Source organism: Sminthopsis crassicaudata, chromosome 3 (genome assembly GCF_048593235.1).
Source record: "Sminthopsis crassicaudata isolate SCR6 chromosome 3, ASM4859323v1, whole genome shotgun sequence".
NCBI classification, from domain to species: Eukaryota; Metazoa; Chordata; class Mammalia; order Dasyuromorphia; family Dasyuridae; genus Sminthopsis; species Sminthopsis crassicaudata.
This window is the reverse complement of record NC_133619.1, coordinates 604658084-604727840: the sequence shown is the minus strand read 5'-3', so window position 1 is coordinate 604727840 and position 69757 is coordinate 604658084. Positions and strand designations below refer to the sequence as shown.

General features: G+C 44.9%; 5 protein-coding genes across 7 annotated transcripts; 3 read left to right on the top strand and 2 right to left on the bottom strand.

Annotated features, from left to right (window-relative positions):
• Positions 1-28861: 28861 nt before the first annotated feature.
• FAM110D (family with sequence similarity 110 member D) lies at positions 28862-32228 on the top strand. Its single transcript, XM_074305758.1, has 2 exons — positions 28862-28981; positions 31079-32228. Exon 2 carries the CDS (start codon positions 31145-31147, stop codon positions 31946-31948), a length of 804 nt encoding a protein of 267 aa, XP_074161859.1. The 5' UTR covers positions 28862-28981; positions 31079-31144; the 3' UTR covers positions 31949-32228.
• A 464-nt stretch (positions 32229-32692) lies between these two features.
• On the bottom strand, positions 32693-38197 carry C3H1orf232 (chromosome 3 C1orf232 homolog). Its single transcript, XM_074305759.1, is given in 5 exon segments — positions 32693-33033; positions 33036-33055; positions 34176-34273; positions 34500-34583; positions 37367-38197. Coding segments are annotated over 5 exon segments (546 nt in total). The 5' UTR covers positions 37451-38197; the 3' UTR covers positions 32693-32773.
• A 2460-nt stretch (positions 38198-40657) lies between these two features.
• ZNF593 (zinc finger protein 593) lies at positions 40658-42454 on the top strand. Its single transcript, XM_074305755.1, has 3 exons — positions 40658-41189; positions 41988-42050; positions 42205-42454. The coding sequence occupies exons 1-3, from the start codon at positions 40993-40995 to the stop codon at positions 42344-42346; spliced, it is 402 nt and encodes a 133-aa protein (XP_074161856.1). The 5' UTR covers positions 40658-40992; the 3' UTR covers positions 42347-42454.
• Positions 42455-42840: 386 nt separating this feature from the next.
• On the bottom strand, positions 42841-44401 carry ZNF593OS (ZNF593 opposite strand). Of its 2 annotated transcripts, none has more exons than XM_074305756.1 (4): positions 44324-44401; positions 43744-43838; positions 43354-43479; positions 42841-42987 (listed from the first exon to the last, which is right to left on the bottom strand). In XM_074305756.1, the coding sequence occupies exons 3-4, from the start codon at positions 43396-43398 to the stop codon at positions 42841-42843; spliced, it is 192 nt and encodes a 63-aa protein (XP_074161857.1). In that variant the 5' UTR covers positions 43399-43479; positions 43744-43838; positions 44324-44401. The 2 variants fall into 2 exon arrangements, with proteins under 2 accessions (XP_074161857.1, XP_074161858.1); XM_074305757.1 differs by having other exon boundaries at positions 43354-43476.
• A 5514-nt stretch (positions 44402-49915) lies between these two features.
• Positions 49916-66594, top strand: CNKSR1 (connector enhancer of kinase suppressor of Ras 1). Of its 2 annotated transcripts, none has more exons than XM_074305754.1 (21): positions 49916-50060; positions 55462-55619; positions 56219-56400; positions 57010-57094; positions 58067-58108; positions 58242-58361; positions 60576-60635; positions 60825-60893; positions 61321-61422; positions 61503-61567; positions 61661-61737; positions 62565-62707; positions 63135-63171; positions 63690-63862; positions 64143-64216; positions 64459-64530; positions 64774-64847; positions 65060-65121; positions 65207-65327; positions 65453-65637; positions 65763-66594. In XM_074305754.1, exons 1-21 carry the CDS (start codon positions 50009-50011, stop codon positions 65970-65972), a joined length of 2163 nt encoding a protein of 720 aa, XP_074161855.1. In that variant the 5' UTR covers positions 49916-50008; the 3' UTR covers positions 65973-66594. The 2 variants fall into 2 exon arrangements, with proteins under 2 accessions (XP_074161855.1, XP_074161854.1); XM_074305753.1 differs by lacking the exon at positions 49916-50060 and adding an exon at positions 52930-53074.
• Positions 66595-69757: the final 3163 nt, after the last annotated feature.

Here is a 69757-nt window from a genome sequence, read left to right as displayed (position 1 = left end):
CCAGAGGAATTGACTGCTTTGCCTAATAATAATAGTCACATGTTAAAGTTTATAAACTTCCTTAGCAATATTTCTGTGAATTAGATGTTGCAGGTATAATTAAAACCGTTTTGCATGTGAATGAACTGAAGATTAAAGAGGTAAAACAATCTGCCCATGTTAATACAGCTAGAATTGGACTCTGCTCAAATGCTGGTGTATCTTTTAAAAAAAAATTAAAGCTTATATATCAACAAAGACAAACAACATTTAAAAAAGAAAAATAAAGAATAAAATCATACCTTTGCATTTAGCAAAGCAGAACAAGTGAGTTAAGGAACAACAAACAAAAAATTGCATTTGTCCTGTTCCTTTCCAGGTTGGTCTTAGGTTCCCCTTGTTGTTGCTGAGTTGTTTCATGCTCTTTGTGACCCCACTTGAGGTTTTCTTGGCAGAGATCCTAAAGTGATTTGCCATTTCCTCCTCTAGTTCATTTAACCAAGAGTAATGGTCTTGATTATCCTTACAGGCTTGTTTTTCAAAAGACTATAATGCTCCATTACATTAATGTGCCAAATTGTATTTTGCCATTTGCTAATCTTTGATTACATCGGTTGTGTGTTGCTTTTCCGCTATTCCAAATAACCAATTCTTCAATTCTCACACCATCCTGGCTGTCTCTACTAAATACATTTTAGCTTATCTTTGACTTTCCTAAATTGTAGTAATTGAATATCATATCACTGAACTTAATATAACATATGATATAATATAATTAAATATAATATTCCATACATGGACTGTCTGAGATGGAGTACCTTGTAAATTTCCTTTTACAATTATATTTTTAAAATTAAGTCCTTGCAATGGATTTGTACCAATATTCTTCTTCCAAAATTTTTCACTTTTTTACAATATCACCAACAGTGTCCATTTCCCCACAGTCCTAGAATTGATGACGTAACATGAGAGACTCTGGCAAAGGACCATCCAACATGGCATCAAAAGCATTTGCTCTATAAGCAAAGCAGAATTGAATTAGCTCAAAAGAAACCCAAGATGTGGAACCAACTTTTGGTAGAGCATTTTGAGCTCATATTAGTCTGATCAGTTACAGTTGGACACACTGTACATTGACCCTGACATAATAATGTTATTTTGGTCCTCTGAGAACAAAGGACAACATTCACCACCAACATTAGTTTTTATGATTATTTTTTACATTCCAGTGGATTTAAAGTGGCATTTTGTTTTTTATTAGAATTTCTCCTAGTTAGCAAGAAATTTGAGTGTCTATTCATGTTGTTATTAACAATTTCAAAACCAACTCATATTACTTGGAGTTAGAGGTAAGTTAGGAGCAGAGATAAGATGAATATCTAGGCCTTCCAGCCTTCCACAAGAAACTCTGCTTCTCTGGCAGCTTAATTATATAGTATAATTTGAGACATTTATGCAGAATGTCTGAGACATTAGTGTACGTGCTCAGAGTGAGGGTTAAAGGGAAAATCATAGAGCTGGAAGAGACAAATCCCCCAGAATATCTCTAGTGATGAGAAATTCCCTTACCTAATAGATGGCCCATCTATTTTTAGCTACTTCTGATTGTTAGGTAGGTTGTTCTTATGCTGAGCCAAAATTTACTTCCCTATAAGTTCCACCCATTGGTTCTAATTCTGGCCTCTGCGGCCAAACAGAGCAAGGCTGATCCATCATGCATCTTCAGCATCTAGACCTGGCTGTCCTACAGGCATCTCAAATTCAATGTGTCAAAAAAATTTTCTCTCTTCCAAATGTCCTATTACTACTGGCCAGTATACCAGCATTTTCTTTCTTTTTTTTTTTTTTTTTAATAATTTTTATTATATATTTTTTTATAATATTATCCCTTGTATTCATTTTTCCAAATTATCCCCCCTCCCTCTACTCCCTCCCCCCGATGACAGGCAATCCCATACATTTTACTTATGTTACAATATAACCTAGATACAATACATGTGTGTAAATACCATTTTCTTGTTGCACAATAAGCATTAGATTCTGAAGGTACATGTAACCTGGGCAGACAGATATTAGTGCTAACAATTTACATTCATTTCCCAGTGTTTCTTCTCTGGGTGTAGCTACCTCTGTCCATCATTGATCAACTGGAAGTGAGTTGGCTCTTCTTTATGTTGAAGATTTCCACTTCCATCAGAATACATCCTCATACAGTATTGTTGTTGAAGTGTACAGAGATCTTCTGGTTCTATTCATTTCACTCAGCATCAGTTGATGTAAGTCTCTCCAAGCCTCTCTGTATTCCTCCTGCTGGTCATTTCTTACAGAGCAATAATATTCCATAACCTTCATATACCATAATTTACCCAAACATTCTCCAACTGATGGACATCCATTCATCTTCCAGTTTCTAGCTACAACAAAAAGAGCATACCAGAATTTTCTTTTTCACAATGAGAAGGTAAGGGAGTAGATGCCAATTAGTTTAAAAAAATTTAAAAAGAATCATAGCATGTGAGTCATAGAGGACCTCAGTTGCCATCCATGAAAGGAATCCCCACTCTAGCGTAGACAACAAATGGTCATTCAGCTTCTGACTGGAGATCTTCAAAGATAGAGAAATCATCCTTTGTCTAGGTGAATCACTCCACTTTTGAGCAGCTCTAATTGTTGGAGTGATAAACCTCTGCAACTTTCACCCCCTTCTTTTACCTAGAAGGTTCTGCCTTCTGGTACCAAATAGAACAAGTCTACCACAGCCTCCATATCTTCCTTAAGTCTTCTCTTCTCCAAACTAAACATGGCCCATTCTTTAATAGATCCTCTATAACTCCAGATCTGTTAGTTCTCTATTATACTGTACTCTCTAAATATATTAAGTGATAAATGCCAATAACTGATTAAAATGTTGAAGATAACTGAGCCAAGGAAAAACCCCTATGGTACTCCACTAATACCCCTTAGGGCTTATGGCCAAGAGCGCAGAGAGAACATTTGGTTAGAGAATGAATGTGTGGGGTCATTATTATGGGGTTACACCTCCCTTCCCCCACCTTCCAACCCCTAAGTATTCTCCAGGCTCAACATCCTGTTGCCGTTTTACAAACTGAGGACATCAGCAACTCAGGAAACTGAAAATGTTTGAAAAAAGTTGTGAACTTTAGGAAATGCCCATTGCAGTATTAGTCTAATGGCCTGGAACTGGACCAAGGAGATGTTGTGGTTCTCTGTTGTTGGGACAATTATGGAACAGAGCCAGAAGTACCCACCCAATAGATAGAAAATGCAGTGTGTCCTTACCAAGTCTTTACATGGTCCTACTCTCACCCTAATCCTTGTCTCCCAAGCCTGGGGTTTTGTTTGTCTTTTGATAGGCAAACTCGAGGCCTATTTTGGCTCAAGATTGAAATTCTATCAATAACACCGCGATTGTTTATTTTACTGAGCACATTTTTGCAAGTTATAATTTTTATTACTCAAGTGGATCTATTCTAGGGAAAATAGTAGAAAGAGAGCTGGCTTTGCGGTCAGAGAAGGTGAGTTCAAGTCCCAAATCTTCTGTTTATTAGCTGTCCAAGGTGACAAGTCATTATATATTTCTAGGCTTCAATTTCCTTGGTTGGGGAATAAGTGTTCTAAGAATATGGACAGTTTTCCAAAGAAGAACTGAAAACAATTGATTTGTTGTTGTTCTTCGTTCTTGAAGAGGACCAAAATAACATCATTATATTGAGGTCAAAGTACAGTTAAGTTCAACTGTGGCTGATCAGACCAATACAAGTTTGGAAGGCTCTGCCACAGATTGGGCACAATAACCCACATGATCATTTGGAGTAGAGAAGTCTCTAAATTTGTAACCTCACATTTGTGTGTGTGTGCTACTGCAATTCTGCTTCACTCCTAGAGCATGGCAGCTTCTTTGAAGTGTACACCATACTGGATGGTCCTTTGCCAGTTTCTCCCATGTCATGCAATTGATTCCAAAGTTCTTCAAGAGCTCTTGACTGTCTCTGTATTGCTTTTTATTATTATTATAGCTTTTTATTTACAAGATATATGCATGGATAATTTTTCAGCATTGACCCTTGCAAAACCTTGGGTTCCAACTTTTCTCTTCCTTCCCCCCACCACCTCCCCCAGATGGCATCTGTACTGTGTTTTTTGACCTCCATGTGAGTATCTGCTCTGTGTGAGTTCTCTAGAAAATAGTTTTATAAGCAAGCATGCTTTTAGCATCCAAACAACCATTTGAACAATATGGCCAGTCCAACAAAGTTGCGCTTTCTGCAGTAGAGTTTTAATGTTTGGCAGTTTAGCTGGAGAAAGGACATCAGAGTCCAAGACGATCTTTAAAATCTTCCTAAGACAATTCAAATGAGAGAGATTCAGCTACAGCTATGCAAAATTGTTCCAAATACATAATGAGAAATATACAAAGAAATCAATTCTAAGCTTTGACCTCATACCCACCCCAAAATGAGACAAATGAAACAAATCAATTCTAAGTTTTGACCTCATACTCACTAAATTGGCTACGATTATAAGATAAAAATGTCTGTAGTGGCTGAGGAAAGACAAACACGATATATTATAGGTGGAACTGTGAACTATCCATCCTCCCACTGTACTCTCTGGTATGCCTGTTCAATAATTAACAAACCTGCTTTCATTTTAACCTCTTTTTCATTCCTTTCATCTTTTGGTGCTTACTGAGACTTGGCTTATCCTAGTGACACTACGTCACTGACCAGTTTTTCCAATACTGGTTGTACTTTCATTCATATTCCTAGACTCATTTTGGGGGGAAAGGGGAAGAATATTCCTTGTTCTTCATTACAATCTCTACTGGGATATTAGACTTTACATTGTCTCTCTACTAGGCTCACTCAGCTATTTTAGTCCTTTGAAGTTCACATTATTCAAAATTATCACCCACTCTAGATCCTAGTGGCTATTCACCATCAACTCTCAGAATAACCTTCCTCCCTTCAGTACTCAGCTCACAGTGTGTCTTCTTCTCAGCTTCTGTCCTCACATTAAGAGACTTCAACATATATATTGATATTCCCTCAATTGCCCTAATTTCCCATTCTTCAATCTCATTTATTCCCCTAAATCTCTTCTACTTCATATCAGATACCCATCAGGATAGATACATTCTTGATTTTGTGTCACCCCTAGGTATTCTACTTCCATGTTTATGAACTTTGAAATCATTTCATCTGATCATATTCCTTTATCATACCATTGGACCTTTTTCTTTTTTGCCATGATAGTCAAGACACTTGACCCCTTGGTTCATTCCCAGACCCCTTCTGTGGGTAAACTGCTTCCATTTCCTTCTTATCACTCAATTCTAAACCTTTAGTGTCACTTGTGACCTCGTCAATCTATAGAAAGTGCTCTCTCCAAAATCAATTTAGTCAACTGAAATTTTTAAATTGTCAGATCCAATGGCCTTTTCTCAAACTTTTTTCTTCTTGTTACCTTTCCAACCTTTGGCACTGTTGATCACTCTTCTCTCCTGGATACTCTCTCTTTTTCTGTGATACTCTCTCAGTTTTTTCCCCTTTCTTACTGCTAGTTCTAAGTACTAAACTTTATGCTAAGCACAAATACAAATTAGAAAAAGAAAGATTAGGAGCTTACCATCTAAAGGGGAAAGGCAATACACAAAATGAAGCAGAAAAAGAGTTGCCCCCAGGACATTCATGCAAATAGAACTCTTACTATTTCCTCTTTAAGCCTTCTTTTGTCTCTAACTTCACAACAACTCTTACTTATGTCTCCTTTTTCTCTTTTGACGTAGCCTAGTACTAGCCTTCATTACACACACACCTGGGTTATCCCAATAGTTTAAAGTTGGTTTCCCTGCTTCAAGCATCTCCTCATTCCAGTCTAACCTCTGCTAAATTGATCTTCCTAAAGTGCTGGTCTGATCATGTCATGTTCCCTACTCAATAAACTCTAGTGGCTCCCCATCTTCTCCAGGATCAAATATAAAATCCTTTACAAATTGGTCCCTTTCCATCATTCCAATTTTCTTCAATCCTTTTCCCTTCTCCACATTTTACTAACCTGTGACAGTCACCTTTTTGCTTTCCCCCATACATAATATTTCATATCCCTAATCTATACTTTTTCTCTAGCTGGAATATTCTTCCTCCTCACCCTGCCTCCTGGTGTCTCTGGCTTCTTTCAAGACTCAAATCAAACCCCACTTTCTTCAAGACTTTTTCCACTCCCTCTTATTGCTAGTGCCTTTCCTCTGTGTTTATCTCCCATTTACATTGTATATATCTTATATATACGGAGTTGTTTACATATTTTTTATTGTTCAGTCATTTTTCATTCATGTCCAACTCTTGCTGACCCCATTTGGGGTTTTCTTGGCAAAGAGACTGGAATGGTTTTCTACTTACTTCTCCAATTCCTTTGAGATATGAGGAAATTGAGGCAAAAAGGATTGAGTAACTTGTAATACACCTAATGTCTGAGACTGGATTTGAACTTAGATTTTCCTATACTAATACAGAATGAAGTAAACAGAACCAGGAAAATGTAATATATAGTGACTAAGTAGAAAGAACAAAAAAAAAAAAAATCAGAACAGAATACCACATAGTTATAATGCCTGAGCTTGGCCCTTGAGACAAAACTAAACATTTATTAAATATTATTATTAAATAACTACGATGTGCCAATCACTGTGCATTTCTTTCATTCTTGGCAGAGGTGGGAGTCTTTGGGTGAGGAACATTGAGTATATTGTCAGAATCTACTAATGTGTTAGTTTGCTGAACTGCTTTCCTCCTCTTTTTTTGTAACAAGAAATGACTCTTTGGGTAAGGAAGTATGGAGGATTGTGTTTAGAAATTAAAATAATCTAAAACAAAAAATATCAATAAGAAATTTAATTTAAAAAGACTGCACCCAGAGAAATTTTGTGGGGACTGAGTCTCGATCACAACATAATATTTTCACTTTTTGTCGTTATTTGCGTTTTGTTTTATTTCTCATTTTTTCCTTTTTGATCTGATTTTTTGTGCAGTATGATAATTGTGGAAATGTGTGTAGAAGAATTGCAAATGTTTAACATATATTGAATTGCTTGCCATCTAGGGGAGGGTGTGGGGGAGAAAGGAAGGAGAAAAAAAAATTGGAACACAGGATTTTGCAAGGGAAAATATTGAAAACTGTCTATGCACATATTTTGAAAATAAAAGGCTTTTTAAAAAAGAATAACCACTTTGTTCTAGATGACCTCAAATTCTTTCTAAGTCTATGATGTTATCCCTATGTCACAGCCATATTAACAACTATAGAGAGAGGCAGCATATCAGAGTAGATAGAGAGCTGTCTTGGATTCAAGAGGACCTAGATTCATAGGAAATATTCACTGACTGTGACACCCTGGGCAAGGCAGACAAACCTCTAAAACTATAAATTGCTGAGCAAATGGTATTCTCTATATACCAAAGGGATTTCTTCAACATGGAGTTCACTTTGCCAATAAAATCATAAATCTAGTAAAAAACAAACAAGTAAATAACACAGTCAGTAATTTGCTATGGAACCTTAAACAAATCCTTGGTCTCTTGGGGCCTCAGTTTTCTCATCTATAAAATGATCTCAAAGACCCCTTCCAGCTTTGACATTCTATTCTATAATCATATAAACTTTGGAGACAAAGGTCCGCTGTGGTCAGAATCTCTTTTTGCAGCTGCACTGGATTTTTTTTTTTTTTTTTTTTTTTTTTTGAGGCTGGAGTTAAGTGACTTGCCCAGGGTCACACAGCTAGGAAGTGTTAAGTGTCTGACACCAAATTTGAACTCGGGTCCTCCTGAATTCAAGGCTGGTGCTCTATCCACTGCGCCACCTAGCTGCCCCACAGCAGCATTGGATTTGAAAAGAAAACTGGGTTCAAATTCAGTTCCTGATCCTCTGGGCTCTAGTTTCTTCATTTGTTGGAGAGGGAAAAAAATGACAAGGTTGAACTAAAAAAAAATTCTTTAAGTTCTCTTCTGAGGTCTCTCCAAGGTCTGATATGGAAGACAAGGTGCTGGGGGGTAGAATGGAGGTGGAGAAATGCCAGCCATTCAAATGATTATTAAAATAAGGGCTACTGGTGACACAGTTCTGGTCATAGTGGTAGCCGGGATCAAGGAGGAAGCAGTAAACATAGTGATGATATCAGTGGGAGGGAGGGTGGTGAAAATGATGATGGAGAAGGGGATAATTGTGGGAATGGAAGCAGTATGGGTGATGATAATGGGAATGAGGTAATGATGATAGGGATGGATTAGTGGTGGTTATATTGATAGAGCTAGTTTTGATGTTAATAACAAAAACTAAGCTATAGCATGTTTAAGTTTCAAAACATTTTAAAGGATTAATCTGTCAATCAACTTTTATTAAGTGCCTACCATATGCCATGGTGATGCAGTGGATAGAGTGCCAAGTCTAGAGGCAGGAAAACCTGAGTTCAAATTCAGCTTCAGACCCTACTAGCTGTGTGACCCTGGGCAAGTCACTTAACCCTATTTGCCTCAGTTTTCTCTCTGTAAAATGATCTGAAGAAGGAAATGACAAGCCATTCCAGTATCTTTGCCAAGAAAATCCCAGAGAGGGTTAGGAAGAGTGAAAAATAATTGAATAGCATGTGATAAGTGGTGAGGCTGCAAAGCCAAAAATCTTGCCCTTATGGAGCTTACACTCTAATAGGGAAGACAACACACAAACACACATACAATGACTACAAGGAAGCACTTTGAAGAAGGAAGTCTCTAGCAGCTAGGAGAGATAAAAAGAATTTTTTTAGATGATGGCCCACATTCTTCAATTGATGATTGGTCAAAGGATATGAACAATTTTCAGGTGAAGAAATTAAAACCATTTCTAGTCATATGAGAAAGTGCTCTAAATCATCACTGGTAAGAATGATTTTTTTTGTCTTTAATTTTTAATTTTAATCAGTAATTTTAATCAGTAATTCAAAGAGAAAGAAAACTGTGTCCTAGAATTCCAGGTGAGGGGAACAATCAGTGCAAAAGTACAGAAATAGGTCTTGGGGAGAGGTGTGTGTGTGTGTGTGTGTGTGTGTGTGTGTGTGTGACCTGAAAGCTGGCCCACAGCTTTTCTGTGGGGACTAATGTCCAAATTAAGACAATTCTGAGATACCATTATATACTTCTCAAATTGGCTAAGATGACAGAAAAGATAATGATGAATGTTGGAGGGGATGTAGGAAAATGGGAACACTAATGTATTGTTGATGGAATTGTGAACTAATTCAACCATTCTGAATAGCAATATGGAACTATGCCCAAAGTATGCTATCATACTATGCATCCCTTTTGATCCAGCAGTGTTCCTATTGGGCCTTTATCTCAAAGAGATCATAAAAAAATGGAAAAGGACCCACATGTGAAAAAATGTTTGTAGCAGCCATTTTTGTAGTGGCAAGGAACTGGAAACTGAGTGAATTTCTATCAGTTGGGGGAATGCCTGAATAAGTTATGGTTAGGGGATATTATTGTTCTATAAGAAATGATCAGAAGGATGATTTCAGAGAGGCCTGGGGAGATTTACATGAACTGATGCTGAGTGAAATGAATAGAACCAAGAGAATATTGTATACAGCAACAAGATTATGTAATGATCAATTCTGACGGATGTGGCTCTTTTCAACAGAGAGGTGATTCAGACTAGTTACAATGGTCCTGTGATAGAGAGAGCCATTTGCACCTAGAGAGAAGACTATGGGGACTGAGTGTGGATCACAACATAGTATTTTCACTTTTTTTGTTGCTGTTTGCTTGCATTTTGTTTTCTTTCTCATTTTTTCCTTTTAGATCTGATTTTTCTTATGCAGCATAATTATGGGAATATGTATAGAAGAATTGCACATGTTTAACATATATTGGATTGTTTGCCATCTAGGGAAAGGAGTGGGGGAAAGGAAGAAGAGAAAAAAATTGTAACTCAAGGTTTTACAAGGATGAATGTTGAAAACTATCTATGCAAATATTTTGAAAATAAAAAGCTTTTAATTAAAAAAAAAAAAAAAGGGCAGCTAGGTGGCACAGTGGATAGAGCACCAGCCTTGAATTCAGGAGGACCCGAGTTCAAATCTTATCTCAGACACTTAACACTTCCTAGCTATGTGACCCTGGGCAAGTCACTTAACCCCAGCCTTAAAAAAAAAAAAAAAAAAAAAAAAAAAAGATGGTGGCTCAACTGAGACTTGAAGAAAATCAGTAATTCAAAGAGAAAGAAAACTGTGTCCTAGAATTCCAGGTGAGGGGAACAATCAGTGCAAAAGTACAGAAATAGGTCTTGGGGAGAGGTGTGTGTGTGTGTGTGTGTGTGTGTGTGTGTGACCTGAAAGCTGGCCCACAGCTTTTCTGTGGGGACTAATGTCCAAGAAGAATGGCGAGATCATAAGGGTCCAGGTTGTAAAGAGCTTACAATATCCAATACTGGGTATATTTGAACCTGGAAATGATAGGGGCCAACCAAAATTTGTGAAGTAGAATGACATATTAGGTACTTTGCTTTAGGAAAATATTTTAGAATGGAAAGACAGTTGATGTGGGCAGAATAAATCAAAGGTCATTGTACTAGGCCAGGTGAAGTGTGATGAGGACTTGAACCAGGGTAGTGATGAGAAGGGACATGGAGAGAGATGTTGTAGAGAGAAAAACAATAAAATCTGGCCACTAATAGGTCATGAGGGATGAGAGAGAGTGAAATGCTAAGGATGGCACCAAGCTTCTGAATCTGAGTAAACAGAAAAATGGTAATACCCTAGACAGCTATAGGGAAATTGATAAAGAAGAGCTTCCAGTCTATGGTTGGGGCCTGAGCTCATGTCGGTTATTTCCAGAAGAAAGCTTCGTCCCAAAGGACTCTGCTCAGGTCATTGGCTGAAGATTTATAGTGTGGGGGATGGATGTGTCTCTTCCCAATGTTTCTGAGTGTATACATTATCCCTGGTACTGAGTCACCCCTCCCTCTTTATTCCCAGAATGGTTGGGGTGTGGGGGGAAAATAAGAAGTTCTGATCTTTTAAAAAAATTTTATCTACTGTTTAATCAAAACATATAAAAAACATGGGAACAAAAAAATAGATTCTGCAGAGTGACTTCTGCCTGACCTTACTCAGTTTTCAAAACTGCATTATATTTGACATGTTCAAATAAACTCTAGGTTTTTTCATATATTGATCCTCCATTTTTTGGTGTTTCTTAATAGTATTTTATTTTTCTAAAGACAACAAAGAGAGTTTTCAATATTCACCTCTACAAAACCTTGTATTTCAAATTGTTCTCTTTCTCTCCCTCCCACCCTCCTCTCCAAAACAGCAAGCAATCTCATATAAGTTAAACATGTGTGATTCTTCTAAACTTACTTCTGTATTTGTAGTGATAATTATAGAAATGGATGAAACCACCAAGTGAGAGAGTGTAAAAAGAAAGAAGAGGGCCCAGGATAAAGTTGGGAGGCCACCAAGGCATGTAGTAAGCATCCCATGAATGATGATGCAACAAAAAGAAACTAAGAAGGCATAATGGGACAGGAGGAAAATCAGAATGAAAAACAAGAAAGGCAAAAGGGACCAGGAGGAGGGGGTGGTCAGCAAGGTCAGCAGCTTCATAGAGGTAGAGGAGGAGTAGAGTTGAGGAGAGGCAATTGGATGAGGCTATTGAGAGGTCCTTAGGAACTCTGGAGAGAGCACTTTAAGGTGAGTGATGTAAACAGCTGTGTGGAGGAAAATTACTATTTTCTTACAGACATGTCTGGAGAGTTTAGTGACTTGCTGTGGTCACCACAGCAATAAGTCTTGGAAGTGATATCTGAGCCTCTGTTTTCTGGACAGCAAGAACAGCTATGCCACCTATTCCAGGACTAGAGGCTGCTTCTCAATGATAATAATGAGGGAAATGGGTAGAAGCAGTGATAGAGATCGTAAGGATGGAGTGGTGGATGGTGGTGATGGCCTAGCTAGGCTGTAGCTATTGTCACTTCAGTCTCGCTTTGGCCCAGGAGATTGAAGCTGGGTGTGGCAGAGAGCCCAATAAGCTCTGAGTACAGAGTTCTGATGTCTGTGCCCTCCCTCCACCACTGCCCAAGATAAAGTGGGAGGTGTTGACATTTCCTTTCCAGGTAGATGATGGGTGGGCTGCCCTGCCAGGAGACCACGCCCCACAGCAGGAGCCAGGCTATTGTTGAGGCCTAAGCTCTTGGCAGTTCTTTCCAGAGGAAAACCTTCTCCCAGGGGTCTCTATATCAGGGAGGAGATTTATAGCTTTGGGGCCGGGGCAGTGATCTTTCCGATGTTTTGAACATATCCACCATCCCTGATATTGCGTTTCCCCTCCCTCTTCATTCCCAGAATATATAATATCCATTCCCAGCACTGAATCCCCAACTTCCTTGGAAGTTCAGCTAAAATGACTAGGAGATTCCTTCTGATTCTCCTCCCCCAACTGCTAGTGTTCACCCTATCGACCTACCCTCTTTTTTTGTGATTATTCTTTTTGCATTTATTGCATAGGGAAGCTAAGTGGCACCAAGGAATGGATGCCAGGTCTAGTCAGGAAGACCCTAGTTCAAATCTGGCCTCAGATATGTATTAGCTGTGTGACCCTGGGAAAGTCCCTTAAACCTCTGCTTTAGTTTTCTCATCTATAAAATGAGGTGGAGAAAGAATTGGCAAATAACTCTAATGTCTTTGCCAAGAAAACCCCACATGGGGTTACAAAATCTACTGAGCAAAATTTATCTTATACTTGTGTATGGGTATATTATCTCTCTCTTTTTTTTTCCCCTTTTTCTGAGGCTGGGGTTAAGTGACTTGCCCAGGGTCACACAGCCAGGAAGTATTAAGTGTCTAAGATCAAATTTGAACTCGGGTCCTCCTGAATTCAAGACTGGTGCTCTATCCACTGCGCCACCTAGCGCCCCGGTATATTAACTCTCTAGATAGCAAGTAAACTTCTTGAGAATAGGGGATTGTTTCATTCTTTTGTAATTGTTTAATTCCCTACTCCCCTTTTCAGGATCCTTTACAGTATTGTTTTCCCCTATTAGAATGTAAACTCTTTGAGGCAGAGAAAGGGAAAGGCTATCTCACACTTTTTATCTTTGAATACTTAGCACCTACCACAGTGCCCAACATATAGGAGATATCTAATAAATGCTAATTGGATGAATGCTCAGAGTACTGAAGTTCCATCCCAGGAACACAGCTACCCCACAGAAAGAGAAAGAGAGAGGGAGAGAGGGAGAGAGGAGAGGGGAGGAAGAGAGAGAGAATTGTCCATTACATCCTGTTGGCTATATGCCAAGCTAGTAGAAAAGCACCAAAATATGCTGTCTGAGGGTCAGTTCTATTCAATATTTTTCTCAATGACTTGGATGAGAGCATCAATGAATTTTTTTTTCCTTGAGAGGTAATTGGAGTTGTGACTTGCCCAGAGCCACATAGCTAGTAGAGTTAAGCATCTGAGGCCAGATCAGGTTCTCCTGATTCCAGGGTTGGTCCTCTATCTATTGTGCCATCTAGCTGTCATGCATAAATGAAATATTTATCAAATTTGTGGGTGATATGAAACAGTGAATGAGAATGAAAACATACTTCAAAATGTTTAGGCTAGAAGGCTGGATGAAGGGTGCCAACTACAGCAGGGCATCTCACAGGGTATCCATATTGAGAGAGAGCTAACAGAACTTGTACTTTGTAGAAATAATTGAGCTTAGTATGGAGTTTGCAAGAATAATCAATTCACTTAGGATATATCCATATGGCATATTCAACCCTCCTCACCCAATGGGGACACTTTGCCATAATTGCTTATATAACAAATATGTACTTGGTTTGTGATCCCAGAGTCAGGGATCATTACAGTTGTCTTTTTGGGATTCTAAGTTCTTTGAGGGAAATCTTGTGTCTGGTACTGGGCATTGGAAGGGATGTTGATAAGCAAGATCCTCTCCAAAGAAGGGCAGCCAGTACAGTGAAGGGATTGAAAACCACATCATACAAGGGATTATTGAAGGAAGCTCAGAGTACTGAGGAATTGAGTATTGAAGGAATTGGGGATGGATAACCTGGCAAAGAGAAGATGTAAATGGAATATGATCATTATCTTCAAATATCTGAAGGGTGGTCATATAGATTAGAATTAGGTTTTGTTTTGCCTCCAGAGCACAGAATAGGATGGAAGGTAAAGGGAGCAGATTTTGACATTAAAGTTTGACATTAAAGAAATATTTTTTGATTGTTAGAGATGTCTCAAAGTGAAATGGATCCTTTTGAGAGATAAGGAGTTCCCTGACACTAGAGATCTTTGAGAAGAGACTAGATAATGTAGACATACTTCTGACAGTGTTTGGACTCAGAGAATAGATAGCAGAGAGAAAGGGGTAGCTAGGTGGTACAGTGGATAGAGTGCTGGACCTAGAGTCAGGAAGACTCATCTTCCTAAATTCAGATCCAGCCTCAAATACTTACTGTCAGACCTGAGCAAGTCATCTTGAGCCAGAGAAAGAAACAGTAAACTACTTCAGTACCTCTCCAGGAAAATCCCAAATGGGAATCATGAAAAGGCAGACGCAGTAACAATAATAACAGAGGAAGTGCTCTCCTCCTTTCTCCACAGGAAGAACCTGTGTTTGAATCCTGCTTCCTATCAATACTTATTGTGTGACCAGGGGCAAGCCACTTAACTTCATTCCCATCTGCAAAAAAACCCTTGCCTCACAGGATTGTCTTGAAGACCAAATGGGATATTATATGTCTACAAATGGAGCTGGACAATAAGGGTATAAGAAGGGAGGAAAAGCCATAGAAAGATGGTGAGCAGAGATTGAAGGAGTCTTGGAATGGACAGATGTCAGAAAGCACTTTCTATTTCACTCATTGAGTATTTAGCTCACACAGACCTGCATTGTTAATTTTCTTTTCATCTGGTTATAGGGTCATAGGGGTCATGGGATTTAGAGAGCATTTGGTCCACATATCCGTTCCTACATTTCCATCTCTGGGCTTTTTCCACTTTAATTTATCATGTTCAAGTTGCCATACTTGAGTCCAGGGACCAAACTTGAGATTTATCAGCATAGAGAACCTCCAGGCAAGGAAACTCCCCCTACCAACACATGTTACTACCATTTCTGAAACTTATGGTCTTAAGAGAGTTGTCTAGAAAACTAAAGGATTCAGTGATCTGCCCAGGATCACACAGCAAGGATGTGTTTGAAGGAAGACTCAAATCCAGGCCATTCAAGCCCATTTTTCTATATACTAATGCTCCAAATTTTACAATAACTTCCAAATCTGCCTAATGAAGATCTAATCCTGGCATTCAAAGCCCTCTGCAAATTTAGCTCTATCTTATTTTGTTTTAGTTCTCAATAAATACTCCAGGTTCCATACCAAATAGGCCATTCTCCTATTGCATATATGCATTGTCCCATCACTGTGCCTTTGATCACAGTGTACCGGATGCCTGAAATGCCCTTCCCCCATCTCCTGTTGACATCCGAACCTCCCTTTAAAGTCCAATTCATGTCCATTCATCAACTCATGCCTGCTTCCTTCAGGAAGTCTTTACTGATTCCTTCTGGCTATAGTGACCTTCCTCACCTTTGCCTCCACAAAGTACGGGCATAGATAAGTTTGCATCACAATGTTTTGTTTGGGTGTCTTATCCCTCTATTTGACTAGATGCCACATGAGGACAGGGAGGTTATTCTTGACTCAGTCTTGTGCTTGTTCCAGCCCTGAGGATAATGTTTTTGCATTTAATAAATGTTTTTATGAAATCTGTCTTACCTCTCATTCTATTGGCCTTTATTCATAATGCCCTGATGAGGTAGGTAGCACAAGTGCCTCATGTTACAGTTGAAGAAACCCAGGGCTCAGATAGTTCCATGATTTATAAGAAGTCATAGAACTAGAAAGTAGCAGAAATAAAACTCCTAATCCCAGTATCTATCTGCCCTCCCCTCCCACCTCTGTCATTTCAAGTCATATCTTAGATTACATCCTTAGGGCTGCCCTACAAAGTACTAGACACACTGGGGATCCTTAGGGCATGTTTGTTGATTGACTGATCTATAACTGGCAACATCTGTACCTAGTAACTAGAGAGACTCTCCTCTCTAAGAGATTTTTATGACCTTGATGTCCCCTGGTTCTGCCCATACTTATCTAACTGATCCTTTTCAGTCTCCTTTGCTGATTCATCCATCACTCAGATCACGCCTGCTAGTCATAAAGGCTGGTATCCCCCAGGTCTCTGTCCTAGATCCTCTTTTCCCTCTACTTTCTCACTAGGTGATCTCTTTGACTCTTAGAGGTTCAATTAATTTTTATTCAAATGATCCCCTTGTCTAAAACTTTCTTCCTGTTGCCTCTTGAATATCTTGAATTTGATGTCAAACTCAATAGGTCCAAAGAGGAATTTATTATCTTTTACCCCAAAACTTCTTTTCTTCCCACTTTTCATTTGACTGTTAGGGGCATTCCCATGCTCTCAGTCACCTTGGCTTCAAATCTCCATGTCATCATCGATTTTCCACTCTCATTCACCTCCAGGCCACTCTCTTCTCAAGTCTTACCATGTCTACTTTCACAATAGGCCTCCTTCTCTCCCCTTACAATGGCTCCCAATTACCTCCAGACAAATAAAACACCTTTGTTTGGCCTTTTATAACATTTCTCCCTTCCTACTTTACCAATCTTTTCAAGTATTCTCTGTGTATATGATTCACAAACAGTAGCTTTCTTAAAGTTCCAGAGCCAATCATCCCATAAAGTCATTGCTTTGCTTTGGCCATCTGTCTCCCACACCTGGAAGGCTCTTTCCCCCTCTATTCCCACTCTCAAGGGAGGCATTGTCCATTCTCCCAACTGCTAATACTTTCTTTCTCCGCCAGAGATGGCTTATAAGACCATAGTTACTTGCATGCTGTCTCTCTCATTAGAATGTGAGCTCTTTCAGGGCAGGGACTGTGTTATTCTCTTGTTGGTGGTGGGTTTTTTTTATTTTTTTTTTTTTATTTTTTAATATCTCTAGTGCTAAGTACAGTATAAACACGTGAATAGTAACTGCTTAATGAATGTTCATTAGTGTGACTCACTTCGGCCCAAACCCTGCTGGGATCTCTTCACCTGCTCTCCCATTTTCCATCTCCTTAGCTTTGAATCTCATGGGAGTGCAAGCTCCCATAGTCCGCTCTGCTCTCCCCTCCTCACCCCCAAGGAGCCATCATGAGTCAGGCCCTTTCCCGAACCCTAGAGGTGATCCGAGAATGAGGCTTGGGCAGAGGAAGGAAATGTGTCTCAGGCTCAGACCTAGCACCCCCTCTTCACCCTCCCCATCCTGACTGCCCTGTGGGCGAGGCTCCAGTAACTGCTGCAGGAAGAAGTCTCTTCTGGGAGCTCTCAGGGGACCTAAGGCCAGGAAGAGAGAACATCCGGTTCAGGGAAAGTGGGGGAGGAAGGGAAAGAGGGAGCAGAAATTGGAGAAGTCCTAGCCCCCGGGCACCTCAGTTACCTGAGGGGGAAAGTGATCTGTGGTCAGTCAGAAGTTCTGGATAAGAATCCAGGGGCTACGATCCTGAGGGACTCCCAATTTATCTGGGCTGCAGAATCCTTAGAGAACCCATGAGGAGCTGGGCCAGACCAGGTGTCTTTAATCTGGGCTGGGTGAGCTTGATTTTAAAGATACTCTCAGAACTATTTCTTTCTCTTTTTAAAATACATTTTAAAAATTTTAATTTTAATAAAAATTTAATAAAAAAAACTTTTTATTGACAGAACATATGCTTGGGTAATTTTTTACATTTTCTCTTGCACTCACTTCTGTTCCGACTTTTCCCTTCCCTCCCTCCCCTAGATGGAAGTCTTATACATGTTAAATATGTTATAGTATATCCTAGATACAATATATGTGTGTAGGACTGAACAGTTCAAAACTGTATTTCAATGTAATTAGTTTCCTTTTATTCCTGGTGTTCTATTGATGTATTAAAAAACAAAACAAAACGTGATTCTAAGAAGGATTCCCCAGGCTTCTCAAGACACTGCCAGAGGAGACCAAGACCCAAAACAGGTTAAGGATCCCAGAGCTACAAAAAGTTATCAAATTGTGCATACTCTTTGATGCAGCAGTGTTACTACTGGACTTATATCCCAAAGAGATCTTAAAGAAGGGAAAGGGACCTGTATGTGCAAGAATATTTGTGGCAGCCCTCTTTGTGGTGGCCAGAAACTGGAAACTATGTGGATGCCCATCAATTGGAGATTGGCTGAATAAATTGTGGTATATGAATATTATGGAATATTATTGTTCTGTAAGAAATGACCAACAGGATGATTTCAGAAAGGCCTGGAGAGACTTAAATGAACTGATGCTGAGTGAAATGAGCAGGACCAGGAGATCGTTATGTACTTCAACAACAATTCTATATGATGATCAATTCTGATGGACGTGGCCCTCTTCAACAATGAGATAAACCAAATCAGTTCCAATAGAGCAGAAATGAACTGAACCAACCACACTCAGCGAAAGAACTCTGGGAGATGACTATGAGCCACTACTTAGAATTCCCAATCCCTCTATTTTTGTCCGCCTGCATTTTGGATTTCCTTCACAGGCTGTTGTACGCTATTTCAAAGTCTGATTCTTTTTGTTCAGCAAAACAACTGTTTGGACATGTAAACATATATTGTATTTAATTTATACTCTAACATATTTAACATGTATTGGTCGACCTGCCATCTAGGAGTGGGGGGAAGGAGGGGAAAAATTGGAACAAATGGTTTGGCAATTGTCAATGTTGTAAAATTACCCATGCATATATCTGGTAAATAAAAACTATTATTAAAAAAAAAGAATCCCAGAGCTAGATGGTCATTAAGGTAAAAAAATTAAATTCTTACTGTGGGCAGGACCCAGGGCCAAGCAGAGGGAGGATACAAAGAAAAGGGAGAAACAGTTGCGGATCTAAGGAGAAATGATAAATAGATACAAAGAAACTATGGGGATACAAAGTAACCTGAAGAGATTACTTGCAGATACAGACTCAGAGAGTTTAATACTAGGAAAAATCACTCAGAAACTTGAGGAAGCCAGGGATTTTAATAGGCCATGGTAAAGAGGAAAAGCTTTCTAAGCATGGGATGTACCAGTGCAAAGGGCCAGTGTTAAGATGTGGAGATGTACTCTGTCACCCCTGGTGTTTTGCCCTCTCAGAGCTGTTCACATGATCCTTGTCTCTTTTTCCGGGGAGCATTCCTAGACTAACTTCACCTAGCTCTTTCAGTCTCCATCAATTCCAGCTCTATCCTTGTCACTGCTCCTGTGTGTGTCCTGTCCCATCTGATAAGGAGCTCTTAGAGGGAGAAAGTGTCTCTTCCTCCCTAACAGGGAGCTCCTTAAAGTAGGTATCCTAACTCCCCCATCAGATAACCCTCTCCTTAAGATTATGGACTGAGTCCTCTCCTAACCAAAGGGGAGACCTTCCAAGGACAGAAGCCTTATACTCTCTTCCTTTGACAATGCCATCCTCCCCCCTCCCCCCCACCCCCGTGAGCTTGGAAGCCTTGGGGTGAGGTTACATGGATTCATAGTGGGGGGTAAAGAGCTCATTCACCCCAGCTAATACTTGCAGACAAACCAGGCAGGGCTCTTGTCAGACACAACAGCAGCCTCCTGCTGCTCCCCCCAGCCCCCAAAGGGAGAGAGGTTTCCTGCCTTAGACAATGTCCCAGCTGGACCCAACCCAGCCTCTCCAGCCACTTCAAGCTTAACCCTTTTACCACCAGATCCCATATTGTTTCTCAAATTGGCCTGGATTTTCCTATGGAGGTAGATAGGTCCTTAAAAGGAGCATTGGGCAAGAGAGGAAGGTCTAGCAAAACGACCTTTCATAGCCCTTTTCCAGTTGTGAGATTGAAACAAGGAAAACTGAATGTTTGGCCACTAACAAATATATAATGAGTGTTCAATAGATTTTTACGGTTATAGATAGGATATAGGGCTGGAAGAAACCTTAGAAAACATGTGGTTCTAGCCTGCTCATTTTATGAATGAGGAAATTTCTAAGGCTAGAGAAGATGAGTAAATTTGCTTAGGATTTAAACCCAAATTCAGTAGACTGAATCCAAATAATCCCAAAGATATCAGGGCTCCTAGCTCTAACAATATGGTTTAGAAGAAAAATCAGTGGTTCTTCCCCCCCCCCAATAGCATTTTATTTTTCAAAATACACTTAAAGATAATTTTTAGCATTCATTTTTATAAGATTTTGTGTTCCAATTTTTTTCTCCTCCCCAAAACAACAATAAATTAAACATGTACAATCCTTTTAAACATATTCCTGTGTTTGTCATATTGTATAAGAAAAATCAGACCAAAAAGGAGAAAACCACGAGAAAGAAAAAGCAAAAACAAATAAAAAAAAAAGTGAAAATATTATGCTTCAATCTACATTCAGTCCCCATAGTTCTCTTTCTGGATGTAGATGGTATTTTCCATCCCAAATCTATTGGGATTAAATCATGACATTACTGAGAAGAGCTAAGTCTATTAAAACTGATCATCACATAATCCTGCTATTATTATGTACAATGTTCTCTTGGTTCTTTTCATTTATCATCAATTCATGGAAGTCTTTCTAGGCTTTTTTTCTCATCATTTTAATAGAAAATATTATTCCATTATATTCATATACTATAACTTATCCAACTATTCCCTAACTGATGGGCATCCACTTAATTTCCAATTCCTTGCCACTACAACAAAAGCTAAAGAAAGTGGTTCTGAAGCCAGAGAACCTGGGTTCAAATACCACTTTTTATACTTATATGTGGGATCTTAGACAAGTCCTTTAGCATTACTGGACCTCAGTTTCCTCATCTGAAAAAGGAAAGGGATTGAACTAAATGACCTCTGAGACCCCTTCTACTCTCAGTTCTGGGATTCCATTCTGTATAAAGCCTTCCAGTTCTGATATTTCCTGTTCAAAATCCTTTCTCATACTTTGTTTCTGTGGGCTTTGCATTTCATTTTGCTCCTGGAATATTCTCTGTGAATTGCCATTAATGAAAACATGTACCTGTGAGAAGGGCTTCTCCTTTTTAAAGTACTTTCCCAACTAACCATTCTCTCATTTGATCCTGATAGAGAAACAGGACATAATAGTAAATCATGACTATTCTACTGATGAAGAACTGAGGTTCAGAGAAGGTTGAATAAGGAATCATTTACAGACTAAAACCTTATCTCCTGCTTTATGCCTTTTCTAGAAAATGAGGGGGCAGTTTCTAGGTACTTTTTTTTTCTTTTCAGTAGTATTTTATTTTTTCAAATACATGTAAAGATAGTTATGTAAGACTTTGTGTTCCAAATTGTTTTCTCTACCTCTCTTAACTCCCTCTCCCCCAAATAGCAAGTAATATGATATCAGTTAAATATGTACAATTCTTTTAAACATATTTCCATATCTGTCATGTTTTACAACTAGGTACTCTTTAGAATCATAGAGTGAGGACTCAGAGGTGACCTACAAATCTCTTGAGTGATGCTGGAACTAGATTAAAATGTTACAGGGAATTACTTAATAAAATAAATGAAAATACAATAAAACATTTAAAATCTTGCTCAACATCTAGCTCACAAGAATATTTATGTATGGTTTAGTAACCCCTACTTCTATTTGAATCTGATACCACTAGTCTAAAAGACAGACTTTTAGAAAATAGAATGGAGGGGCTGTAAGATATCTTAGAACATGGAATGTTAAACTGGAAGGGGACTCAGAATATCAAATGTCAAGGGTAGAAGGAGTCTTACAACAAAGAATGTTGGGGCTGGGAGGACCTTAGAATATCAGAGTTGAAAAACTTTTTAGAAATCATTTAGTCCAATCTTTTCATGTGAGTTTGGTACTTACAAGGAAGAAATTGAGTGCTGAAGAGAGTAAATTACCTGCTTGATGTCACAAAGCCCTCTTTGGCTAGGCAGGATGATTGGGATGTTGGAGTGACCAGAGGGCCTCTGCTGGTACCAGATTCTTTTTTTTTTTTTTCCCTGAGGCTGGGGTTAAGTGACTTGCCCAGGGTCACACAGCTAGGAAGTGTTAAGTGTCTGAGATTAGATTTGAACTCAGGTCCTTCTGAATTCAAGGCTGGTGCTCTTTCCACTGTGCCACCTAGCTGCCCCAGTACCAGATTCTTAAAGCTGGTAAAGTCTTTCTATCTAAATGATTTCTCTAGTGGGGGAGAAGGAGAAGGATTAGAATTCTCATATTCCCACTGAGTGAGGAGGTGTCAAAAGAAAAACAGCTGCTGCCATTTCAGATATTTTCAGGGGAGAGGGTCAGAGTAAAAGGAAAAGTAAAGGCAGAGGGAATTAGTACTTGCTTCAGAATCACCAAACACCCCTAACACCTACCTATCCATCTTTATGCTCAGGAACCCATTTAAAACCAGGCTCATTGGCCATCAGATGGCTCTGACTGGGAAGCCTCCAGCAGTCTTCCCTGAATAGCATTTATTGTACCAGAGACTCCAGGCCAGAAAAAGCCACACAAACATACTATACTACTAATCTAAGGCTGCTTTGCATTCATTCAAGATTCCAGACAAACTGTCTCTCTGAATGTGATGGAAGGGACTTGAGATGGTTTTGTTTTTGCCTGTCTTTTTATTTAGCATTTAGCATAGTGCCTGAGCACACTGAGAGTCCTTAATAAATGTTTGTTGACTGACCTAACCCATGTTGAAATGTAAACTCCCTGAAGGCTGTTTTTGTCTTTAGATCCCTAGAATCTGGCACCATTCCTTACTTTTAAAAAAAATGTTTTTATTGTCTGGATCTCTGATTTCCTTGGCATAAAGAACTCCCAGTAAGAAAACTCCCTCTGCCAATGAGATCAGTACAAGTACACAAAATAGTCTTAGAAAACTGCCTGAGAAAAAGAGAGGTGAAGGGACTTGCCCAGAGTGAAACAGCTGGTTTTCAGCAGAGGCAGGAACCCAGATACTCCTGACTATCCAGGCTGTTTTCACACTAGAGCAAGGGTTGTTAACATTTTTGTTATATGAACCCCTTCTCAGAATAATGTTTTTAAATGCAAAATATGCATAATTAAGTATAAAACATGGCATTTACAAAAGAAACTGATTATATTGAAATAGTTGCAAAAATATGAAAAAAAAATCATGGACCTTCCCCAAATCTATCCATGAACTCCAGATTTCAAAATCCCTGCTTTAGAGATAGTTAGGGTCTAGAATGATATGCTTGGAGTGAGGAAGATCTGAATTCAAAACTAACCTCAGACCCTCCATTTCCCAGAGCTAGTCATGTAATCTATTTGCTTCAGTGTATTTAGCTGTAACATAGAGGTTATAATAGCACCTACTTTCCAGAATTGCTGTGAAGATCAAAGGGGAAAACCCCACACACATTTGGCATTGTACCTGCCACAATATATATATAAATTCTTATTCCCTCCCTTTCTCCTCCCTCAGATTCTTACTAGCTATGTAATTCTGACCAAAGCCACTTAAACCATCAGCCTCTATAAAATAGGAATTAGAACCTCAGAGGATTGTTTTTGAGGGATAGCATTCATAAAGCATTCTATAAATGTTAGGCACTTACTAGCTCTGTACCCTGGACAAGTCATTCAAGCTCATTTGCCTCTGTTTCCTTATCTGTAAAATGTGTTGAAGGAAGAAATGGCAAACCATACTAGTGTCTGCCAAGAAAACCTCAAAAAGGATCACAAAGAGTAATGAAAACAATTAAACAACTGTTGCTACTTCTACAATTCACTCTTGTTTACTCAGTCCATATAACCCTCACTATGTCCCCCCAAAAATGAGTCACAGAGCATCCTCTCAGCATACTAAACCTCCCTTGACATTTAGAGAGGATCATCAGTGGGCTTTGGAGCTATCCATTTATCATCCCCCCATCTTGATTTGTAATTAGTCCATATTCTTTTTTTTTGAGGGGGCATTTCTTTGATGTCATTCTATCTGCTGCCATTTTTTTGAGTCTCTGTTTTATTATGGAGTGCCCACTCCCCTGTCCTTTGGGTTAGTTTTGAGACTGTCTTCACTTAGAATTAGCCATCCACCAGCCCTGATTTAACTTTGATGTTAAAAAGATGAACAGTTATTTCATGTGTTACAATAAAACCTAGATACAATATATATGTGTGTAAATACCATTTTCTTTTGCACATTAAGTATTAGATTCTGAAGGTATAAGTAACCTGGGTTGATAGACAGTAGTGCTAACAGTTTACATTCAATTCCCAGTGTTCCTTCTCTGGGTGTAGTTATTTCTGTCCATCATTGATCAACTGGAAGTGAGTTGGATCAACTGGAGTGTGTTGAAGATATCCACTTCCATCAGAATACCTCTTCATACAGCATTGAATTGTACAGCGATCTTCTGGTTCTATTCATTTCACTCAGCATCAGTTGATATAAGTCTCTCCAAGCCTCTCTGTATTCCTCCTGCTGGTCATTTCTTACAGAGCAATAGTATTCCATAACCTTCATATACCATAATTTACCCAACCATTCTCCAATTGATGGGCATCCATTCAACTTCCAGTTTCTAGCTACAACAAAAAGAGCTGCCACAAACATTTTGGCACATACAGGTCCCTTTCCCCTCCTCAGTATTTCTTTGGGATATAAGCCCAATAGCAGCAATGCTGGATCAAAGGGTATGCACAGTTTGATAACTTTTGGGGCAGAGTTCCAAATTGCTCTTCAGAATGGCTGGATTCTTTCACAACTCCACCAACAATGTATCAGTGTCCCAGTTTTCCCACATCCCCTCCAACATTCATCATTATTTGTTCCTGTCATCTTAGCCAATCTGACAGGTGTATAGTGGTATCTCAGAGTTGTCTTAATTTGCATTTCTCTGATCAGTAATGATTTGGAACACTCATATGAGTGGATATAGTTTCAATTTCATCATCTGAGAATTGTCTGTGATGAACAGTGATTTCAAAGAGGAGCTTGGCTGGGGTCATTAAAAGAACTTTGCTGGTCTGTAGAACTAGGAAAACTATGTACATAAGGACTACAACAATATAAATGAAAAGAAGAGCAATAGCAAAACATTTGAAATGATAATATCCAAGCTTGTTTTCACAGAAAAGATGTGAGAAAGCACCTCCTTCTCACCCCTCCCTTCCTGGGCAGAGATGGGAGATTCTGGGTATGGAATGCAGAAGACAATATTAGAATTTTTGGAGGCATTGGTTCCTTTTGATGAATTGTTTTATTTGTTTCCCATTCTTTGTTATAAGGAATGGTCCAGTAATAGGGGAAGAGAAGGAGGTATACAGTGGGAAATAGAAGTGATATAAAGACAAAAAAATAACAATATAAATTTATTTTTTAAAACATCTTAAATTCCCAAAGGCTTAGTTAGCTCTCTTTCCTCCACCCAGTAGATCCTTAAAACATGTCTGTTCGAATTGAATGAAGCTATAGCAGTGAAGGTCTGCCTGGAATCAGTTGTGCTTTCCAGCTCTATAGGAAACTAAGAGAAAGAGGGAGAGGATGTACACATTAGGTACAAGATGAGAAGAAAGGACTAGCTGATTTTTTGGTTTTCTTCTTCCTCTAAATCTGTGTTCTCTCCATTCACATTGGAAATAAGCTTTCCATCACAAAATGGTGGGAAGCAGCATAATACGGAGCATCTGATTTGCAATTAGAGGACCTGATTCCAATCTAAACTTGCCCATTGGACCATATAATCTTGGACACTTGCTTTTTCTGGGCCTCAGTTTTCTCATCTGTAAAATGACTAATTGGTCTTTAAGGCCTCTCTCCCAGCTTTAAATGCTATGATCCTAAATTCAAATGTTAATCCTTCTACTTATCACCTATACTTGGAGAATCACTGAAGCACTTTAGCTCTCAGATTCTTCATATGTAAATAAGTATTTTTTATCATTTTATTTTATCTTCTCAATTTACATGTAAACAAAAAATTTTAACATTTGTTTTTTAAATTTTGAGTTCCAAATTCTCTCATTCTCTTTTCTCTCTTCTTTTGAGAAGGTAAGCATGAAATTAAGACAACTCTGGAATACCACTACATACCTCTCAGATTGTCTAAGATGACAGGAAAAGATAATGATGAATATTGGAAGGGATGTGGGAAAACTGGGACACTAATACATTATTGGTGGAGTTGTGAACTGATTCAACCATTCTGGAGAGCAATTTGGAACTATACCCAAAGAACTATAAAAAAAAAAAAAAAAAAAAAGCATATCCTTTGATCTAGCAGTGCTTCTACTGGGTTTATATCCCAAATAGATCTTAAAGGAGGGAAAGGGACCCACATGTGCAAAAATGTTTGTGGCAGCCATTTTTGTAGTGGCAAACTGAGTGGATGCCCATCGATTGGAGAATGGCTGAATAAATTGTAGTATATTAATATTATGGAATATAATTTTTCTGTAAGAAACAATCAGCAGGATGAATACAGAGAGGCTTGGAGAGATTTATATGAACTGATGCTAAGTGAAATGAACAGAACCAGGAGATCATTGTACATGGCAACAAGATTATACAATGATCAATTCTGATGGATAAGGCTCTTTTCAACAGTGAGATGATTCAGGCCAGTTCTAATGACCTTGTGTTGGAGAAAGCCATCTGCACCCAGAGAGGACGGTGGGAATTGAATATGGATCACAACATAGCATTTTCACTCTTTTTGTTGTTTGCTTTTTTTTTTTTAATCTATTTTTTCTTGTGCAGTATGATAATTGTATAAATATATATATACATATATTAGATTTAACATAAAAAAGAAGGTAAGCATGGAGTAGCTAGATGGCATAGTGGATAGAGCACTGGCCCTAGAATCAGGAGGATCTGAGTTCAAATCCAGCCTCAGACACTTAGCACTTATTAGCTGTGTGATGCTGGACAATTCACTTAACACTAATTGCCCAAAACAAAGCAAGCAATTTGATATAGATTATACATATATAGTCACTCAGACATTTCCATATTAGTCATGTTGCGGAAAAAAGAACACCCAAGAATAATAAAATAAAATAAGGTGTGTTTCAATCTGCATTTAGATGTCATTAGTTCTTTCTCTGGAGGTGGATAAGTATCATTCATCATTAACTCCTTCAAAATTCTCTTGGATCATTGAATTGCTGAGAATAGTGAATTCATCCCTTCAATGTCCTATTTTTCACCACCACTAAAAGATCTGCTGTAAATATTTTTTGTATATGTAAATCCTTTCCCCTTTTTCTTTGATCTTTTAAAAGTATACACTGAATAGTGGTATTGCCAGTTAAAGGATATGCCCAGTTTTATAGCTCTTTTAGTATAGTTCCAAATTGTTTTCCAGAATGGTTGGGTCAGTTCATTAGTGTCTTGATTTTTCTATATCCTTTCCAATATTTTCATTTTCATTTTCTGTCACATTAGCCAATTTAATAGGTGTGAAGTGGTTTCAGAGTTCTTTTAATTTGCCTATCTTTAATCAGTAGTGATTTAAAACATTTTTTTCATGTGATAATTGATAATTTTGATTTCTTCTTCTGGAAACTACTTGTTCATATCCTTTGACCATTTATCAGTTGGGCAATGTTTTGCATTCTAATTTGACTCCATTCTCTCTATATTTCAGAAATGAGATTTTTTGAGACAGAAATTTGCTCTCTCCCCAACTGCCTGTTTTCCTTCTAATAGTGGCTACATTTTTTGCCTGTGTGTAAACTCCTTTTATTTGTACAAAACATTTTTAATTTTATGTAATCAAAATTATCCATTTTATATTCTGTAATGCTTTCTATCTTATTTGGTCATAAATTCTTCATTTATCCAAAAATACGGAGGGTAAACTATTTAACACTCCCCTAATTTGCTTATGCTATCATCCCTTATATCTAAATCAAATACCCATTTTTACCTTATTTTGGTAAGTGGCATTATGAGATGTTGATTTATCCTTACTTTCTGTCAAATTACTTTTCCAGTTTTCCCAGAAGTTTTTATTAAATAGTGAATTCTTGTCCTAAAAACTTGGATCTTTGGAATTGTCAAATACTGGATTTACTACTGTGTATTGTGTACCTAATCTATTCCACTGATCTATCACTCTGTTTCTTAGGCAGTACCAGATTGTTTTGATGATTGCCACTTTGTAATACAGTAAGAGATCTGGTACTGTTAAGCCATTTTATTTCACCTTTTTTTTTTTCCCCCAATGATTCCCTTTAATATTCTTAATATTTTTTTCTTCCAGATGAATTTTTAAATTATTTTTTCCAGCTCTATAAAAATGATTTCTTTGGCACTGAGTAAATTAATTTAGGTAAGTTTGTCATTTTTATATATTGGCTCAGTCTATCCATGAAAAAAAATTAATATTTTTTTTCAATGATTTAGATCTGATTTTATATGTGTGAAATTGTTTTGTAGTTGTGTTCATATAATTCCTGGCTTTGTCTTGACAGGTAGATTCTCAAGTATTTTATATCAATGGCAGGTATTTTAAATGGAATTTCTCTTTCTATCTTTGTTGGTATTATCTAGAAATAGCCACACTTTATGTGGTTGCTTTTTCATATCCTGGGACTTTGCTGAGTTGGGAATTATTAAATGAGGATTTTTGACTACACGACTCTTAAGGTCACTTCTACCTCTGAGTTCCTGATGTGGTGCTAACCAGCGGAGGAAGGAAATAACAGAGACCCACTGGTCATCCTGGCGGAGGGGAAGGAGGGGGTTAATGGAGGCTGGGCTAGCGGAGAAGGAGGGGTTAATCCAGGGACTCTAAAGACCAAACCTTTCCTGCTGGGAGGAGGAGAGTAGGGGATGGGTTACTTTCTGCCTCAGTTACTTCTGTCCTTCCAGTCTGCCTGAGTTTGTGCGTGCTCTCTTGTTTCACTTCTGATCTTCTGAGAGGTGAGTATCACACCCTTCCCACCATTCCCTTGGGGCAGGAGAGCTACTGGACATTGTCTTCGGGAGGTGCGTCGGCAGCGGGCATCCTGAGGTCCGGATGCTGGAAAGAACTGGGGACCCTCCGATAACCCCTGTTGCGAGTTGTCTGCGGCTGGCTCGGAGAAGCGAAGGGAGTAGCTGGGAGGAGAGGGGTGGGCAGCGAAGTATTTTGGGTCCTGTGATTAGAAAAAGCCAGTAGTTTGGCGCTTTTTATAGCTCACTACTTGAAGCTTAGACGTTCACTGGGGAGGGGTGGGAAGGGGAAAGGGTGGGTACAGGCTTGCCCTGGCCAAGTACCTGGGTCTATGCCCCCTGGCCCCTTTAGGGCCCGCGAAGGTCAGGGTTGGGGGTAGATTTGTTGGGTTCCCTTTTGGTACTGAACTGGGTCTCGAAGTGCACCCCCTCCCTCATTCCGACCCCCGTCCCTGTGGGTTTGAAGTGCATTCTTTCTGATACCGGGGAAGTCTGAGACAGCTGAACTAAGAGGACTTAACATCTGACCCCACTTCAGTCCGTTGCCTCCCCCAACCACTTGACTCTCTGCCCCCCCTAGTCTGTGTTTCTTTGTCTCCTCTCTATTTATGTGTCCGCCCTCTTCCCTCCCCTGCCTCCGCCCCCCTCCTCTCCTGTTGGGGTCAGGGGCTGGGAGCTTTGAAGAGAGAAAGATGGGGCAGCTGGACGGGTGCTTATGGAAGGGGACACTCTCCCCATATGCCCTGGTTGGGGTACATTCTCTTTTTCTTCTGCCTGCCTGCCAATATGTCCTTTGCTGCCCTCTCCCTATGCCCCACTCAGAGGTCTCATCTGTTTCCTCCTCCTCCTCTTTCTCCTCCCCAAGCTGGTGGTAAAGGGGCAGGATATGAGGATTGGAGCCATGTGGGTGGCCGGGTCCCTGTCCTACTTGGAAGCCCTGGGGGCTACTTCTGGACCTGTCAGGAGTTGATTTACAGCCCCTCTTGCCCAGCTGCCCTCCCTCTGCAGAAGCCCAATGGAGAGTGGGGTGGCTGGGAGGTCAGGTTAGGGGGTCACAGGGGTTCTGTAGTTCTCAGAGACGCAGCATGCCCTGAATACAAAGCTCTGGAGTGGAAAGATGAGTGACCACTTCCTGATAGATATTTAGGGTCACCACGGGGCTGCTAGCCCAACAGATCCAGAAAGGGGAAAATGAGTTACTGCAGTAGGGATGAATATTGGAGGGAGAGGTGGGGGGAGCCAGGGTAGTAGGGAGAGTTTGGGAATTGTAGGATTTAGAATTAGAGAGGATCAAGAAAATGAGAAAAATAAAAAACAGACAAGAGAAGAGACATACTTCCAACAGGAAAGAAATATGAGATATAACGTCTAAACAGGAAAGCCGGAGTGAGAAAGAATGAGGAGTCTGTCTGGAGGCAGGGGACTGTATGAGTTGACCCTGGTGAACTGCTCCCCTCCCCTCCTTTAAATGTCCAGGAAGGGCCTGGGCAGGTCCTGGCCAGCTATGATTACTAGAGGCTCCCGCCCTGTGGTTACATCCTGGACCTCAGTGGAGGCGGGAGGCAGGAGGGGCCGGCTGGGAGGGTGGCTGGGCCCGGGAGCCCCGAGTGGACAGCTTTGTCTTGGCCTCTGAAGTTTTGAGGCTGGAAAGAGGTATTTTTTCCGGTTGGAGCCACTTTCGGGATTTGGGCTGGGTGAGGCCTTGGAAGATGGGAGCTGTCTCTTTTTATTCCTGCTGAGCTCCCACCCAGCTCAGGAATGTGCCCCCCCCATGGCCCTGCTTGGTATGGGGTGACTGGGAAGACTTGGGGGTGTAGATCTCTAGTCACCTGACCCAGGATCAATTCCTGGTCACTCTGGCCCCTTCAGCCACAGCCAAACTTGGAAAAAACCAGGTTCAGACCTTGGCTTTGCCGCAGATTAACTCAATGACCTTGGGCACAGTCATTTGGTTTCAGTTAAATGAGGAGATGGCCCCTGAGTGCCTTCATGCCTCCCCAGGATGCTTTTTTTAGGAAGCTCCACTCTTAGAAAGAAGGCAGGTGTAGCTGGTATTGGTTGATAATTTTTTTCTCTTTCCTCCAGGCCTTACCTAGGGCACGGCTAGTCTCTGGTGGCCCATGGGGTATTGCTCAACCCTGCCCTGCTGAGATGCATCCCTCTTCACTGGCTTCCCCAGCCTCCACCCGGAGGCCCAGCGCTGTAGAGAGGCTAGAGGCGGACAAGGCCAAATATGTCAAGACCCAGCAGGTGATTGCCCGGCGCCAGGAGCCAGCCCTTCTGGGAGGAACGGGCCCCCTGACCCCTCACTCCTGCAATGAGCTGGAGGCCCCAACCTCTCCCAGGCCTCTTGGGCCAGCCCGAAGAGGCAGCGGCAAGCGGCTTCTGAGACCTGATTCACTTATCATCTATCGGCAGAAACGGGACTGTAAGGCAGTAAACAAGGAGAATGCCAAGGGGCAGAGCCTGGTGCGACGCCTCTTCCAGGGAGGCCCCCAGGATCCTGCCGGAACCCCCAGCCCAGTGGAGCGTGTGGCCTCAGTTCCCCGAGCAGGATGGGCCCCAGCTGGGAAGGGTCCAGGAGCCTCCCAGCCTACATCTCCTGAGTCGGGCAAGAGAGCCCTCTGTCCCACATGCTCCCTGCCCCTGTCTGAGAAAGAACGTTTCTTCAATTACTGTGGGTTGGAGCGGGCCCTGGTGGAGGTGCTGGGTGCTGAGAGGTTCTCACCTAAGACCTGGGAGACAGATGCCAGCCCTCCACCGGGCAGGCCCAGTTCTGAGGGTGGCAGCGAGTGGGATTCAAGTGGGGGAGATGGTGGCGGTGGAGACTCTGAGGTGGGCACTTCGAGAGATGGGCAACCCCCTGTATCTGTGGTGGAACGAAACGCCAGGGTCATCAAGTGGCTCTATGGGTGCCAGCGGGCTCAGGCACCTCCCCTAGAGTCAGAAGTGTGAAGGGACAGTGGGTATAGGAGCTGGGCTCTTCCCTGCCTATTAGGATGGCAAAGACCCCAGGGGTCATAGAGGGAGCAAGTCATTGTCTGTGGGAAAGCACTGATGTTCCAGGCCTGATGCTCTGGCTGAGGGGGCAGGACCCAGGTTGGAGTAATTGGGGAGAGGGAGGGTAACCCCATGGCCTCTGTGGAGGCTTGGTCTGAGGAGTGGGTCTGGGAGGTATGTTGGGATATTGGGGCTGTGTCCTGGAGACATGCTAAATAAAGTAGATTTTATTTAAGTCTGGTTCTATATTGGGATGGATGGAGGATGTTGAGTGAGAAAGTAGCTGCTGAGGATCCTCGTATTCATTTCTGATGGACTCAGGAAGGGCTCTTAGAGAATCATGATAATAATGATGGTGATATAGATAACATTTATATATTGAATTAAGGTTCCAAAGTGCCGCACATAAATAATCTCACTCTATACCTAGAGATGGCTGCTATTGTTATTTGCCTTTCTAGCCTGGGCTCACGGTGGGATGGGAAAATGAAGTAAAAGGGGATCAGTGGCCAGCTTTTCCCATATCCTCTTCCTGAAGTCTCTTATTGCACACTCTTATTGCGCCCTATCTGGGAGGGAGTTTGTTCCAGGAGTTTGAGGAGGCGTAAGGTCAAGAACGGAGAAAGTATCTTCATGGGGCAGGCGTGATATGGGCACCCACCTTCCCCAGCCCTAGGTCTCTGTCCCCTTGTACCGGGACCCATGGCTGTGAGGGACAGAGAAGCACGGGGACAGCAGGAGCTCTTGGTCCTAGAGGGCCCTCTGAGAGGGGGTGGGCATCTAATCTCCTTTGGGGATGGCTTTGCTACGCATCTCAGCCAATTTGTTGGTGAGGAAGCCCCACTTGAAGCCAGCGGCTGGGTCCGGCTCAGCGCGGTCATCCGCTCCATCCTCCTGGTCTGGCTCAGCAGCCCCTTGATCCCCAAGCATGGCCTCAGCCGCTGCCTGGGCCTCCTGTGGAGGCTGCTGCTGCTGTTGCTGCTGCTGCCATCTGCTGGCGAAGGCGTCCCAGAAGCCTGGCCCCTTTGGGGCCTCCTCCATGGGGGCGGCGCTGCCAAGGGGCTGTATGGGAGAGAAGGGGTGTGTGAGTGAGATGGAATCTGCCAAGGGGAGAAGGGAAAGAGCAAAGAGAAGTAAAGAAGTAAAGGATATTAGGTTTGGAGCAGAAGGGACTTTATTTTGCAGAGGAAAAATCTGTGAGCCAGTCATTAACTTTCATTGCCCAAGACCAATAACTAGGAAATGTCTTGAGGCAGCATTTGGAATCCAGGTCTTCCTAACTCCAGGCCCAAGTTTCTATTCCTTTGGGGTGGGGGTTGAACTAAGCGGTCACTAAGATCCCTTCCAACTCAAAGTCTGATTTTGTAATGGGGAGTAAGTATGAGAGAAGAGAGATGGAAGTGGCAAGGGAAAAGGGGGGCTTTGAGGAGAGAGGAGGGGAGGGGAGTATGTGCAAGGATGGTGGGTATTAGGACACATGTAGGGGAGGGCCCTGGAGATGTATATGTTGTGGATGGGGAAGAGAATGCATTAGCTTTAGAGAAAAAGAGTATTTGTTCATTGAAGACAAATAGGGAGGGATCTGAAAAGGGGAGAGATGGAGATGGAGGGGGGGAGGGGGGAACTCAGATGAGGTTGTAGAGATAGAGGAGGAAAGATGTGGAGGAGGGGGGAGTCTGTGTCCAAGGAGAGACAGATGTGGACAGGGTCATCCAGTGGAAAGGATGGGCAGAAGGCTAGGAAGTCAAGAGCTCAGGTAGATGAATTGATCCTGTTTCCAAGGATCAATTCCTATTAGGAAAGAAGGTCACTAAAAGATCATCTATTCTATCCTTTGTCCCTGGACTTGGTAGCACTTTTCCAGGTGATTGAGGGAAGAGGTTGCCCAGCTAGGCTTTGGCAGGTCAACCCTCCACAAGGTCAAGCAGCAGAGCAACCTCCTCCAGAGCAGCCATCAACTTGTTCCCTGGAGGGAGAATAATACCTTCACTCAGGCTTGGACTAGGCCCCAGACACAGGCACAGAGACCCAAAGCCAGACTCAGGCTGTACTTGGAAAGGACAATGAGGGAAGAAGCTGAGCTGCAGATACCAAAGGCCCCTTCCCTTCTCCCCACCCCCAGCCTGAGGTTAGCAGGAGCCATGTGTCTTGGACATCCACCCGCTTCCCAATCCCTTCCTACTGGTCAGCACAGGGTTCTGAAGGCAGGAGCTTATCCTCATCTTCTTTGTTGAACAAGGATGACATTGTCCTCCAGCCTTTCACCCCAGCACCTTGGACCTGGGGCACAAGAGCAGAGTCATTGATAGGGGTACCAGTCACAGGTAACCTCCCCACCCAAAAATAGAGAACCTCTTCTTTTTCCTTTCCTTCCCTTTTCTTCCCTTCCTTTTTTATCCCTTCCATTCCCCACCCCTCTTTCCTTCCCTTCCCATCCCCTTGCCTTGCCTTCCTTTCGTCCCCCTGGGTGGAAAGATGCCCTGTTCCCTGCGCCGGGCAGTCTTACCCTTCGGGCCAGCTGAGACATGGGATTGCTGGCCTCCTCTGTCAGCTGCACATCTTCCTGCTCTGCTAGCACTGGACTCTCTGTCTGTGACACAAGCCCCAAGCCCAGCTGTGAGAGAGGCACACACACAGACATCCCCATCTCCTTCCTCATCCTCCTCTTACACATGATCTTACCTCTAGAATCACATTTCTTTCCTCTCTCTGTATCTCTCTCTCTCTGTCTCTCTCTGTCTCTCTTTGTCTGTCTGTCTGTCTGTCTGTCTGTCTGTCTCTCTCTCTCTCTCTCTCTCTCTCTCTCTCTCTCTCTCCTCTGTCTGTCTCTCTCTGTCTCCGTGTCTGTCTGTCTGTGTATGTGTGTGTCTCTCTCTCCCTCCCTCTCTGTCTGTCTCTCTGTCTCCTCTCCCTCTCTCTCTCCTTCCACACACACATACATGCGCGCGCACACAGACACACACACATCCTGCCCACCCAATCGGTCCCCTCATATTTATTTCTCTCTCCTACACATAATTCCATCTTCCCTTCCCTTCCCATGATCTCATCTCTTCTCTTCCCTCATGTACAAATACACAGACTACCCCCTTCAACCCACACCTGTCTCCCTCCAGATCTACCCCATTCTGCTGCATTGTATACATACATATATATATATATATATATATATATATATATATATATATCACACACATATATATATATATATGTATATACACACACACATACACACTGAGAATGTCCCAAATATCTTAGTGTGACTTTAAGCTTTAATAAGCTCAAGGCCTTTGCAACAAAGACCCTGTGTATCTAGTTTGTACAGAGTTGTTTGCATGTTGTCTCCTCTATTAGACTGAGAACTTGAGGGACTAACTTTGTATAACACCTGACACATATTTTCTCGTGTGTATGACCCTTCATGACCCCCCTTTGGGGGTTTCTTGGCAAACATATTGAAGCAGTTTGCCATTTCTTCCTCCAGCTCATTTTACAGATGAGGAAACCGAGGCAAGCAGGGTAAAGTGACTTGCCCAGGCTTACACAGCTGGTAAGTGTCTGAGGCCACATTTGAACTCAGGTGTCCTGTCTCTAGACTCTATCCCCTGAGCCACATTGTTACCTGACATAGTAAATGCTTAATAAATGCTGATTAGGCATCTGACTGACTGTACCTACCCAGCTACCCATACCTGTCAATGTGAGAGCCTGTGCATGTGAGAGCACCAGGGTTCGGTAGAACAAGCTCTGCCCACCTGCTGTGTGAAGTCTCATCTCTATGGGCCTTCACTTTCTCATCTGCAAATGAGGGATTTATATTTTCCAAATTCCTTTCTAGCTCTCATCATCTGTGCTTCTATATACTTCATATAAAGTGGGGGGAAAGTGCAGGAATCATTTAATCGTATTATTTTATAGATTTATCCAAAGTCACAAACCAGTATGAGAGAGAACTCTAGAACCCAAGTTTTTTTGCTTTTGAATTCAGTGCTCCCTCCACAGCACCCAACTGTGTGTTTATGGGCAGGCTTTCCCTTCACTCACTGGCAATCAGCTCACACAGACCCCTGCTGAGCTCAGGCCCCAGACAAATTCAAAGAGTTTCCTAATGATGATGACTATTCCTTCCCCATTGCAGGCTAGTAGCCCCTTTTCCCCCAGGATCTCTTTATGCTCTCTAGGCAAAGTCAAGCATGTTGGTGGACCCCTTCCCCTAGAAGCATTCTTGACAAGGCAGGATTTATGGGAGCCTTGGACAAAAGTCACAGGGGTGGAGCAGGCAGGAATGGGTTGTTAGAAGGAGTGTCTACAACGGGAATAATACGTCTGGGAAGGACTGGAGTATCCCATCTCTGATGTCAAGACAAAGAGTCTGGGTCAGAATTGATTAGAAACTCTAAAGGTACATTGGCCTCTATGTCCCCAGCTGGTGTTCTTCCAAGTCAAATCTGGCACCCATCCCAACCTCCCCTGGGAAGATATCTGTCTCCCTGAAGCCTAAGGGCCCTCTCTCCCTGCCCTTCCCCTTCCCTTTCTTATCTTCTCCATCCATGCCTTTCTCCCTATTTCCTGCTTTCCCTTCCCTATTGTCCTATCTTGTTCCTATTTCCTTTCCCTAGTTTCCTTCTTTCCCTTTCTCAATGCCTTTTGTTATAAAATGTCAGAGCTGTAGGGGCCTTAGAACATGAAATATCAGAACTGCGAAGAGACCTTAGAACATGGCAGATAAGAGCTGGAAAGAGACCTTAGAACATAGAATTCAGAGTTAGAAGGACCTTAAAACACAGAATGTCAAAGCTAGAATGGACCAGAGAACAATTCTAAAGATCTGAGAAATTCTCTAACTCAGAATTTCTGATCTCAGGACCCCTTTGCTGTTCTTAAAAAATATTGTGGATTGCATCCCCCTCAAATAATTTTTGTTTGTGTGGATTGTATTGATATTTCCCATATTGGAAATTAAAACATGTTTGTTTTATAAAAATCATCTCAACTTTGTAGATCTCCCAAAAAGGTCTTGGAGACCTCCAAAAGTCTCCCACACTTTAAGAAATTCTGATGTAATAGAACAGTTCTCACTTTTTTGATGTAGCACAATACCTGGCAATATTAGGCACTTAATACTATTATTATTATTATTATTATTATTATTATTATTATTATTATTTACTGAGTCAGAGACAGCCTGATTTGCTTCAGATCTCACAGCAAGTGAGGAGTAGCCCAGCCAGGAACCCAATCCCAGCCCCTGAAATGCCAGTCCATTGCCCTTTCCACACCACCATCAGCTTCCTTTTCCTCTTTTTCCTCCCCCCCCCCCTCCTATTGCCCTTGCCCTCTCTCTAGACTGTGCCACCTTTTAGGCTCACCCACCTCTTCTGATAGCTCTTCCCCAGACTCTCCGCCCAGGGTCTGCAGCACTTTTGACTTGTAGGTCTTCCAAAAGGCCTGGTTCATGGCTGTAGGAGCACTGTCCAGGGCTCGGGGCAAGCGATGACTCAGTGGGTACCAGTGCCCATCTCACAAGGCCACTTGACTGGGCCTGGCTCTTGCCCTCTGGGATCAGATGACCTCATTAAAGATAAACCAGCTTTCCCTGCCTGGCCCAGTGCCGTGGAGTGGGAATCTGATCTGGGTGGAGATAGGGACCCCCATCTTCCTTCTGCTCATCTGTGGAAGCTGTAGGTCCCAAGATGACTGGAAGCTTCTAGTCATCTCCCTGGGATGAGACAGGAAGGGTTCAGGAGAAACTTTCCCCCAGTCCTTCTCATCTCATTACTCTCCAGCCTTAGGATAAGTATTCCCCAATTCAATTGCAAGTCCTCTTTAAAAAATCCAACCTGCTGGTCATTGGGCATACTTTTTTCATTCCCAGTGAGGTCCTGTCTATTGCCCCTGCTTAGCCATAAGGACCTGGCTAATATTTGATGATCAGGGTCCTAGGCAGGCCCCTCAGCCCCTGGAGCCACCAATGCCCTAGTCTCATATTTCACAGCATTGTCTGGATCCGTAACTGATTCCCCCTTCCTAGAGTGGGGACACTCAGCCCTGTGACCCTGTCTCCTGGCAACCAGCTCCAAATAGCCCAAGTCTCTGAATTATTTCTGAGTCCCTGACTGCCACTCACTCCAGCTTTGGTTTCTCCCCTTTTAAGAGGAATTAGGCCCTGGGGACACGGAGCTGGAGCTAGATCGAGGCTCCTTTCCCTTGCTTCCTACCTCATCTTCTCCTCCCCAAATCTTTGCCTATTAGGCTGGGACTGATATAAGGGGCAGGTCTCAGCCCTAAAAACATTTATTCCCTGGAGCTTCAGGGAGGGATTCTCCCATGAGAATTCTCCTCCCCCTTGTCCTGATTGAGACCAAAGTCACCCTCCCCCACATCCCATTTGCCATAAGCATCTCAGGGGTTTCATCCCTGTGTGCTATTAGTCTTCAACTCCTACACACGTGTAAAACAGAAGAATGAGACAATATGGGCTCATGGGAAAAACCCCCAGGGAGCTTCATGGACTTCAAGCTTCTCATTGCCTGGATGGTGTCCTATTTAATGCAATAAAACCTGAATTAAGCACCTGAGACTGCATTACCAAGGCGGGATGCTCAGAACTAGACGGGGAACCATCCAGGTCTTTCTTTTAAGGATGTTATATAGTCTAACAACCCAACTTGGCAGGGGGGCCATCGTAACTAACTGCAATTTCCAGCTGTAATTAAGTGGGGAAGGGCTGAACAATCCTGCAATTCTCTGCCCTAGTTAAGATCACATCTTGAGTAACTTAAGCTATTTGAGAGACCTTGGCTTGGTTTGTATCTTTGTGTGTGTGTGTGTGTGTGTGTGTGTGTGTGAGAGAGAGAGAGAGAGAGAGAGAGAGAGAGAGAGAGAGAGAGAGAGAGAGAGAGAGACAGAGACAGACAGAGACAGAGACAGAGAGACAGAGAAAGACACAGAGACAGATAGACAGAGACAGAGAGAGACAATATGAGAGAATTTGAGAGTCAGCAGGGACCTTGGTGACCAGCCATCTAATCTAACCCAGGCCTACAAGAAATTCTCAGAACAATATACCCCACAAGTGGACTCCATCCTTTGCTCAGACCTCCAAAGTGAAGGAACCCACCTCTTCTCCAGGTGCTCTTAGGGATAAAGTCAATGTCATTTCAAGGGCTACACTGTACCAGTCAACAGGGCAGGGGCTTGGGTTTTGGTCTGGTTAGGAACTCTGTTCCCAGAAGCATTTGATAAGGCACAGACATTGGGAGTGGAAGCTCGGAGTGTTGGAGCGAGCTGCCCAGCGTCCCGCAGCTGAGACGTACACGAAGCAGGACTGAACTCCAGAACTCCCCTAGTGCTTAGCAAACAACGTTTACTAGGCATTTTTTTTTTTATTCATTGATTCTTTCATTCAATTCTGACCGCAAGCACAGTTCTTGATACAGAATGTCATTATGTTTCTCCGTGTGTCTCTTATAAATAGCAAACTTTAATGTTATTGGCAGACTCTGGGCAGATTTTAGTCAGAACGTAGATCGGCTGGAACAGGGGCAGACTGGAGCAGCACTGGGGCCAATAAGGACTCTGCCTAGCTCAAGCCTATCTACAATATCTCTCACCCATTATAAAAATTAAAAACTCATGTTTATCCCCTTGGGATGCGCTTGGTATCTGAGCGGGCAATAGTGGTTAAAGGGCCGGATCCGGGAGATTCAAGTCCCAGCGAGCTACATTCTGGCCGCATGAACCTGCCTAGCTCAACCTCTCAGTTGCCCAGGAGACATTGCAGGGCATACGCCGATCTGCATTTCAGAGGGCGTTTCCTCCCCGGCTGACATTCTGTATGAGCTTTAAGGCTTTCACAGCTGTTGCCTCATTTGATCCACTCCACGTTTCTGGGAGACAGGAGCTCTTATTATCCCCATTTTACAGCTGAGGAAACTGAGCCTACTTCAGCCCCGCCCTCCGCTCAGCCACTAGAGGATTGTCCGAAAGCTCAAACTGACCAGACACCCGCTTTCCAAACACTCCCTCTTGCCTCCAGGAACGAATACGAAATGATCTCCTGGTTCCTCCCACCTCCCCAGCCCCCCCCAACTTTATTGCCCCCTCCGTGCTCCTCCATCACTAGTGCTGACCACCTGGCTGTTCCATGAACGTGACCTCCCCCCTTCCCTCTCACTGCAGAACTCCGTGGCTTCTTTCCCTCAAACTCGCCTTTCCCAACCCCCCTCTCTTCTAATCATCCCCCGTCAGACTGCACGTCGGGAGTCCGAAGGACCCGACGCTTCCGACTAGTCACTTAAGCCTCGCCTCCAAAACAAACAAAACTGTACCCGGGGGCCCTTTGTGTGCGCTTGCATGTAGGCTGCCCCCTAGCGCTCTGGGCGCCGCCCTTTGCCTCCCTTTTATTCCCAGGCTTAGCACAGAGCTGGCACACAGTAGGTGGTTCATGAATGTGGACTTTCTTTTTGTGTCCCTAGAGCTAAAAGCGGCGCCTCGCACACAGTAGTTGTTCAGTCGTGTCCAGTAGTCACAAACCCCCGGGCGTTCTCGGCAAAAGCGGTGGCTGCCGTTCCCTTCTCCGGCTCATGTGACAACTAAGGAAGGTCGCCAGCTGCGTCACTCGGCTGCCCCGCGCACAGTAGGCGCTTCATAAATGCTGCCCGGAGAAACGGCTGCAAGTAGGGGAAATAAGGCTCAGCATCGTTCCGTTAGGCCCCGAGGGCCGGGGGAGGCGTGGCGGGGGCGCGAGACGTGCGCAGGGACACGCTCCCCCTCCTTCCATTCTGCCCGAGAAGCCACTCAGCGCGGGAAGCGCGGATGGGGCGTTTGGGGACGGGGAACGAGACCCCGCCCGCTGCAGCGCCCCGCCGGTCCGCCGGAGGGCGCTCGAGCCGAGAGGCCAGCTGAGCCCCGCCCCAAGACGTCACCCACCCGGCCCGGAAGTCGGCTTCACGTGGACCCCGGCTGCCTCAAGCCCAGAGCCTTATCCCCGTAAAGCCATGGCCCGATCCCGGCGCACCGGCGCGCACCGCGCGCACTCCCTGGCTCGCCAGCTGAAGGCCAAGCGGCGGCGGCCAGACCTGGACGAGATCCACCGGGACCTGCGGCCCGACAGCGCAGCCCGCCGGCCCCAGCCCAACGCCGAGCCGGACCCCGACCTGCCCGGGGGAGGCAACCACCGCTGCCTGGCCTGCGCGTGAGCTCCGGGGGGCGGGGCTGGGAAGTGGGGACCTGGAAGATAAGAGACTGGGGCGGGGCGGGGGCGGGGATGGGGGGGGCCCTGAGTGGAGGCTGGGGGGCGGGGCTGGGGAGTGGGGGCCCTGTGTGCAGAGGCCGGGAGGTTAGGGAGTAGGGACCTGGAGGTGGAACTTCATAGATAGTTGGAAAATGGGAAACTAGCAGGTAGAGAGACATTCGGAAGTGAGGGTCTACGGGACAGAACCCGGTGAGACTAGGAAGTGGGGACCTCTGGAGAGGCTGAGGGGGCTGGGCGGGAGGAACTAGGGGGTGGAGACCGGACCCAGCCTCTCGGGACTGGGAAGCGGGGACTGGGGGGTAGAAGCCAGGGGGTGCGTAGGAACCCGGAAGTGGAAGTTCATAGAGAGTTGGAAAATAGGAAGCTAAGAGGTAGAGGCTGGGGGGCCTGGGAAGTGGGGACGAGGAGTTAGAGGCTCCAGGGATTAGGAAGTGGGGACCTCGTGAAGAAGTGGGGGTTGGGAAGTGGAGAACTTGGGGGCAGAGCTGAGGGCTGGGAAATGGGGCCCGGGGCCTAAAAGGTTGTGGGGTTGGGCGCATGTGGTCGTTGAGGAGCAGAGGACAAGGCTCTGGGAAACAGCTGGAGAAGTGGGGGTGGAGGCTCAGGCACTGGGTCCTAGGTCAGGGAGGAGAGGAGGCTAGGAGGTGAAAGGTCAGTTTTGAGGTCCTCAGTTCCCAGCGCTTCTGGGAGGATGAACAGGGAGGGGAAGGGCCTCACAGACACATCCCGCCCCCCCAGGAGATACTTCATTGACACGGCCAGCCTGAAGAATCATTTAAAATCCAAAGATCACAAAAAAAGGTGAGAGCGGGGTGGCTCCCTCTGTGGTCTCGTGTTCCCCTCCTCCCCTCCCCCACAGCATTTCTCCTTTCTCTCCAGACAGTCTCTCCCCCCGGCTCCCCTCCCTGGTCCCCTTTCCTGGCCCTCCTTTACCTCTGGTGCTTTTCTCCCCCAGGCTGAAGCAGCTGACAGTGGAGCCCTACAGTCAGGAAGAGGCGGAGCGGGCAGCAGGCATGGGGTCCTACGTGCCCCCCAGGTTGCTGGCAGTGCCCGCAGACGTATCCACGGACGCGGCTGCCATGGAGGTGGCTGGTTGATGCTGCTCGCGGGCGATGCTGGACTGGACTGGCTGGACTGTACCCCCCCCCCCCCATTCCCAGAGCAGTTCCTGCTCTTTCCCAATAAAGGAGCCGAGCTGCTCTGTCTCCCTCGGGTCTGACTTCCGTCGGAGGCGATGCTTGCCCCCCCCCAGAGCTCCTCTGCCCCATGTCTCTGTGCTTGCTCGCGGGGACCCTGCTGAACCCCCTCCCGCTCCCTCTGCCACGGACGCGCGTCACCAGACGGAGCCCCAGGCTTCTCCCTGCACCTCGCAGGTTTCCAGGTTTATTCCATCAGGGCTCCCACGTCTCCAGCCTAGGTCGGCATGGATGCTCCCGAGCCCCATCTTTTCTCCCTTGGCCTCCCAGCCTGCTGGGGCCGCCCTCCACTGGGAAGGGGGAGGGAAAGTGATAGCAAAGGCAGGAAGAGGGCTTCCTCTGGATTTTGGGTGAGACAGATACTGCCTCCAGACTTCCAGGGGCTGCCGGTCCTGTCATGGGGTCTTTGGGGACTTTCCTTGATATGCCAGCTGCCGGACGCTGTAGAAGGAGAGACCGAGGCCGAACACAGCGAGCAGCGTGGCCAAGGCACCCACCAGCTTGTTCCGGGGCTCTGCCGCCAGCTCCCCAGCCACTTGCATCTGGGTAATGGGGCAGAAAGGGAGCGGCGTTGGGAGGGGCCTTTTCCACCAAGGCCCCAGGGTGTTTTCTTCTGGCCTTGAGGATCCAGACTGGGGGTGTTGGGGGTGGGGGTGACTTATTGAAGGGCAGGGCTGAGTGGGAGATGCCAGTAACCCCACCCCTTCTTTCTGGGGCCCCCGAAGGGCAGGAGGATGGCCTCCGTCCCAGGGACATTCCATGCCGATGCTCTCTCGCATCAGTGCTGCAGGGCAAGCATGCGGGGCCCAGCTGCTCAGGCGGCTTGCAACGTGCCTGGCTGGCTCTACTGTGGCGGGCTGGGGCTGGAGGAGGAGGAGGGAGCCTGGCTGCTAGGGGGGAGAAGTTACCTCTAGCATTCGAAAGTAGCCGGGGGTCAGTCGTCCAAAGCGCATAGTTGGTCTAGGTCCGGGGAAAAAGATGGCTCTGATTTCTTGGTGGCCGTCCCGAGAGGCAGGAGGGGGATGAAAACCCTGCTGGCATTTCCAGTGTCACAGAGTAGAAATTGGGTCAGGAGGAGGGGGCAGTAATGCTTAGGGCTACCTCTTCCTAGATCCCCACTTCTCGCTCACCCCTTGCCCCCCCAAACTCAGGTGCGTGTGCACACAGTCTCTCCCGCTTTCTTCTCCTTGTTACTGGGTGCTCAGCTCTGTATCGTCCACCCCCCCCATACCCAATCCAGGAGAGCTCCTTTCATCTCCCCCAAACCAAGGGCATGGATGCCTAGAGAGGATGCTCACCTGCGGCTTTCCGCTCACGACTCCCAGGCAGCTGGGGCAGCAGCGAGTGCTTTAAATCTGGTCCCCTCCCCTTGCTGGGCCAGCTCGGGCGGCAGCTGTCAAGAGACATCAGCATCAGGCTGGAACCAGGCCTTTGTGCCCACCCCACTTCCTCTCGGGGAGGCGGGCACCTGGATCCAAGGCGGAAGGAGACCTCCCTCCCAGCAGGGGACGCTTCATCCGGGCCAGGGCTGGAGAGGGTCCCCTGCTGCTGCTGGGGCCGCTGTTCTGGACCTTCTCTGGGGTGGGGAGGAGGGGGGCAGTGGGACGTCCAAGCTCCCAAGAGGCTGCCAGCAGCGGCGCGGTGGCAGGAAGCTCAGGATGTGGAGTCAGGGCTTGACCTCGTCTGTGTGGGATGTAGACCCTCTGCTTGGTCTTTTTCTCTTCCTCTTCCCTTCCTTTCCCTCCATTCTTCTAACCTGGCAATCTGGCTTCTGACCTCGCCATCATTCAGCTGAACCTGCTGGCCCCACAGTTACCAGTCTTGCCCCATCCAGTGTCTATCTTAACCTCTGCTATTGCTCTTAATAGTGGCGATCACCTCCTTTGGACATTGTCTCCTCTAGGTTTTCATGCTGCTCTCTCCTGGTTCTTCCACACGTTTACTGGTTCTTCTCACCGTGCCCTCTAACTGTGGCTGTCCCCCATGCCCTGTCCTGAATCCTACTCTTGGTAATCTCCTTAGTTCTCGTGGATTATTATCTTTAGGGAGCCGATTCCCAGATTTATACATAGCTCTCTTCTCTCTGATGAACAAGTCACCAACGTCCTCTGGAGTAGCTTACATTCGATGTCCCATAAGCAGCTCAAACTCAACATTTCCAGAATAATTCCTCATCTTTCTCCATAAATCTTCCCCCATTTTAAATTTTTCCATCGACATCGTGGACACCTCTATCCTCCCAGTCAGAAATCTGTTATTCTCTACACTCTGTATACCAATCAGTCACCAAGTCTTGTTTCTACCTTTACTATGTCCCTTGAATATATCCCTTCCTTCCCACTCCCACTCACACAACTAAGCCTAAGTCCAGAACCTCAGCACCTCTCAATTGGACTCCTACAATAATCTTCAAAGAAGTTCCCACTTCAATCCCTTCTCTCCTCATCTCCCAACATTTCTCTTTTCTTTTTTTTTTAATTAAATCTTTTTATTTTCAAAATATATTCATGGATAATTTTAAACATTCACCCTTGCAAAACCCTGTGTTCCAAATTTTTTCTCTCCCACCCCCCTCTCCTAGATGGCAAGTAATGTAATATATGTTAAACATGTGCAATTCTTCTATACATATTTCCACAAATATGCTGCACAAGAAAAATCATATCCAAAAGGTAATAAAATGAGAAAGAAAAAAACAAGCAAGCAAACAACAAAAAAGGTGAAAATGCTGTCTTGTGATCCATATTCAATCCCTATAGTCCTCTCTCTGGATGCAGATGACTCTCCTCATCACAAGACCATTGGAACTGACCTCAATCATCTCCTTGTTGAAGAGCCACGTCCGTCAGAATTGATCATCATATAATTTTGCTGTGTTGTGTACAATGTGATTGTGCTCATTTCACTCAGCATCAGTTCATGTAAATGTCTCAGGGCTCTCTGAAGTCAACCTGCCAATTGTTTCTTTCAGAACAATAATATTCCATAACATTCATATCCCAGAACTTATTTAGCCATTCTCCAACTGATGAGGGCTGCCATGAATATTTTTGCACACGTGGTTCCTCTTCCCTCTTTTATGATCTTTTTGGGATGCAAGCCCACTAGAAACACTGCTGGGTGAAAGGGTATGCACAGTTTGATAACCCTTTCCCAACATTTTTCTAAAGCAAAGTACTTACTGTATTCAACTCAACCTCATCAGTGAGTTCTTACTTCCGGGATCAAATATAAAACCCCATAACTTGGGGCTCTTTCCCTTTCCAGCTTACACCTTCATTTTCTCTTTCTCCCCTCACTACAGATCCTGGTTATAGCTCTTGAACACTACTACATGTTCCCTCTTGGCCTTTGCATTGGCTGCGCCCCCTGTCCCCCTAGTCCCATGCCTGGTGTGCTCAGCCCCCTCACCTCTACTTCCTGGCTCCTCTGGCTTCCATCAAAGCTCAGCCCAAACTTCATCTCTCAGAGCCCTGTCCCAGTTCCCCTAGCTGCTAATGCTGTACCTTTTCAAATTATTTTCCAAATATTCCATATTTATCTTTTGTGTTGTCTCTGTTAGGATGTAAGCTATTTAAAAACTAGCACTGTGAGAGCAGTTTTTTGACTTTCTAACTCTAGCATTTAGTACAATTCCTAGCCCATAGTAAATGCGCGTTGACTGACTTCCAAATTTGTTTAATTCAACCTCATTTTACAAAAAAGGAAATAATACCAGAAAAGAGAAGGTCCTTGCCAACTGCCCCCTAAGTATTTGAACTCAGGCCCCTCAACCCCATTTTTCTTTAAGTCACAATCCCTCTCCCTTAATAAATGTTGAATTCCTTCCCAACTAGGTTGGTTAACTACAGGAACAGCCTTAGCTTTGGAGATTAGAGGAAATTCCCATTTTGGTCCTGGATGAGTTTATAGTTCTACTTGTGTTAATCCCATTCTAGGACTACAGAAACATACCCATTCTATGAAGGAGAAAACTGGGACCCCCAAAAGCAACATCATTTGCCAGGGATCAGAGGTTGGTATCTTCTGAATGCAACCTGAAGTCTTTCCTTCACCTGGATTGATCATAATCCAAGTCTGGTTTTTTTTTGGTCCATGTGAGGTCCACTTGTACCCCCTGGTGCCAAAGGAGGGAACAGCAGGAGCTCTTGAAAAAGTGGTTTTTTCAAGGCCCAGCTCAAGTATCCACTCCTTGAAAAGACAGTTCTTAATTGCTCCCCCTACCCCATATTTGGTATATGAAATTCTGTATATGTATTTATAATCCTGTATGTGTATATGTATTTGTATATAAGCCATTTAGAACAATTCCCCTTCTTTCCTCTTTTATAGACGAGGCCATCAGAATAAAGTGTGATTTGAATTCAGGAGCTCAGGGCTCATTCCACTGTAACCATAGCTGTTAGGTGCTTCTCTGGGGCCATGTTGGTTGTATGTATGTCACCCTACCTGGGCAATCTTAGTCTTTTTGTAAATCCTGGACATCCTAGAGAAGCAGAATGCATATTAAAAGCCTAAACAAGGATTACACAGGAAACCAGTTCTGAAATAATACGAATAACAAAATGTATGTGTGTGTGTGTATGTATATTCTGTGTGTGTGTGTGAATGAGTGAATGTATATATATATATATATATATATATATATATATATATATATAAATATATATATAAATATATATGAAGTATGTGTGTGTATAAATATATATGGAGTGTGTGTATATATATATATAAATAGATATGGAGTATGTATATATATATATATGGAGTATATATGTGTGTGTATAAATATATATGGAGTGTGTATATGGAGTATATATGTGTGTATAAATATATATGGAGTATGTGTGTATAAATATATATGGAGTGTGTATGTGTGTATATGTAAATATATATGGAGTATATGTGTATGCATACATAAATATATATGGAGTGTGTGTATATATAAATATATATGGAATATGTGTGTGTATATAAATGTATATGGAGTATGTGTGTGTATATATATATATATGGAGTATATGTGTATGTATATATAAATATAAATGGAGTGTGTGTATATATATAAATATATATGGAGTATGTATGTATATATATATATATGGAGTATGTGTGTGTATATATATATATTTATATATATGGAGCATATGTGTATGTATATATAAATATAAATGGAGTGTGTGTATATATAAATATATATGGAGTATGTGTGTATATATATGTGGAGTATATATGTGTATATATAAATATATATGGAGTGTGTGTATATATATAAATATATGGAGTATATGTGTGTGTATATAAATATATATGGAGTGTGTATATATATAAATATATATGGAGTATATATATATATATATACATATATATATAAATATATATGGAGTATATATATATATGTATATATATATACATATATATATAAATATATATGGAGTATATATATATATATATACATATATATATATATAAATATGGAGTGTGTGTATATATAAATATAAATGGAGTGTGTGTATATATAAATATATATGGAATATATGTATATATATATGTGTATATATAAATATAGAGAGAGTATATGTATATGGAATATATGTGTGTATATAGATATATATGGAGTATATATGTATGTATATATATGGAGCATGTATATATATAGAGTATGTGTGTGTATATATAAATATATGGAGTATATGTGTATGTATATATAAATAAATATGGAGTGTGTGTATTATATAAATATATATGGAGTGTGTGTGTGTATATATAAATATATATGGAGTGTGTGTATATATATAAATACATATGGAGTATATATGTGTGTATATAAATATATATGGAGTATGTGTGTATATAAATATATATGGAGTATATGTGTATGTATATATAAATATATGGAGTATATGTATATATATATATATAAATATATATGGAGTGTATATATATATATATAAATATATATGGAATATATGTGTGTATATAAATATATGGAGTATATGTGTATATATAAATATATATGGAGTGTGTATATATATAAATATATATGGAGTATGTGTGTGTGTATATATATAAATATATATGGAGTATGTGTGTGTGTATAAATATATATGGAGTGTGTGTGTATATATATATATATAAATATGGAGTGTGTGTATATATATAAATATATATGGAATATATGTGTGTATATATATGTATATGTATGTATATATAGAGAGAGTATGTAGGGGTATATATAAATATATATGGAGTGTGTATATATATATAAATATATATGGAATATGTGTGTGTATATAAATATATATGGAGTATGTGTGTATATATATATATATATATATATGTATGTATGTATGTATATATAGATTATGTGTGTGTATATATAAATATATATGGAGTGTGTGTATATATATAAATATATATGGAATATGTGTGTGTGTGTATATATATATATAAATACACACACACACACACACAGTCCAGGTTAAGAACCTTGGCCTTGATAGAATGTGCCATTGATAAGGTACCCCATTGGTGAATCGGACTGGTTTCATTTTTGTCGTGGTTTCTTGGGTTTAGGGACCACTTTTGGTTCCAGTCTATTTGTGATTCCCTTGCTGAGGGGAGCTGGCTGTAATAGGGAACCTCACCACTTCTAGAAGCCCTGTTCTGCATTTTACAGGTTTTAGGGAGTGACTTCCCAGGGTCACAGCCTGTGTCAGAGGTGACACTTGTGATAGACTTTCCTGATTCCAAAGCAGCTCTTCAATCACCACCTCCTCCACAGCCTGCCACATAGCAGACATTCAGGAGATGCTTGGGGCATGATTAATTAGGCTTCTGACCTCGATTGACTTTTAGGGGACTGGCTTTGGGGGGGCAGGTGAGGACGGGGACCCTCTCCCAGCTCCGGTGGCACTCACACCCTCCAGGCCCGGGTTCTGGATTTGGTTTGGTCTGGTCAGGTCTCGGTGGTTGTGTGGCGGCTCCCCTTGTCTGGGCTTCCCCTGGGTAGTGGTCAGCACTAGGTTGCAGTCGCTACTCCTGATACTTAATTGGCGTTTCGACCCAAGGCAAAGCCTTTCTCTTAGCGGACCCTCAATTTCCTCCTCCTTAGGCTTAGTGTGAAATCATGCGAAATTGTAAGGGGTTTTGTAAGTCAAAGGAGTTATTTTAGGGGGGTCGGTGACCCCTTCTCTGCGTCCCACCCTCGCTCTGTCCAAGAGCAACAGCCCATGGAGAGGAACAGGGCAAATACGGAGCCGAGGGGTCCGGAGTCCAAAGGCTCAGCCTGCACGGGATCAGCTGGATACCGCCGCGTCCGCCCCCCCCCGAGGCTAGAGTTGGGAGTGGGGTGGGGCTGGGTAGGGGGCGGCTCTTCGGGCTGAAGAGCGGGCGGCTGGACCAATAAGTGTGCCGGGATGTTCACCTGGCCCGGCCACGTGGGCTCAGGTATGTGGCTTGCCCAGCCCAGCCCCTCGCTCAGCCCCGCCCGCCCCGAACCCGGGGTAGGACGCTGGCTTTCTGGGCCGGAAATTTTCTGAGCTGGACGGTCCGGGATTCGCAATGGAGCCGGTGGCGTCCTGGGGTCCTGGGGCAGTGGTGGCGTGGCTGAGAGGTGGGTAAAGGAGTGCTCTGGGCTGGGAGGTGGGGGTCTTTGAGGGGGTGGAGGGAGAAGAGAGGAAGGACTCTGCCCTGATCCTAATCTAGGAATCGGGGCGGGGGGGGGGGGAGGGAGAATGGGGGTTCCTGGTCTACACTGGCGTATATAAGGAAGTTAGATACCCTGACACTGGTGGAAAGTATCTGCTCTACACCGCCCTTCCCAAGGTCCCAAAAGTGGGAAGCCTTGAAGTTGTGGGTTCCGGGACTCTGAGCTACAGCCCTCCCTGGGAAGAAGGGGAAGAAGTGAGTGTTGAAGGCAAAAGAGCATCCTCAGCCTTGCTCGGAGGCCGAGGATGGACGCTATGACCTCTTCTTGGGGTCCTTCCAGTTTCAGAATTGCAGGCCCATCCCACCCCGCACCTCTTCCCTTCTTAAAGAGACAGATAGACATTCATCAGAAATAATCATTCATTCGTAGAGCAATGTAAAGTCTGCAGAGCGGTTCCTTCCCAACCACCCAGTGAACTAGGCGGGGAGGGATTTTTGTGACCATTTGTGCAGATGAAGAAACTGAGGCACTGAGAGGTTAGCTCTCTGTCTTCATCTCTGCCTCGTTTCCCGCAAAGCTTCGTTTCAAGGTCCTCTCCTATGGAAGCCTTTCCTGATTCCTGAAACTGTTATTATCCCAGCCTGTAAATGCTGGGATATGCACCTTGTAGCTATTCTGATCCGTACATATGTATTCAGACGTGTTCTTGTGGTCTGTCCCTGGGGGAAAGTAAGCTCCTTGAGGGCAGAGATGTTTAGCCACCTGTACCCGCTTAATTGTCCCTATTTTGATTGACCCAGGCCTCCTAGATTAAGACTTCCCAGAATTCTAGCTGTTTTCCACTCTCCTTACCATCCGCCCTTGGGGCTTGCTGAAGGAAGCTGAACTATAATTATAGATTATATAATAAATATAATATATAGATATAATCATATCTCCTTCATCTTCAAAAGGCCACTGGGATTTGGAGGAGGCTATCATTAGGCCCATTTCTCAGGTGGAGAGACTTGAGAAAGAAGGAAGAAACTAGCTCAGAACCTGTGGGAAAAAGAGCAGGCAATTTGCCCATATCATCTTGGATACCATTCACTATTGGGCTTCGCCTGGACTCCAAAAGACCCAAGTTTAATTTTGGTTTCCCATATTAGCTGTGTGCCTCTGAGCAAGTCTGCCTCAGTTTCCTTAACTGTAAGATGGTGATAAATAATAGCACCTACCTCCCAGGGTTATTGTGAGGGTAAACATGAGATAAATTGGGAAAGTACTTTTGAAACTTTTAATGCCCTATAAAAATGGGCATTACTAGCTATTAGTGGCTGCTATTATTAGGGTTAAAGAAAAAGCTTCTAGAGCTCCCTAACCCTTTTTTGTCATGGACCTTTCATTAGACCCTTTCTCAGTCATGATTCTAAATGTATAAGATAAAATACATAGTATTGCAAAGGAAAGAAATTGTATAAAAACTTTTTTTTTTTTTTTTTAAATGAAAAAGTTCATTAAAATGCTCTGGAGTGGCCTATAGGGAAGCTCCTGTCCTCAGGGACAGTCTGAAAGGGAAGGTATATTCAGGACAAAACCCAACAAATAAAACTTTCCCAAATGTAAAAAGTTCTAGAAACCAGTGCTGGGTAGAGTGAGGAGGAAGTAGAGAATAGAAACAAGCTAGGATGAATCAGGAAAGGCTTCCTGGAGGAGGAGAACCAGGAACAGGTTTTGGGAAGGTCCACAAAAACAGCCTTTGTTCAGGCTTAGTGGTCACAGGGTCAGAAATTTGGAGTCAGACTTATAGGTCATTTAAGCCAACCCTATAGTTCTATAGAGAAAACCATAGAGGAAAGAACTAATTTGCTTAAAGTCATACACGGACTGGAGTCATTTCTCTTTCCATTCATGTGTGTGGTATTAACTGGTAACATCTCGGAGAGGTTAAATGGGATTGGAGGGGAAAGGAGCTCCAAGGAGACAAGTTGGGGAGATAAAGAAGCTGATGGGGATTTAACTGAGGAGGTAGATCTAAGAGAAACATAGTATTGCATTCTATAATGCTGGGAAGGAATTTAGAAACTGGGAAGATTGCTACCTTAAAAGGCTGAAGACTGAGATTTAAGCCCCTACCAGTGATGCTCTCACTGTCTAAAAGGCATCAAGCTGGTGGTTCCATGGGTAGAGCGCTAGTGCTGGAGTCAGAAAGACTTGGATTCAGATCTAGCCTCACATACCTTACTGAGTGACCCAGAGCAAGTCATTTTGCCTCGATTTCTTTAACTATCAAATGGGAGTAGCACCTATCTTGTGGGTTGCCTGGCATGTGGCTTTTTCCTTCTCTTGACTCTCTGTGAAGTTAGTCACTTGACCTCCCTGGACCTCAGTTTCCACATCTGCAAAATGAGTTTGGATTAGATGATCTGTCCATTGTGTATATGTGTGTTTTTAAACCTGTTGGTAGTTATATTTTACTATAGTTGATTTCCTTTATATGCCCTTTTATTTTATTTTATTTATTTTATATGTTTAAAAAACACAAAACATTTTTCTAAGAAAGGGTTCATAGGCTTCACTAGTTTGACCAAAGAGTCCATGATACTCCCCTAACCTCCCTCCCCCCTAAAAAAAAAGGCTAGAAATCCCTGATCTGGTCTAATCTTTGCATTACTGAGAAGGAAATTGGAATCCAGAAGGAAAAAGCAAGCAAGCTAGGAGGAAAAGGAGAGCCATTTATATTATTGAGTGTGTGTATGTATGTATGTATGTTGTTTGTCCTTCATTCTCAAAGAGGACCATGATATCATGACATCAGTGAACTGGATTTAAGTGAGGGAAGGCTGAGCAAGATCATCTACCTCACTTTCCCCTCCAGAGTCATCTGGTCCAGTGGCAAGATCAGGAGGACTGGAGATGGATAGCCTGGGAAGCAATGGGAGACCTTGCCCTTTTAAAGCTACGGTCTTCAGCCAGTCTCAGTTTGATTGACCTCCTGTGTATGTATGTGCGTGTGGTTGTATAAGTATGTGTCGTGGTAGTAAGGTTCAGCTTGTTGCAAAGAACCCAGGAACCCTGATGCCCAGCCCCACTAAGGAGGAGATGTGGAAAATAGTCCTATGCTATCCTTCCCCAGGATTCTGTAGAAAAACAGCAGATGGACAAAAGTGGGGAGCTGGTAACTGAACCCCACATCCCTTTATAGAAGGGTATTCTTACAGCATAATTTGTCTCAGATTCCTTAAGGGGAGAATGAGGGTCATCTCTGTGATGGAGCTATTATTATTCTCTCCCAAGTCTCTGAGATTCTTGGATTCCCCTACCAGTCATGGCCTAATCTATAACCCTACCCCCCCAAAATCCCTTCTTCCAGTGTCCCATTTTGATAATGCTTTTTTACATTGTATTATATTAATAGCATTATCATATATTTTAATATTAACATTTTCTTTATTGCCTAGATAATAGACATAATCAAATAATATATAATAATAAAGCTTAAAGAATGAAACAATAAAGTAAGCCAAATGTGTAGCTTCTGCAAAAGTTAAAATGCTAAAATTTAACAGTCAGTTTTATCCTGATTTCCCCTTTAGTAAGGGAGGTCAGAGATGCTTAACAGACTGACAATCTTTTTAAACTATTTATTTTTAATTTACGTTACTTTATGAATCACGTTGGGAGAGAAAAATCAGAACAAAAGAGAAAAACAAAAAAAGAAATGAACATAGCATGTGTTGATTTACATTCAATTTCCATAATTGTTTTTCTGAGACAGATAGCATTTTCTGTTCAAAGGCTATTGGGATTGCTTTGGATCAAACTGACATTTTGAGAAACTTTTGACTGCTGTGAATCTTTTATCTTCCTGTTCCTTTCATGTGATCCATTAATATGCATTTACCTTTAAAGCCCCTACTGCGTTCCCAAAGATAAGAATGCCTCTCTGGAGGGAAATAATACTGCCATGATATGGTCTGTTTAAATCATGTCCAATTCAACATGACCCCATTTGGGGTTTTCTTGGCAAAGATACTGGAGTGTTTTGTCATTTTTTTTTCCTGGTCATTTTATAGATGAGGAAGCTAAAGCAAATGGGATAAGGGACAGCTAGTTAATGTCTGAGGTGGGATTTGAACTCCAGATGATGAATCTTCCTGACTCCAGGTCCAGTGCTCTATCTTTGGGGCCACTTAGCTGCCATAATAGTGATTAATAATAATAATAGCCACAAGTAGGTACTTATAAAATACAAGATAAATTGATGGGGGTAGGGATAGAAAGTAATCCCTAGTGAGGAGGGTGGAACATAACACATCAGGAAATAACTCATGTTCAAGGGAGCATTCAAGCTTAACTTTAAAGGAATCTAGGAATTTCCAGAGGTCATGTACAGGGAGAACTTTCCAGATAAAGGAGCTTTAAGCAGGCATCGAAGAGTGACCTGGCTGCACTGGAGAGTGAATGGGAGGACCCTTAGAACACAGAATGTCAGAGCTGGGAGGGCTCTTAGAACATGGGATGTCAGAGCTGGGAGGGCCCTTAGAACCCAGGAGGTCAGAGCTGGGAGGGCCCTTAGAACCCAGGATGTCAGAGCTGGGAGGGCCCTTAGAACATGGGATGTCAGAGCTAGAGAGATCTTAGATATCAGAGCTGGGAGGACCCTTAAAGTTTAGCTAGGCCAGATTTCTCACTTTGCAGATGGAAAACCAGGGCCAGAACAAATCCGTAATTTGCACAGACTTAAATCCAGGACTCCTTTTTTCCTTGCTCAGATCCTTCTCTTTATTCCAAGATGCTTCCTGGTTAAATTTTCCCTTGTCCCAACTGGAGTAAGGGAAGAATTTTTAAATAGCAATAACTGTTAGCATCTATATAATCCTTTAAGGTTTATAAAGCACCATATATATATTGTCCCACTTGATCCTAATAATAATAATAATAGCTAACATTTATTTAGCACCTACTGTGTGCCAGGCACCATGCTAAGCGATCGACAATTATTATCTCGTTTGATTCTCACTATAAATTTGGGAGATGGTACTGTTATCACCTCTTTTACAAATGAGGAAACAGGCTGAAAAGCTAAGTGACTCGCCCAGCATCACAGTTAGTAAGAATTCAAATCCTGGCATTCCTTATTTCTAGATCCATGTGTTTGTCTCTTGGTCTATGTCTATACCATGAAAGTTGGAGTTTCCCGGAGATGCTTGAGGGTCAAGGGCTGATGAGAGAGCCGGAGGGCCTTCTCCTTTTTGAGGGATCTGGAAGCATGAGGAAACCTAGCTCAAGAAGGGGTCTGGGCTCACCTGGGACAGCCCACCCGGCTATAGTGAGGGGAGGTGATCTGGGTAACTCATGCCGTGCCGGCTCTCTCATCCTGCAGGCCTGGATGAGCTAGTACAAGAACACCCCTTTGAGCAGTGGGCCCTGGTGGGGAGTGACCTGCTTCAGCTCTGTCCTCGGAGCCTGGAGGCCCTGGGGGTCTGGCACGTTGGCCATCAGGAACTCATCCTCGACGGGGTAGAACAGCTCCGGACGCTGGTGAGTAAGTGCCAGGCACATTGAGCTCACACCTCCTGGAAGGGCCTTCTCCTTAAGGACTTAGGGGAGTGACTTACTTATCTAAGATGCTGCCGAGAACCTGGGGGTTCCAGTGGGCCGGAGGCCTGAGGATTTATGGACCTAGACCTGAAGGGACTTTGGAATTTGTCAAGGCCAGTCTTCTCATTTTACAGATGAGGAAACTGAGGCACAGAGAGGTTGAAGGGCTTGTCCAGAGTTATTGTTCTGTTGTGTCCAACTCTGTGACCCCGTTGGGCGGTATGTTCCAGGAGTTTTCTTGGCAAAGGTACCGGAGTGGTTTGTCATTCCTATTCCCACAGATTAAGGCAAAACTGTTTAAGTGACTTGCCACAGTCACACAGCTAGGAAGTGTCACGTACAAGTTGAAGTTAGATTTTCCTAACTTCAGACCCCAGCTCTCCCTGCTGAGCTACTTAGCAGCCCAAAGTTACCCAGAGAGAAAGAGCGGAGTTGGGAGGTTGGATTCTCCCTCCCATTGGGAGGACTTGAGATAGAGGAATGTGGGAGGTGGTCATGGGGTAGGGAGTGACCTGTTGTGTTCCTCCCCTGGGCCACAGAGCTCCGGCCTAGAGACTGAAAATCTCCGGAAACTAACAGAGCAGCTGCGGATCCTGACCCACAAATTCTGCAGCCTTGTCCCTGGCTGCCTCGGGCCCTGTGGGGAACCTGCCCCAGACCTGCTTACGGGAGCCATCGAGTTGGTCCGAGCAGCTTGGGCCCTTCTCTGCTGGCTCAACAGGTAATGGGGCTAATAGGTTATTCTTTCTCCCTTTTGGGGGTGGGGGGAAAGGCAACTGAGGTCAAGTGACTTATGCATTAAATGTCTGAATCCTGGTCTTCCTACCTCCTGGGAGAGAGCTCTATCCATTGCTCCACCTAGCTGCTCCTTAATGAATTATTCTTAATAGTCTCCACAATAACCCCTGGAGTTTCTTTAACACTTTGACAGTTCTTACCAATTCTGCATCCCTTGCAATCCTCAGAAGGCCTAGATGGAATAGGGATTATTGGTTCCATTTTGCAGCTCAGAAAACTGAGGCTTCCAGCAGTTAAGTGGCTTACCCAAAATTATCCAGTGAATTGATAGCAGAGCCAAGTCTTGAAACAGCGGCCTCTCGATTTCTGACCTTTGGGATTCTAACCCCCTTGCCTCTGTCTGCTGTGAGAGGGGGAGACCCTCCTGGGGAGAGAAGGAGACAAGGGCTTGGGGCTGTGAGGCTGTCTGGCTTGGGCAGACCTGGGCCTCCCTGACTCCTCCTTGAGGAGACAGGAATTTCAGCACTTTGCCTCAGGACAACTCCGACCCCGACCCGGAACTTAATGTCTTTTGACCCTCCCTGGCTCCCAGGTACCTTTTTTCTCTACTCAATGACTTTTCTGCGTGCCAGGAGGTCGGGGATTTGTGCAGGGAGCTGGCCCAGGCCCTGCAGGAGGTGAGTGACCGCCCATCCCCTGCCCCAGCCTGACACTCGAGGTGGGACTGAGCTGTCCAAGGGGTGGGGCAGAGGAATTAGATCCTAGGAGGCTTTTTATAACCTGTGAATCAGACCGGAATGGGGGAGGGGGCTGGACAGCCTGGGGAGGGGTGACTGGCCACTTGAGGAAGACCAGAGGCTTCAGGTACTGGGGGAGGGGGACAGACCTATAGATCACTCCAGGATTTGAAGGGAGATCTAGAGTTCCCTAGTCTTTGCCAGCCTTTGCCAGCCCTCCCGCCAGAGATTCGGGTATCCCACCCCCCACCCCTGGTGACCTTGACTTTCTCAGATTTCGACCACGGGGTGGATTGGGCTTGGAGCTTGGAGAAAAGGTGGGGGGAGCTGTGAGTGTAGACCCTGGCCCTCTCTTTGAGAGATGGAAGAGTGAGCCCCCAGAAGGAGACTCAAGTTTTCCTATTTGGCAGGTCCAGGAATAGCTAGAATGAACTGAGGAAAGAACAGCAGGGGTTCCTGGGACTTTTCCTCCTTCTCCATTGCTTTACTTCCACCCGTGTGAGAAGCCTGGCTCTGGGGATCCACTTTGGATTTGGGAATGGGGAAATTGTACAGCCTTGGGAGGGAGTGTGTATGTGTGTGTGTGTGTCCCCATCTCTGAGAACAGGCAAGTGTGGCTCTGAGAATGGGGGGCCGCACCTTCCCAAGGACATGGCCATCTAGGGCAGGGCATGGGCCCCTGCAGAGAACAGGGGTTCTCTTGTCTGGTGTAGGTTCCCCAGGTGAGAAGAAAGTGGCCAGGCTGGAGCTAAGAGTCCATGGTAACTGATCCTTGGCACCACCTGGCTTTAAGGGGCTGTAGCCCCCTCAGCTGTGGCCCCCCTTCTAGGAGAGCCGGGGAGGAAACTTCTCGCCCAAAGGCTTGTCCCCCGTCCAGTCTGGGAGTCCACCTGGTTCTCTTGTCTCTTTTAGGACTCCCCAGTGGCAACAAAGGAGGCCCAGCTCCTGAGGCTCGTGAGTGTTCTGGGAGTGGGGCGGGGGCTGGTGTAGAGGGAGTGGGGAGGGCAGCAGGGGCGGAGTGGACACCCTCATCTCGCTGTCTCCTTTGCGCTCTCCGGGTCTCCCGTACACCTTCCCACATTCCCAGGGGAACAACATCGTGAGCGTCTGTGACGCCATTCTGAGCTTCAGTCCCAAGGACTTGCTCGATCAGCTGGCGGTCTTGGAGCTGGTGGAGCTGAGAGCCCGACAACCAGAGGAGCCCCTGGTGAGCCTGTCCCAGCCCCTTGTACACACCTTGGCCTTGGCCAGGAGAGAGAGACCCAGGGCAGGGCAGAGAGGCACAGCACCTGGCTGGGACTTCTCCAGCTCTGACACTTCCTCTGAGGTCTTAGGCAAGTTGATTAACCAGAGCGTCAGTTTGTGCCTCTGCTAAATGGGCATAATAATGTTTATTGTATTGCCAACCTCACAGTAGTGTCAGTGGAATCACATGACACAAGGGATTGAAAACTGAGATCCTGAATCCGACGTTAGAGAACGTTGCTGAGAGTTGGAAAAAAGCATAGTTTCAGAGCTGGAAGGGCCCTTAGAAACCAGAAGGTCAGACCTGGGAGGGACCTAGAACCCAGGAGGTCAGACCTGGGAGGGACCTAGAACCCAGGAGGTCAGAGCTGGGAGAACCCTTAGAACCCAGGAGGTCAGAGCTGGGAGGGCCCTTAGAACCCAGGAGGTCAGAGCCGGGAGGGACCTAGAACCCAGGAGGTCAGAGCTGGGAGAAACCTTAGAACCCAGGATGTCAGAGCTGGGAGGGCCCTTAGAACCCAGGAGGTCAGAGCTGGGAGGGCCCTTAGAACCCAGGAGGTCAGAGCTGGGAGGGCCCTTAGAACCCAGGAGGTCAGAGCTGGGAGGGCCCTTAGAACCCAGGAGGTCAGAGCTGGGAGGGCCCTTAGAACCCAGGAGGTCAGAGCCGGGAGGGACCTAGAACCCAGGAGGTCAGAGCTGGGAGAAACCTTAGAACCCAGGATGTCAGAGCTGGGAGGGCCCTTAGAACCCAGGAGGTCAGAGCTGGGAGGGCCCTTAGAACCCAGGAGGTCAGAGCTGGGAGGGCCCTTAGAACCCAGGAGGTCAGAGCTGGGAGGGCCCTTAGAACCCAGGAGGTCAGACCTGGGAGGGCCCTTAGAACCCAGGAGGTCAGAGCTGGGAGGGCCCTTAGAACCCAGAATTTCAGAGCTGGGAGGGCCCTTAGAACCCAGGAGGTCAGACCTGGGAGGGTCCTTAGAACCCAGGAGGTCAGAGTTGAGAGAGCCCTTAGAACCCGGGAGGTCAGAGCTGAGAGAACCCTTAGAACCCGGGAGGTCAGAGTTGGGAGAACCCTTAGAACACGGGAGGTCAGAGCTGGGAGGGATCTTAGAACCCAGGAGGTCAGAGCTGGGAGGGCCCTTAGAACCCAGGAGGTCAGAGCTGGGAGGGCCCTTAGAACCCAGAAGGTCAGAGCTGGGAGGGCCCTTAGAACCCAGGAGGTCAGAGCTGGGAGGGCCCTTAGAACCCGGGAGGTCAGAGTTGGGAGAACCCTTAGAACCTGGGAGGTCAGAGCTGGGAGGGATCTTAGAACCCAGGAGGTCAGAGCTGGGAGGGCCCTTAGAACCCAGGAGGTCAGAGCTGGGAGGGCCCTTAGAACCCAGAAGGTCAGAGCTAGGAGGGCCCTTAGAATCCGGGAGGTCAGAGCTGGGAGGGCCCTTAGAACCTGGGAGGTCAGAGCTGGGAGGGGCCTTAGAACCCAGGAGGTCAGAGCTAGGAGGGCCCTTAGAACCCGGGAGGTCAGAGCTGAGAGAACCCTTAGAACACGGGAGGTCAGAGCTAGGAGGGCCCTTAGAACCCGGGAGGTCAGAGCTGGGAGAACCCTTAGAACCCAGGAGGTCAGAGCTGGGAGGGCCCTTAGAACCCAGGAGGTCAGAGCTGGGAGGGCCCTTAGAACCCAGGAGGTCAGAGTTGGGAGAACCCTTAGAACCCGGGAGGTCAGAGCTGGGAGGGATCTTAGAACCCAGGAGGTCAGAGCTGGGAGGGCCCTTAGAACCCAGGAGGTCAGAGCTGGGAGGGCCCTTAGAACCCAGAAGGTCAGAGCTAGGAGGGCCCTTAGAACCCGGGAGGTCAGAGCTGGGAGGGCCCTTAGAACCTGGGAGGTCAGAGCTGGGAGGGGCCTTAGAACCCAGGAGGTCAGAGCTGGGAGGGCCCTTAGAACCTGGGAGGTCAGAGCTGGGAGGGGCCTTAGAACCCAGGAGATCAGAGCTGGGAGGCCCTTCCAGCTCTGACCTCCTGGGTTCTAAGGGCCCTTCCCCCAACTCCTTGGAAGCATCCCCACTTTGCATTCCTGGCCTGGTAGCCCAGTGCCTGACTCACTCAGGGTAAGGCCCTTGCTGCTTCTTGCTTCCCCATCCTCACTGAGCCGGGCCTGTGTGTTTGGGTGTGTCTGTTTATCCAGGGCCTGGAAATCCTCAGCACCAGCAGCTGCCACCACTTTGTGTCTGGAACAGCCCCAGAGGTAAGAGGCCCTCCCCATCCTGTCTACCCCATCCTTCCACCTTGGGGAGGAATGTTGACTCTAATCCCTGTCTGCGAGTTCCTCCTGCTCTCCCGGCTCTTCAGCTGCTCTGCTAATTGAAGCTCTAAGGAGGGGGGGGGGGGTGAGTTCAGTTGCCCCTCTCAAACCCCCTCTCCCTCTGCTCTCCAGTCTCCTGCTGACGGCTGCTCCCAGATCTTGCTGGGAGACGAGATTGTTCAGGTCAACGGGCAGGTGGTGGTGAGTCCCCCTGAAGGGAGGGAATGACGGCATTTCTAGACTGTTGTTGCCCTGGGAAAGAAGGGGCACTCAGGTCTGGAAATGGGGATCCTACCCTCTTCCATGTAGAAACTCAACGCCTGTTCTTTGGTGTCCTTGGACTGGAGGGACAGGAGGCAGGGGCGTACCTAGGGGTGGACACCTGGATACCTGGTAGGGGAGCCTAGGTAATAGACCTAGGGAGGAAGAACTGGGGAGGGAGGAAATGAACTGAGTGTTAGCTAGAGGAAGGGACCAGGTTAGTCCAATTGGAGCAGAATCTCTCATTTGTATGTCAGGGGACTGGTGGACATGGAAGTGGGGGCGATTCAGGGCAGCCCCTGTCCCCAGGCCCAGCTCAGGCCAGGTGTCCCAAATTAAGTCTGTCTTCTCTGCCTTGGTCCTTGAGGTGGGCTGGCCCCGGGCTAGCTTGGATAGGCTGCTGCTCCAGGACCCAGCCCTCCTCAGACTGGTGCTGAAGACTGTTCCTGTGCCCAAGACTGCCCCTCAGGTGGGTTCCTTCCCCCTTCCTCATCTCTGCTCTCCCTGCCCCTGTTCCTCGCTCATGATTCCCCCCTACTTATTCCTCAGAGCCCCTTGGAACCAATCACCAACTCCAGGAACCAATCAGCAGGCTTGGCCCCGCCATCTCCAAGGTAATGGACTCTGCCAGCAGAGTACGTCGTGGCCTGGGGATGGCACGTGGGGAGGAGTGACCACTTTGTTCTTGCAATCTCTGTTCTCTACAGAACCTCAGAAGAAAAAGGTTCTGCCTTCACCTTTGACCAGAGTCCAGAACCAAGATTCCCCAGCTCCTCTGAGGCAGGTAATGTGAGGTCAGGCAAAGAATACTGGGTTGGGAATCAGAGACTTGGGTTCTAATACTGGTTCTGTTGTGGCCAGCTGTGGGAACTTGACCAGTCCCTTCCTTTTTCTAGACTTTGTAGGAGAAAAACAAAGGTCCAGTTTCTTCCTCTGAGATTTGGACTAGATGACTTTTAAGGTCACTTTTAGTCTTGATATTCTGTTTCAACTAACAGGGTTCTAAGAATATATCAAGTTCTAGGACTCTGTATTTTAAGGGCCCTCCAGGCTCTGACATCCTAGGTTCTAAGGGCCCTGTCAGAGCTGAGAGGGCCCTCCTAGCTCTGACCTGGGTTCTAAGGGCCCTCCCAGTTCTGACCTCCTGGGTTCTAAGGGTCCTTCCAGCTCTGACCTGGGTTCTAAGGGCCCTCTGGGCTCTGACATCCTGTGTTCTAAGCTCCCTTCTAGCTCTGACCTCCCATGTTCTAAGGGCCCTCCCAGCTCTGACATCTGATGTTCTAAGCTTTCCCATTCTATATTCTAGGATTCCTCCTATCCTAGCTCTGACATTCCATAATTTAAGGCTCTTTTCAGTTCCTCCAATTTCAGCATTATTTAAATCTGACTTCAGTAAGTCGCTGGTGCTCTGCTCTCCCTCCTAACACCACCACAGACCACTAAGATGCCCCAGGTCATACCAGAGGAGCACTGTTATCAGCACAGCTGTCTGAACATCTGGGTCCCACTGTTCCTTCTCCAGACCATAGCCTCTTCCTAGATATCCCTCCATGTCGGGTTCTCCATGGGCCCAGAACTTTGCATGTGTTGAGAAGACTGCTGTCTTCCTAGGCCCTACCACACCTTCAGACTGTGGCAATATCTGGGGCTCTGAGGAGGCACGCCGCTCCCCCAGCACCCTGGACCCCCACCCAGTAGCCCAGCCAGTCACAGGGGAAATTGCAAATCATGGATCGCCGGAGCCACTGGACAAGGTGGGCTGGGAGCAGAGGGGAGCCCCCAGGTTTGGCCTTCCCCCTTCCCCTCGTTCTAGGCATGTGTCTAGAAGCTGAGAATCAGGATGGGGCAGGGGTTAGAGACAAGATGGAATGACAGCTAGATGCAGGATTGGGGAGGACTTAGAGGAGATGGCAGCTTTCCTGGGCCCTTGGAAGGGGGACAGGGCTCATTCTCCTGAGCCCCCCAAGGCAGTGTGGGGGGGAGCTGCAGGGAAATAGTTTTGTTCAATATAAGAAAACCTTATTGAAGGTCTCCAAGGGTGGGATGGGTTTCTCCAGAGGGTCAAGGGTCCCCTATCACTAAAGGCCCTTGTCAGAGACTGAATAGTCATTTATAAGGAGGAATGCATTGCCTGGATAACCTCCAAGGTGTCTTAAGATTTTTAAAATTTTTGCCCCCCAGGGTCCTTCCTGCAGTCCCAAGAAGCCCAAAGCCAAAGGTACCTGGGCCTGCTAGACATTAGGGATCAGGTGGGGGATGCCTGGGATGCTCCCTCTGGGGGACATAGCATGAAGGGGGGCAGTTTTGATGTGTGTTCCTGGGTATCCTTGTCCCCTCTGATTCCTCTCTCTTCTATAAAAATGAGGGAGGTTGGACTCATTGAGCTCTAAAGGCAGCTAAATGACACGATAATGCATCGAGCACCAGGCCTGGAGCCAGGGAGATCTTGGTTTAAATTCAGCCTCAGACACTTTCGTCCTGTCTGTCTCAGTTTCCTCATCTGTAAAATGAGCTGGAGATGGCCAACCCTTCCAGTTACCCCGCCAAGGAAACCCCAAAGGGGTCACAGACAGTCGATCGTGACTGACAAACAATAATGAAATTTCCCTTTCTGTTCTAATGCTCTCCAAAATCCGGGCTCCTCCCCCCTCATGACCCTGTGAATGTGGGTTTGGGGCAGAACAGAGGGAAGGGGCAGGAGAAGGACGATGGTTTTCCCTCCCTTGGACCTCACAGGGGTGGCGACTCGGCTGAGCCGGAGGCGGGTGTCATGCCGGCAGCTGGGCCAGCCTGACTGTGACGGGTGGCTCCTGCTGCGGAAAGTGCCCGGAGGCTTCATGGGCCCCCGCTGGCGCCGGTGCTGGATGGTGCTCAAAGGCCACACCCTCTACTGGTACCGGCAACCTCAGGTGAGGTGACCCCAGGAGTCCCCAGGCCTCGAGATGTCCCGGTGCCTGCCCCAGCCAGGGCCTTCACCCTCTCTGCCCCCTTGGGAGGCACGTCCCCTGCCTTCCTCCTGCCCCTGCTCAGCCCTCTCTGCCCATCTGCCCGCTCCTCCATGCTTCTGTCTTTTCCTTGGGGCACAGGTCCTCCCTTCTCCCTGCCCCAAATCTGGGGGAATAGTCCCACCTCAGTGGATCAGTCTCACTTCCTTGTCCCCTTGTCCCCTTCCTGGATCTGTTCCCCCAGGATGAGAAGGCTGAAGGGCTCATCAATGTCTCCAACTACAGCCTGGAGAGCGGCCGGGACCAGAAGAAGAAATAGTGAGTGAGGGCCATGTGGGAGGCTTGGGTCAGACTTGGACAGGAGATGGAGGATGGGCTCGGATTTGGGGTGGGAGGTCAGGTGGGAGAGATGGGGAATTGGGACACACTTGGGGAGCAGATGGGGGATGGGCTCAGACTGGGAAGCATTACTTTGTGGGGGAGGAGAATAATGGCCTTTCAGGGTTTCTGGGTCAGGAACTGGTCTGGGAACGACCTTGTCCTTCCTCCCTGTCCTCCAGTGTGTTCCAGCTCACCCATAACATGTACAAGCCTTTCATCTTCGCCGCAGAAACCCTGGCTGACTTGAGCATGTGAGGGGTTGATCGCTATTCCTTTCCATCCCCTCCCCATTCCCATCTGCACCCCCATTGCCATCCTCATCCCTATTTCTATGTCATCCCCATCCCTATTCCCCCCTTTTCTCAATCCTTCCCCTCTCTACTCCACTTAGTGAGGGAAACTCCTCTATCCCCTTCCCTCTTTTTTGTACTGACCTTCTGCCTGCTTGCCCACCTGCCCTCCTCTCTGCCCATGATCCCCCCCCTTTTTGGCAGGTGGGTGAGCCGCCTGGTGACCTGCATTTCCAAGTACCAGTCCCACAGCCGAGGACCTGCACCCAGAGAGGAAGGTGAGGGTGGCTTCCGGGGCCTGGCCCTTTTCTTTCCTGAGCTCCTAGCCCACGTGCTGCCAAGCTCAGGAGTGGGGGACCCCTCTCTGGAGAGGAACTCACCCCTCCCCCCACATCCCTGCCCTTCCATGTGATCTCCTGGGACACAAGAAAGGGCAGCCCGGAGCCCTCAGCCCCCTGAGCCTCAAGCTGCCCCTTCCTCTCCCACCCAGACTGCTACAGTGAAACAGAAGCGGAAGATCCAGATGAGGAAGCAGGGTCCCGCCCAGCCTCAGTAAGTGTCCAAGCTGGGAGAGGGTGGGGGCGCAGGGGGAAGGTTTCCTCCAAGCAGGCAGTGTAACCCTGTTTCTGTCCCCCAGCCCAGCCCTGGGGGAGTCTGGAGCTCTCCCCATGGAGAAGCCTCCCCATCGGCCACCACCCCCCAAGGCAGCCCCCAGGCGGCCCACAGCCCTTTGACGGGTATCCCCGGACAGTGGAGAGGTGGGTACTTGGAGGAGGGGGGCATGGGGACTGTCTGGAGGGACTAAAAGGGGAGGTTGGAGGCAGGGTGGGGGTGGGCAGGACCCTGGGACCTGATTCTTGCACCTTGTGTCCCCCTGCCTCAGACAGCAGCAGTGAAGGAGCTCTGGAGCACTTGGTGCGGGGCCTGCAGCAGGGAGGGGTGTCCCTCCTGGGCCGCCCACAGTTCTTGACCCAGGAGCAGTGTCGCAGCTCTTTCCTGCGCCGTGCCCGTGACCCCCAGCTCAATGAGCGGGCCCACCACGTGCGGTGTCTGCAGAGCACACTCAAGGTCAGCCCTCACCATGGCCATGGTTTTGGAAAGGAGGAGGAAGGAGAATCCCTGGATTGAGGGTTGGGGGGGGTTGGGGGTTGCCAATGCTTAGCCCCTGTGCCCCCTGTCCCCTTGGTCTCCAGGCAAAGCTCCAGGAGCTGCAGGTCCTGGATGAGGTGCTGAATGACCCCACATTGACTGCTGAGAAGTTTCGGAGATGGAAAGAAAAAAACCAGGAGCTGTACTCAGACAGATCTGGGGGCTGGGCAGGGGCCGAAGGCCCCTCCTGTTCCCCCACTCCTAAACCTGAGGACAGTACTGCTTGTGACTCCCAAAGAGCACCTGCCTCCTGACCCCCAGTGCCCAAGACCCCCGACCTTTGACTCTGGGGATGGGTCTCTGACCCAGGGAGTTCCCAACCCCTCAGTAGGTGGAATTATCTATCTGCCACCGGACTTCTGAGGCTCCCCCACTCCTGCCAGCTTTGTCCCGGGCAGGGTCATCTCTGGGGTCTGAATAGGGCCGAGAAGCCATCTCTGCCTCCGCCCCCAGTTTCTTGATCCCCAGGCTGCTGGGGCAGATGACAAGTCTATTTCCTGCTTCCCAGACCTCAGTTGAACCCCTTCTCCTTTTCTCCCTCCCTCGGGCCCCCCAAGGGTCCAGCCTATTTGCTTACAACTCAGAGCCCCCAACACGCTCCCAGAATTGTCTGAGGATGGGGAGAGCAGAGCCTTGCGTCATGTGAGATCTCATCTTCAGTTACCCAAAGAGGGAAAATGTGAAAGCCCATAGGCAGAAACGGGCTTTTGGAAGGAGAATCCAGAAATGCAGGGGTGGGATGCAGAGGGATCCTATCCCCTCTTCTCGTCATGGAGACAGGTGACAGGGCGTCAGCACTGCCCCGCCCAGTCAGCACAGGCATACCTCATTTTATAGAATGGCTACAATTCAACACATTAAAACAGATTTACTCCAGTGTTCCTCTGACTGATGATGTGCAACAAGAGGACCAGGCCCCGATATCCCATGATCACATGATCCCAGGTCTGGAGAAGAGTCCTCAGGGATCATGATGTGTCCTACATAGGACACTTACTGAAAAGGAGTCAGTTGGCCTGTTGTTTAAGATTTCAAGAGGGAAAGCCCACCTCTTCTCATCACTTTGGATTACAGGTGTTAGAAAGTTTTGAACTTATTGTGGATAGGCTGCAGGATTTGAAATTGGAAAGATCTAAGTTCAAATCCTGCCTCAGACACTAGTGATCCTGGGGATGGGGTTGGAGTGAGGGGCAAAACATCCCTGAAAGATCATAGTCTTTTATTCCCCTTGAGTTTACTCTGGTTATAGCTCATGTCTTAAGTTTCCACACATAATGAGAAGCAGGGACCGTGGTCTCTGATTTCCTATATGAGCATCCATGTTAATATATGTCTATCAGGTATAATGCAGATGGTACAAAGGATCCCATAAACGGAAGAAACAAACCCCAGAGGACGTGCAAAGACCTGTGGACTTCCTAAAACGGGGAGCACATAAGCATGAAATTCTGGTTTATGAATGGGCCTTTACTCGACATTCTGTTCCACCGAGTGCTATAGGGTTCCTCCTAGACCAGTAGTACCTCCTGTGATTTCAACCCCACAACCCCAAAAGGCAAACACATTGGAGTTATTTGATGAGCATCCCCTTTACCGTCAAAAGTGAATTTTCTAAATCAGGGCTTTTTCCATTTACGACCCTCTTTCTCCCAATAATTTTTATATGATCCTATATATAGCTGCATAAAATAGGTATAAATATTAAATTTTAATCTTAGTAAGTCACAATATCATTTAGTTTCAAGGTCCTGTATAGGGTTATGAACCACAGTTCAAGCAGCTATACCTTGCTATAGTACTGGGAAGTGATAAATTCCATGTCTTTTGTCTTACCATGGTGGGTGTCCAACTTCAAAGATCATGTTGGTAATGCTTCCCCTATATTCCAGAAAAAAAAAATTGCTCAGGAACCACTGAATTTGAGGTTATTCCTAAAGCAACCCCTAAGGATCATGCTACTTGAAAATCTCTTCTCTGGAGAAAAAACAGTTCTTTGATCAGGGAGCAGGAAGCAACTCTTCCCCAAAATCTACTGTACTCCTAGAAAAAAAAGAAAAAGGAACTGGGGGAAAGGATGAAAATGAGGTTCAAAAAAGATGAACAAATTTGTTGGCTCACTTTTATAGATATTAACACTTGGTGCCTTCAACATGAACCCATCATCCTGAACTTAGCTGACCAAATCCATTTTGTGATGATCCCATTTCCAAAATCCATTTCCTAGGAGAATCCAAACCATCCCATTCATCTTCGTACAACTCTAGTCAGAATTAATCTTGGGTGGCCCTTTGTCATCTTGACAAAAGTTCAGTGGTAGGTCTATAACCCAGATTCTACAAATTTGTTTTTATAACATTTTGATAACTGCATTTCAACATAAATTGGTCTCCTTATTAATGTTTTTTATTATATGCATTTAAAAAATTTTTTTTCAGATTAAAATTCCTTCCTGTGTATTGGCTGAGAAGGAAAGAAATTTTATGAACTCTGTTATGTACCCCTATACATAGGAAGTCATGCAAAACAGTTTTGCATCTGCTGTATATTCTTAAAAACATTCTTCTGAGCAAAGGTCCTTAGGCTTTACCAGATTGCCCTCAGGTGTCCATGATACTGATCCCCACCCCCTCGCCCCCAAATGTTTTAAGACCTCTCTGTGCAGAAAGAAAGATCATCAGATTGATCAAGGAATCTCCCCTAAACCAACCACAAAGTTGATTCTCTGTGTATCCAGTCTTTTTGGAGCTTGCTCTGCTCTTCCTCAGTGGTACCGTTTCTATGTGTCTTTAGAATTTTATTATGCTTTTTCACTATTCTTGGTCTCTGAGATCCTACCTATCTTATCTCTGATGTTAAAATCTGCTCTCAAAAAAACAAACCCCATCCACAGTATCTTTCAGACCTGGTCTGACTTTTACCTTCTTTATCTGGAAATGCCAAGATTAAGCTATCATCTTTTGTTGAATTTCCCATCATTTCCACTTTAGCTTCTTAATTCTTTTTTTGTGGCTCAGACTCAGGAGTCCCCTTGTCACCTCTGCTCTTTAGAAGAATGAAGTTATCTTTAAAGTCGGTCAAGAAAGTATTAGCTTCACAAAAGGGTAAACAGATCATTTTAGTACAGTGAAATTGTTGAGTTAGATATTTAAGATTTAGGGAATTGACACAAATATAAAAAACTAAGCTGTTCTCCAATGGAGACAAAGGATATAAACAATCCTAAAAGAACCACAAATTATTAACTATTAGTTCAAATTAATAATAATTAGAAGTGCAGGTCAGAACAGCTCCGAGATTTTTGTCTCACACCCAAAAAAACGACAAAGATAACAAAAGATGAAAATAATGTTGAAATTATGGCTGGAAGGGGGACACACTAGTGTACCCTTGGTCAAATTGGACATTGATTCAATTGTTCTGGTAGCTTGCAGTATTTTTCCCTTGAGATTATGATTTTGAAGTTTTGCAGCAATGATCCTTGAGATTTCCTTTGTGAGATCTCTTTCCAGAGGTGATGGATGGATTCTTTCAATGAGTATTTCCCCCTCTATTTCTAGAATATTGGGGCAGTTTCTCCTTAATGATCTCTTGTAGAATGCTATCCAAGCTCTTTTTAAAAATTTATTTTTATTTTTATTTATTTATTTTTGGTCACGGCCTTCAGGTAGGCCAATGATGTTTAAATTGTCTCTTTTGGATTTTCCAGGTCAGCTGTTTTTACCAATGAGATATTTCACATTTTCTTCCATTTTTTCATTCTTTTTAGTTTGACTGATTCTTGTCTCACAAAGTCATTAGCTTCCATTTGCCCTGTTCTAGTTTTTAATGTGTGATTTTCTTCAGTTATCTTTATTGTATCTCTTTTTCCATTTAGTTTATTTACTGTTTAAGAAGTTCACTTTTTCCCCTTCCTTTTCCAAACTGTTGACCGTCTCATGCATCTCTCTCATTTCTTTTCTCATTTTTTCTTCTACTTCCCTTATTTGCCTTTTGAAATCTTTTATGAGCATTTCCAAGAAGCCTCTTTGGACTTGAGACC

Coding starts and splice junctions, on each gene's coding strand:
- ZNF593OS (XM_074305756.1), bottom strand. CDS start 43,398: ATGCGCTTTGGACGACTGACCCCCGGCTACTTTCGAATGCTAGAG. Junction 42,988..43,353: donor GCTACTTTCGAATGCTAGAG/GTAACTTCTCCC, acceptor CCCATTACCCAG/ATGCAAGTGGCTGGGGAGCT.
- CNKSR1 (XM_074305753.1), top strand. CDS start 53,011: ATGGGAGACCTTGCCCTTTTAAAGCTACGGTCTTCAGCCAGTCTCAGT. Junction 57,095..58,066: donor TGGCCCAGGCCCTGCAGGAG/GTGAGTGACCGC, acceptor TGTCTCTTTTAG/GACTCCCCAGTGGCAACAAA. Junction 61,568..61,660: donor TTGGCCCCGCCATCTCCAAG/GTAATGGACTCT, acceptor TGTTCTCTACAG/AACCTCAGAAGAAAAAGGTT.
- ZNF593 (XM_074305755.1), top strand. CDS start 40,993: ATGGCCCGATCCCGGCGCACCGGCGCGCACCGCGCGCACTCCCTGGCT. Junction 41,190..41,987: donor CACCGCTGCCTGGCCTGCGC/GTGAGCTCCGGG, acceptor CCGCCCCCCCAG/GAGATACTTCATTGACACGG. Junction 42,051..42,204: donor TCCAAAGATCACAAAAAAAG/GTGAGAGCGGGG, acceptor TTTCTCCCCCAG/GCTGAAGCAGCTGACAGTGG.
- FAM110D (XM_074305758.1), top strand. CDS start 31,145: ATGCATCCCTCTTCACTGGCTTCCCCAGCCTCCACCCGGAGGCCCAGC.